The following is a 72089-nucleotide window of genomic DNA, read 5'->3' as shown; positions in this document are numbered from 1 at the left end:
GAACGATGTCGCTCTAGGGCTGGAAGTGTATTTTGTTGTAAACATTGATACGTTGCGTGTTGATAAATCACATATAAGAGCACCATGAGTTGGGTCAGAGGCCAACTCTAGATTGATTTGCTCATTTCCCTCTGGTAGACTCTGGGTTAAGAAAGAAATAATTTTTCGAATTTGCGATATGATCTTTAAGTGGGATGGACCACGCAGAGTAATGTTGTTGTGTTTGTGCTAGCACGTTACGATTGATGTATATATTGACGTACTACACTCAATATTGAGATTAGCAAGATCATGATCTAGTTTGTTGATGGTGCTTTTGTTTTTCTTGTAGAAGATGGTGCCTAAATAGTGTGCTAATTCAGGTCAATTTTGCTGTGTATTAAGCAATTTGTGTGACTTTGCATGGAACTGCACTTATAATTATCTTATGATTCTTGAAAATGTCAAAATGGTTTGTGTTAATTATTGTTTAATCCAATTTTGTTATTGTTGCATATTTTTTTTTTCTAATAAAAAGTCAGTAGCCACATACATAACGGCTCCGTCCCAAATTTATTAATAGGTTCTCATTATGGTGGAGGAATACCTTAACATTATTACACTTGCGGGTTTACACGTAGACATAATACTATAAACTAACTCAAAATCAATTGTCAAAACAAGCCAAAAAAAACCCTAATAAAACCAGCAAAAAAAAAATTCTAACAAGCCTAAAACAAAAAAATATCGTGATAACGGCGGTTAAAGTTGACAAGGAAGGCCTCCGAGCAATACTTGGCGACCCCAGAATTTTCCAGGAAAGTAAGCTTCTCCAAGAACCCTAATGAAGCATTGCCCACGGCTAACACGTACACGACCATTCTAAATACCACATGGCAAGGAATAGAGGCGCTCCTAAGCTCACCAGAACCTCCTGGGTAGAAGAAGATCACGAACCCTTATATCCACTGAATAGCGTAGAGGACAATGATACCAATTCCAAGCCGGGAATGCAAGCTCTAAAGATTAGCGATGGAGCTCTCGTTATGATATTTGAAAGCAGCATAAACTCCGATGATACCGAGTATCAGAGCACTAGCATGGAGCACCAGATGTACCATTTATCGGCCCGAGGGCTCATATGGTTTTAGCATCTTATAATTGTATCTTTTATTTTTTAGTTGAACTCGGGATTCGAAAGAGTTGTCAAGGTTTGTTTCCCGTCAAATTTTAGTTGATAAATATCCCACATGATATTGTCTGGGGACGTTGTAAAAGCCCATAAATGAGGGTCAACCTTTATTGGTAGACCTGATTCACATTTTCATGGTCGTAATAATTTGCATCTTTTTTGTTTTTTGTTTTTATTTTTGGTTTTGTATGTTTGTTTTTTTTTTTTTTTTTTACATGATTTAGGTTCTCCCTTTTTAGTTGTTTTGTTTTAGTGTAGAATGTTGACCTGCTCAAGAAAAAAAATCGTATAAAACATGGACCCTTTTAACCATTGGTCTTGGCTCATATGTTCAAGCTTGATTCATAAAAGAATGCCGGGAGTTAACTATCTTAATTTGTTTTTGAGAATTCGTTGAATTTGGACCTATTTTAGTTGTCGTTTTGTATGCTCCTTTCAAGTGTAAGGTTTGAATTTGGTTGTTTAAGGACCATTGGATTCGGGGGACTTCCCTTTGAATTACTCAAGTTGCACTTGCAGAAAAGTCATTGTCGAAGGCTAATTGTGCACTCCTGGAATTAGTCGAAATTTTGTTCTCAGACACACAATTCCAATTAAAAAAATTCACTTTGTAATGTCATATGGGCAATGTAATTCTCAAGAGAATTTTCCTACAATAAAGTTTTTGTTATGAAGTGGCTTGAATTCTGATTGAACAATGCAAGTGTCGTAGGTTCGCTCGAGTGGAAGCTCACTCAGCTCGAGCGAAGTCAGACAGAGAGCTTCGCTCAACATTCGTTCGACATTCAGCTCAAGCGAATTCAGACAGAGAGCTTCGCTCGACATTCGCTCGACATTCAGCTCGAGCGAATTCAGACAGAGAGCTTCGCTCAAGTATCGCTCGACATTCAGCTCGAACAATATCCAAGTCAGAGAGCTTCGCTCGACACCCAGCTCGAGCGAGTTCAGGCAGAGAGCTTCGCTCAACTCTCGCACAACTGTTGGCTTGAGCGAAGTGCAGAATATCTACGTTCGCTCGACACTCGCTCGACATTCGCTAGAGCCAATGTTCACAAAAGTGAATTCTCACTTTTCCTATAAATATCAAACGGCGCCTCTCTCATTTCATACTTCTTCAGAATTCATTTGAGTTAGTTTTTAGTGTTTTCTAGAGAGAGAAGTCTAGAGTGAGTTTGAGAGATAACTTCCTTGTGAAGTTTTGTTGTATTGATTTGTACTCCATCTCTGTTGATAGTGAAATCTTCGATACCGACCCCACCAGTGGACATAGGCTCGTTTTGAGTCGAACCACTTAATTCTTGGTGTTCTTTCTGTGTGATTGTCATCAATTTCTTTCGTTTAGTTCCGCTACTATACTTCGTGTTAGTCCTAGCTACACTTATTCCCAACAAACTGGTATCAGAGCTTGGCTCAGGATCTGGAGGGATGGCTATGGCTAAGTTCGAAGTGGAGAAATTTGACGGTCAGAACAGTTTCAGTCTATGGCGCATCAAGATGAAGGCTTTACTGCGACAACAGGGCTTGTCAAAAGTATTAGAAGTCTCGATATCTGAAGATTCTCTGGCTCCTTCAAAAGAAGAAGAAGAAAAGGTACACAGTACTATTCTTTTGTCACTATCTGATGGAGTTTTAAGAGAGGTTGCTGATGAGGAGACTGCAACTGGTCTCTGGTCGGCACTTGAGAATCTGTACATGAAGAGATCTCTCACTAACCGGTTGTATTTGAAACAACGGTTATACACTCTCAAAATGAAGGAAGGTACTCTTATTTCTGAACACCTAGATGAATTTAATAAAATCATTATGGATCTGAGGAACATAGATATTAAGCTTGAAGAAGAAGATCAAGCGTTAATTATTTTATGTTCATTACCCACATCTTTTGAGAACTTTGTAAATTCCATGTTGTATGGTAGAAATACAGTTTTCTTGGTAGATGTAAAGTCTGCTTTGAATTCTAAGGAGTTGAGGAATAAATTGAGTGTGAAGAACACTAATGAACAAGCTAGTGGCTTGTTTGTTAAGGGGTCCTCAAGCAGGGGTAGATCGAATGACAGGGGTTCAGAAAAGAATAAGGGGAAATCCAGGGGCAGTTCACAAACAACGTTTAGTAAGAAAAACGTCAAATGTCATTACTGCCATAAGTTTGGTCACTACAAGAACGAGTGTCCAAAATTGAAAAACAGGGAGGACGGCACTAGTTCATCTAATGCCGTTAGTGTTGCTGATGATAGGTCTAACGACCTAGATCTTGTTCTAGCAATAAGCGACTCCAATAGTCGCTTTAGTGACAAGTGGGTCTTGGACTCAGCTTGCACTTTCCATATGGGTCTCAAGAGGGACTGGTTCACTAACTATGAATCAGTCAACGGAGGTTCTGTTTTGTTAGGGAATGATATGGGTTGCAAAATTGCTGGAATTGGTTCAATCAGAATCAAGATGTTTGATGGAATTGTCCGGACATTGTCTAATGTTCGACATATTCCAGAGTTGAAAAAGAATCTCATTTTTTTGGGTACTCTTGATTCTCTGGACTACAAGTACACTGGTGAAGGTGGAGCTATCAGAGTCAGTAAGGGCTCTATGGTTGTGATGAAAGGAGATAAGACAAATGATCTTTATTTCCTTCAGGGCTCTACAGTGACAGGTGCAGCTGCAGTGTCAGTGTCAGATGATCCAGATTCAGATGTCACTCGTTTGTGGCATATGCGTTTGGGTCATATGAGTGAAAAGGGAATGTCAATTCTGAGTAAGCAGGATTTGTTATGTAATCAGAAGATAGGGAAACTGGATTTCTGTGAGCACTGTGTGTTTGGCAAACAGTGCAGGGTTCAGTTCTCTACAGGGGTTCACAGAACCAAAAGTTCTGTGGACTACATTCATTCTGATCTTTGGGGCCCATCTTCCGTCCCGTCAAAAGGTGGAGCTCAATACTTGCTTACGTTCATTGATGATTTCTCTCGGAAGGTTTGGGTCTACTTTTTGAAGCAGAAGAGTGATGTATTTGTCAACTTTAAACGTGGAAAGCTTTGATTGAAAATCAGACGGGCAAGAAAATCAAGCGACTTCGCACTGACAATGGTATGGAGTTCTGCGGAGGTGAGTTTGATGAATTCTGCAGAAATGAGGGTATTGCCAGACATCGTACAGTTAGACATACTCCACAACAAAATGGGGTAGCTGAACGGATGAACAGGACCCTCTTGGAGAGAGCTCGCAGCATGCTTTCTAATGCAGGCTTGGCTAAGGATTTCTGGGCCGAATCAATCAACACGGCCTGTTACTTGATCAATCGCTCTCCAGCCACAGCGATTGGTTTGAAGACTCCGAATGAGGTATGGTCTGATACTCCTACTGATTATTCAAATTTGAAAAATTTTTGGTTGTCCTGCATATTTTCATATTAATGATGAAAAACTTGAGCCAAGGGCAAAGAAGGGCATATTCATTGGGTATGCCAGTGGGGTGAAGGGATTCAGATTGTGGTGTACTGATCCTAAATCACCCAAGTTTGTAATCAGTAGGGATGTCACTTTTGATGAAAAGTCCATGCTTAATCCGAGGAAGGAGAATTCTGAGTCTACAGGACAAGAACAGGATGTTAGAAAGCAGGTGGAGTTTCAGGTGGAAGCATCACAAGGGCTGCCCAACGGCGCCCAAGATCATGCTTTTGAAGATGAGCATGATTCTGATTCTAGTAGCGGCGCACAAGGTGAGCAAGACTACAGTATAGCAACTGGTAGACAGAGGAGGCAGATTAGACCACCTCAGAGGTATGCTCATGCAGATATGGTTATGTATGCTCTTACTACGGCAGAGAATATTGTTGGTCAGGAACCTTCCAGTTATTCAGAAGCTGTCAAGAGCGTAGAATCTGCACAGTGGTGCGCAGCTATGACTGAAGAGATTGAGTCTCTTCACAAAAACCAAACATGAGATTTGGTTCTGTTGCCAAAGAAGGTAAAGACTGTTGGCTGCAAATGGGTTTTCAAAAGAAAAGAGGGAATCCAGGGTGATACAGATGCAAGGTACAAGGCATGCTTAGTTGCTAAGGGCTTCAGTCAGAGAGAAGGGATCGACTTCACTGAAGTCTTCTCTCCAGTGGTGAAACACAGTTCGATCAGATTACTACTAGCTTTAGTAGCATTGTATGACTTAGAGCTACAGCAACTTGATGTTAAAACAGCGTTCTTACATGGTGAACTTGAAGAGACCATTTACATGAATCAGCCAAAGGGATTCATTGTTGAAAACAAGGAAGATCATGTGTGCAGATTGAAGAAGTCTTTATATGGTTTGAAGCAGTCGCCAAGGCAATGGTATAAGCGGTTTGATTCCTTTATGATTGATCATGGTTATTTGAGAAGTAACTATGGTAGTTGTGTTTATCATAAGGAATTATCTGATAAGACTTTCATTTATTTGCTATTATATGTTGATGACATGCTTATTGCTGCTAGAAGCATATTTGACATAGGTTTGTTAAAGACCCAACTCAGAAATGAGTTTGAAATGAAAGACTTAGGTGCTGCAAAGAAGATTTTGGGAATGGAAATCTTCAGAGATAGGAAAGCTGGAAAGTTGTACTTGTCCCAAGGAAAGTACATTGAGAAAGTGCTTCAGAGATTTGGGATGTTTGATTCCAAACCAGTAAGTACACCACTTGCTACGCACTTTAAGCTTTTAGCTTGCCTATCTCCTCAGACAACTAAAGAGGAACAGTTCATGGCTAGTGTTCCTTATTCAAGTGCAGTTGGCAGCATCATGTATGCAATGGTTTGCACCCGCCCAGACATTTCACAGGCAGTGAGCGTAGTTAGCAGGTATATGGCTAACCCAGGTAAGACTCATTGGCAGGCTGTGAAATGGATACTCAGGTATCTGAGGGGAACCCTGAACTTTGGGTTAATATTTGATAGAGATGTCGATCTCAGTTCCAAAGTTACTGGTTTTGTTGATTCAGATTATGCTGGAGACTTAGATAAAAGAAGATCATTGACAGGTTATGTTTTCACTCTGTGTGGGTCAGCTATCAGTTGGAAAGCAACACTGCAATCCACTGTTGCTTTATCAACTACCGAGGCAGAGTACATGGCAGCAGCAGAGGCTGTTAAGGAGGCCATTTGGTTGAAAGGCTTGGTCAATGATTTGGGTTTACAACAAGATGGGATCTCAGTATTCTGTGACAGTCAGAGTGCAATACATTTGACCAAAAATCAAATGTATCATGAAAGAACGAAGCACATTGATGTTAGGTACCATTTTCTCAGAGAGATTGTTATAGAGGGTGCTATACAGATTCTGAAGATTGCTACTACAGAGAATCCAGCAGATATGATGACTAAGCCAGTTGCAGTATACAAGTTCAAACTTTGTTTGGACTTGATTGGTGTTCGCATTTTGTTATTCCCGTAAGGGATTTGGTGGTGGGGATTGGTTTTGTGGTCGGAGGTTTTTTGTGTTTTGGCAGAGTTCAAGCCAAGGTGGAGATTTGTTATGAAGTGGCTTGAATTCTGATTGAACAGTGCAAGTGTCGTAGGTTCTCTCAAGCGGAGGCTCACTCAGCTTGAGCGAAGTCAGACAGAGAGCTTCGCTCAACATTCGCTCAACATTCAGCTCGAGCGAATTCAGACAGAGAGCTTCGCTCGACATTCGCTCGACATTCAGCTCGAGCGAATTCAGACAGAGAGCTTCGCTCAAGTATCGCTCAACATTCAGCTCGAGCAATATCCAAGTCAGAGAGCTTCGCTCGACACTCGCTCGACACCCAGCTCGAGCGAGTTCAGGCAGAGAGCTTCTCTCAACTCTCGCACAACTGTTGGCTTGAGCGAAGTGCAGAATATCTACGTTCGCTCGACACTCGCTCGACGTTCGCTCGAGCCAATGTTCACAAAAGTGAATTCTCACTTTTCCTATAAATATCAAACGGCGCCTCTCTCATTTCATACTTCTTCAGAATTCATTTGAGTTAGTTTTTAGTGTTTTCTAGAGAGAGAAGTCTAGAGTGAGTTTGAGAGATAACTTCCTTGTGAAGTTTTGTTGTATTGATTTGTACTCCATCTCTGTTGATAGTGAAATCTTCGATACCGACCCCACCAGTGGACGTAGGCTCATTTTGAGTCGAACCACTTAATTCTTGGTATTCTTTCTGTGTGATTGTCATCAATTTCTTTCGTTTAGTTCCGCTACTATACTTCGTGTTAGTCCTAGCTACACTTATTCCCAACAGTTTTGGTAGACCTTTAGAACATTAATACGCAGGTTGTATCTTTTCAATTGTGAAGTACTTTTGAATATCAGTAAACAATAATCCATTCCCAATGGTAAGTGTTTAGGCTTGGGATCAGCAGAATTCTAAAACAACAGAACCAACTGGTTTCAAACTGGGGGAACATCTAGAGCAATGACCCCAACAGTTTGGAAGACATCTTGAGTAGCACTGGTGTATCCTATGTGCATTCTAGTTTATTCGAAGTATCACAATGGTTTAACGCCGTCGACTTATTGGGAAAAGGGAGGAAAATCACTTTGATCTATTGTTTCGGAGAATTAAGTAGCTTATGAGGAATGGAAAGAAACATATTCTATTTGATCTTGAAGCCATCATATAGCACTTCTTCCAATCCTGGATAGAGGATTGCTTGTAGGAATGACATAATGCTAATCCATGTTCCACACGACCAAGGAAGCATGTTTTTTAATCTCATTACGACTTGGGTACGGTTCAAAGAAGGGTATGATTAACTCGTTGATTTTGGGAACTCACTCCTCAATATTCGAAATATGCCTTTCTATGAGCATTACGTTCTGCAGCTCAAATGGCCTCTTATGAAGTCTCTAGCTATTGGTCTTATTCTTATTGTGTGCCTTGTGAGCATGTTTAGATCAAAGAAGGCAATCGCTCGGATTTTCCCCTAACCCAACTCGGGAACGAACCAGAGGTAAACGCAGCATGGGAAATGCCCGCGTCTTTTCACAAGGGTCATTTTGAGTTGTGGGTCACAGGGCGGGCAACTTTATTTGATCAAGGGCTGGGGCACAAAAGTCTTAATACTATCCAAGAGTGAAGAACCCAGGAGGTGTCTGCAATGAGTAGAAATCTCACTCACCGACCTGAGAGATGAGCAAACACTCGTACACGACAGCAAGGGACCATGCAATGAATGAACGAGCTCCAAGGAGGGAGGAGAGAGGGAGTCAAGAACCATGCTTTTAGAGAAGTGGCGGTCCGGATCTTGTTTGAACTCTGAGAATAACTGACTATAAGTTGTCATAAGACTCATTCTCCAAACGGGTAATGTCATTAAGATTAGTGATAAGCAGGGTAGTATTCTTAATTACAAGCTGGCAAACATGGTCTTGTATTTAGAAGGAAAGGAATTTTTCATTGGCACTCCCTTTATAAATCAATTTTTAATATCTTATCCCATTCTCTCTATTTTCTCTCATGCACTAAATTCTCATGTTTCTTTGATGAAGAATGGCAAGAGACTTTTCTTCGATGTAAAAAAGAAACATTGGTAGGAGTTAAATAATCTGCATTGAAGGCAATGGAAGGAATTATGGATGATATATGCATACATGAGGCATAACGTTAATCCGCCTATAAATGCCATTTAGGCTCAATTTGCTGAGGCTGTAACGGCATGTTTGGACAACACCAAACATTCCCAAAATTCTCACAATTCCCAAAGTTTCTCACTTCATTCTTAAACATCACTCAAACACAAAATATTTCTCTATTTTAAATTTTAAAATTTTCATCTAATTATTACTCAAATACAATAATTAATACAACTTTTACAAACTTCAAAACAAAAATAATATTACAAAATTATATTTAAACAAATTTTTAACTTTTTCTCTTCATTTTCACAAACTACAATACAATACTTATCTTAAAACAAAATTATTCGACTTTATCTATTCAACTTTTTTTGCTACTGCACTGCTTCTCCTTCACAGGTAATTGAAACTACGTTTTTGTATAATAATCATATTCATGCTTCTTATTACATTTTTATGCCTATAGTATACACACAATCAACTATACACTATATATTATTTGGGTCTTGGATCGACTGCTCATCCAAGGCATCTCTCGGACCAGGATTATGATAAAGACATTTATAAATGGTGAGAGTCATGGGGGGAAAACCATCGCAGACAATACTACATTTTTGTTGAAGTTAAGGTACTGGGAGGGGGCACATTATGCTATGAATATTTGGTTTTTGTTGAAGTTAGGATACTAGGAGGGGTATATTATGTAATGGTGGTAGAAACTACATTTTTGGTGGAGATAACTGTGTTTGGATACACTGTGCGATTTTGGTGGAAATTATTGGATATGTGTTGGTGTTTTGGTCTATTAAGTTATGTGGGAATGAGAGTTGGTATACTTGTAATGAAATAGTCAAGCATGTAAATCTACTTCCTGTAATAGACTTAGTGCAATTTTCTAAAATGCATTTTTGTACTAATGGAATTAGTGCAATATCCTGTAATACACGCTTTTGTGATGGAATGAGTTTACAATTTTCTTGCTTCCTACGTAGTTTCCTGTAATGCGTGAAATTTTCTATAATGCATGGTTTTTTGATGGAATGAGTTTACAAGGTCTTATGATAGCCAATTATAGAAGATACGGATACTTAAAAAAAAATACTCTCTACGGGTGAGAATGAACCACAGATTTGAATAACAATTGATTTCTTGCCTTCCCATTGATAACTTTGGCTGCTTAAATAAGCAAAGCCACGTACACGAAAAATGAAATGAAAGGAAAAACGAGTAGCTAACAACTGAACTGAAGCACACGTAAAACAGAGCATGCTAATACACGTAGAAACAGAACATAACTAACGGAAATAAAAATGACGTAACTCTCGCAACTACAGAGGACCCATTTGCACGTGAAACTCTCGCCTGCCAAGACCCAGTCCATTCCTGCTCTTCACGTGTTTAATGGTTCCGTCTGCATGCATGCAATGGTTCTTCACGTCCCATGCAATGGTTCTTCTTCACGTCCAACTTATCCCAAGTATTTGGGATTTGGCTTATGGCCTATCACTTATGTAAAAACTGAAGCTGAAACTGCCAAGTGAAGATATACAAAAATCTGAAACTATTCATTCATTCCCAAAAGTAAAATATTTACAAATTTACAACCAAGTGAATAATCAATAATGCCCATACACCAGTAATAAATTTACAAAAAATCCATTACATGTCAATATTAAAAAGTACTATCTCAGGAATGCCCAAAACATTAAAATGCTTTCATCCCATGTGCCATAGTCTCGGATCAGTACATATAAATATTCATGATGTCGAATGGTTTGGATATCCATTGCTGCTTTTTGAACGTGAGATATTGTTAGTGATCCTACTTGATTCAGGCACTGGATAAATTGGTTCTTGGATAAAACCCTACAACAAATGGCAACAAATTTTAGATCTAACACGGACCCAATATTCATGATTCATATGCCAAATGCTACTCTCTGCCCTTGCAAAACCAACATAAAAGAAGATAACTTCAAAATTGAAAAAAAAAAAATGATTAAAACTGAGTGTTGTACCTTAAATTGAAGATCAATGATTGAACCAAGAATTAATGGAAAATCCGAATTTAATGGTTGGGTGGGGATTTTTTTGGTGGGGATTTTTTTTTTCTTTAGTGGGAAAGGGGCTTTAGGGTTTTCATTCGAAGATAGGTTCCGATGCTTGGTTTGGCATGCTGATTGATGAGATGCTTCTCTAGTTTGGCGTGTTGGTGCTCTAGAATTTCTTCAAAGATCGACCTTGATTTCTCCCTTGATCCCCAGGAGTCGAAGATACTCCCTCGAAATGTAAAAAAGAATATAAAAAAAATAAAATCGGAGGCACTAATAGAGTCAGCTAGTTACCGTTGTCGAAGAGCGAGGGAGTCTAGAGGTGAGCCAAAAATAGAGCTGGGTGAATTTGCTTCTTTTAAAATGAATCCTATATGCTGAGAATGGTGCAAGGACGTGGAGGGAGGGGGAGGGAAAGGAAGGGAGACTTGGGTTACGGGGAATGGTGCATTAATGTTGTATTTTTTTAAAAAAAATTTTACTTTTTTTTTTAAGCAAGTTGCATAATGTTAATAAAAGCTGCATACGTAATATTCTGGAAATTAGAAGTTAACAAAATACATCATTGTTGGGAAGATCATTTTCACTATGAAATTACAGTAATTAAGGGAGAATTTGGATTAGAGGGATATTATCAAAAGCTTGTGTTGTCGTTGTCCACTGCGCTAGGTTATGTGCACATCGATTTTGTGATCGATGAATTTTTCTCACCTTCTATTCCTTAAATGAGTCAAGATGGTGTCTGATATCATTGATGATTGGACACACGATCCATTCTTGGATGGGGGAGATATTTAAAATTTCTTGGATGGTGACTCTTGAATCCTCTTCTAAGATTATTCTTTCCAACTTTAACTTTTCAGCTTCTTTAATGGCCATTAAGGCTGCTGATGCTTCTCCTACATTTGAGTTTATCCAGTTGATGAGGTCAATTTTTGCAAACAATAATTCTCCAATTTCTCCCCAACAAAGAGATGCAAGGATAGATCCCTCACTTCTAGTGGCCACATCAAAAGTTATTAGTTGATATCCACCGAGTTGCTTTACTTCTGTTTCTTCAATCTGGTTCTCTTGTCCGGGCCATGCTTTGGTGTACTGTTTAGAAATTTTAATCACTGATTCAACATATGCTGAAATTGAGGGCATTGCAAGATTATGTTCTGACTGATTTCTTATGAACCATAACTGACCCATTGCAATTGTAGCAAAAATTTAGAAATCATACTACTCTTCTTCAGGGATTTTCAAGATGAGAGATGAATTAATGATGATGTTGATCCAATTGGAGATTGGTTGATTTGCAAACTGAGAAGTATCAATCGACCACTTAGAGTGTCTCCACATCACTCTAGAGAAGATGCAGTTTAAAAAAAGATGAGGTAGATCTTCAGGCTTGGTTTTGTAAAGGGGACATCGGATTTGATCTTCATTAATTGTAATGACTTTACTGATCAGAGTTTTTATAGAGAGGATATTGTGACTGATTTTTCAATGAGGCATCTTTAGTCTATCCTATAACTTTATCTTTTAAAGTATCTTTAATTTTTACTTTTTACTTTTAGGCTGTCAGGTGTTTTGTCTTTTATATTTTACCTTTTTATTTTTAGGCTCCCAGGTGGCCACATAATTCGGGATGGTGGTTTCGGTATTTTTATCTGGAAATGCCTACTTATAACACTATTCAACCACAAGGGCTGCTTCCAGTTTTCATATCCTCTTTTGTTTTCAATGGTGTAATCACTGTAATGTACACCGGTATGGTGGTTTCGGTATTAATATGAAATTTTAATTTTTTGTGCTTATGCCAAGCATTTTTTTTTATGGTATGGATAAGTAGTGGAAGATGCAATGCAGGTAATTCTGGGTCGAGAACTGTTCTATCGGAGATAATTAATGTCCTTGGTCAGTCTCTGCGCTTGATCTATCTCACACATCCCTACTTGAATGGCAGAGAATTAGAGGGGGAAACTTGAGACGATCAGATTCAGGGCAGGGATTTCTGGCTCGTGAAACAAATTGTGACCAAATGCAGCATAGATTTGAGGTGCCAGGATTCAGAGTGTAGATGGGGCTTACAAGCATTAAGAGGTGAAAGACGAGCAATCTTAAAACCACAGAACTACAGTAAGCTGGGACAAACTAGCTAGATGTAATCATGTTCTCTGCTAGATGTAATCATGTTCTCCTTTATGATCTGGAATTTCTTGGCATGTTTTATACTTTTTATAATCCATACATTGCCCATATGGATCCACATGATTTTGACGTTGATCTTAAATTCCATATTGGTCATCATACTCGTGCGGAAACCAGTAACCAGTCATCAATAACTAGTTGCAAAAGCAATTCGAGGCAATTTGGAAATTGTCGGCTTGACAAACTTTTTCCTTCCAACTCAAATGCTTTATTATTATTATTGATAATTCATTTGTTTTCTTGATAATGACACTGTAATCATGCTCACGGTCTACGTATTATGGCAGTAATTTGCAGTACTACTTTTTTTCTTTAAGACATTTACTTATTATAATTTTCAAATTCAAATCTTAACCCAATCCTAATTTGAAAGAAAGTGATAGGAAAAAAAAAGGTGAGGAGGAGATAAAAAGATCCAAAAAAAAAAAAAAAAAAAAAAAAAAAGAAAAAAAGAAAGAAGCCTTGTTTTAGAATTTAAAGTCACTTGAACTCCAAGAAAGGAACTTAAAAACATATTTTCTTTTAATATCTTACTCCTTCCTTTATCTTTTTACTTTATCCCTATAAATGAGTTTTTTAAGGTTATATATATATATTTTTTAAATGTGTGAGATTTGTAAATTCTAAAAGGAGATTACTACACCTATTGACAGTGAATTTCGAGAAAAGTCACCGATAAATATATTTTTTTTTCAAATATCTTTTTAAATCCCTCAAATATATTTTTTTTTAAAATAACAAATTCATCAAAAAATATTTCATTAACCATTAAATAAATAAATAAAACATAATCGGTGGTTTTTCTCAAGATCTATTCTAGGTGAAAATTTAATTTCTCATTCTAAAATTGTATGTAATGTTACTCGAGATGTTTGGTAATGTTTTTCATCCCATCACATATCATTTTCTTTCTAAATATATCTCAAACACAAACACTTTTAAACTAATCATAATAACTTTTTTAATTAATCATTACAACTTTATTAAACTTTCAAATAAAATATATAAAATAATTCAACTTTTTCAAATATAAAGATATTAAAAAATTATATTCTAACAATATTTTAGTTTTATAATATTTTTATTCAAATTCTTCTTTTTATTTTTTTAAAATTCTATAAAATATCATAATTCAAACTATTTTATTACTATTCACAAATCATTTCACTATTATTAACATATTTTTTTATTTTATCTCATTCTCAAAAAAAAAAAAATGATAAACGCATATCACTTTTTACACAATAACATTTTAAAAAGAATGTTATTTTTATAAATTAACTTGTAAAAATAACATCTTTTACTAAAATACTCTTATTTTACAACATATATTATAAAATATTTTGTGTGGATATGATTACTCTCTCCAAATATCCCTATAAACTTTCACGTGTGAAAAAATCTGATGTGAGAACGACCCACCAACTGCTAATTCCCTCCAAACACGTGGCATTTCCATAGCTTTTGTAATATAATAAAATCACGATCTAGTCACTAGAACACACCTCTTTCATGATCACCATCATCGTGATACACTACGTTATCATCATCGTCGTTTGTAGCATTATTTAAAAAAAAAATTATATATCAGTTAATGTTTTGAAGATTATTTAAATAAAGAAATTTTAGTACTATTTATAAACTGGTGCGTAACTATAAGTGATGTAAAAGCAGAAAGGTTTTATGTTAGTTGATAAAAGACTCTAAAATTAATCTGTCTTTGAGCAAACTTATTAATAAATTTAAAGAAAAATTATTAAAAAACTAACAAGTAAGAAAATTAATATATAGTTATCTAATATATATGTAGAAATAAACTAAGAACAGTGTGCTACGGAAACATTTATTTAAGACAAGTCACTTTTTATAGTGGATTCCCATTATTTTTTTTAAAAAAAAAAAAAGTTGATCGGAATATTATTTCATACGGCAATCCGCCTACATGGTTATATTTGATCCAAATCAGCATTCATTGGGTACGCCTTATTTTTGTCAGTTTGAATAGAAAAATAGTTTCATCTAGTCTCATTTTATTATTATAATTTTTTTAAATTTTTATATAAAATATAATAAATAATTTAATTTTTTTAAATATTAAAATAATAAGAATATTAAAAAATAATATTCTAATAATATTTTATTCAACTTTCAATTAAAATCATCTTATTTCATCTCATTTCACTATCCAAACGAAACATTAAAATAATGATCGGTACAAGTTTCAAATAAACAAATTTTATACAAATTTTTTTGTAAAAAAGTAAGCCTCACTAATAAAAAATAAGTTTTTTTACATTTTTTTTATTTGAAATCTAATTTTTTTACAAAGACTTGTATAGAATTTTAAAATTTATACAAATCATTTCTCTATTTTAAAATAATAAATTATATTTGCGGGGAACCGAATAACAAACTAATTTATTGCTGATTAGAATTATCAAGTAATGTGACTGTGAGCTTGCGTTCAGATTCATCCAAATTTACTCATTTTATAAAACTTATTATTTTATTTTAATACGAACTAAGTCCAATAATACAACAAAGACAACACAAATTATAGCAAAATAAAAAATATTTTTTAAGTATGTATATTTTTATTTTTTTGAATCAATTTTAAGTATGTATATAAAAATTAATTTTAGGGCATGCCTACAATATTTATGGGAATTAATTAATAAAAAATTATTCTCATTAGTTTTTTTTATAGAATATTCTCATAAATTACTATTTATTATCTCATCTTATATCTTATAAAAAATATCTCTATATTTTATGAAAATAAATTATAAATATAAAATATGAAAATAAATAATCACTAATAAATAGCATTACTCTTAATTAAAAGAGCAGGACTGAGATCAACCACGAACCATATACTTTACGTTAATAGAGAGCATGCAATTGACATTTTTGACATTCAATTTTTTTTCCCCCTTCACTTTAATCACACCGCAACCCCTTCTCTTTCCAATATGTATCTTAATAACTGTTGCTTAACGCCACATCTCCCTCTCTGTCGCTCTCTCTACGCGCCTCTGAGATCCCACTCAGATTTTCGACTCGCTCTCTCTCTCGTGTACCTACTTTTCTGCGATGGATTGCGCCGGAGATAGCCATGGCACCGTCGCGAGTCCAGACGCCGACAACAAGGTCATGCCAGGGACCTCGTTGTCCCCAGCCGTCCACCGCGCCCTGCATCTTATCCAATCTGACGACCTTGACGCCAAGGTCCAGGCCGCCCGCGATATCCGGCGACTCACGAAGACCTCCCAGCGCTGCCGCCGACATCTGTCCCCCGCCGTGAAGCCGCTAGTCTCCATGCTCCGTGCCGACTCAACCGACTCCCGCGAGGCTGCTCTCCTCGCCCTCCTCAACCTCGCCGTCAAGGACGAGAAGTATGTGACCTCAACGTCCCCCATTCTACTTCCTTCTTTTATTGGTCTTAATTATTCGAAATAAAACCCAACGAAACGAATTTTCAAGGAATCGTTGATATTCGTAGAGAGATTTTTAGTGGCTTTTCGCATTCGGATATTATATATATATCTATATATATATATATATCTATATATAATTCTCGCTTTCCACTGATTCGTTTAAAACTAATTATATAATTTATTATTCCCCCCTCCCCCCGTTTATAAAAAAAAAAAAAAAAATTATATAATTTATTATCCTCGGATTCCTCAATTTCTGTGGCAGGAAAGGAGTAGTTTAGTGCAGGCCTCGAAGATTCTGCTCTTTATTCTCTCTCTTTTCCTATTTGTTTATTTTTTATCTTTTATTTTTTTGGCTCGAGACTCGAGAGGGAGTAAAAAATAATGATTAAACTTCTCCAGCGTTGCAACTCTAGATATGCCTTTCTTTTCCATAATTTTCTCTGAGACCGACTAGCAAGCGGGAACTTTATGTTTTTATATTGACTATCTTGTTGAATTATTTGTTCCTTTATTTGGTTTGATTGCAACTTGCTAGCAGGCTCATGCTGTAGTTCGGTTTTCTCAGAGGATAAACATATGGGTAACTTATGTTATTCAAGAATTCTTCTGTTTCGAGTTCGTGTTTCATTTTCATAAAAGGAAATCGTCGAAGGAATTAGACAAGAGATACATCAAATGAAGAAACTGTTAAGTTGGTGATAGCAATGAGTTTTCGTAGTTTTGATCTTATAATTCGACATGATTTTGTACGGTTGAAAGCCCAATCGGATTGGATAGGTTGCTCTTTTCTTTTTGAAAAACACTAGATAAAAAGGATTCAAAAAGGAATTTCAAACTGATGTGACATTATGCCACGTCTCTTCTTATTTTTTTTCTTTTCCTTTTCCTTTCTCCCCCCTCCCTATTCCCGCCCCCTGCCATCTCCTTGCGCCCACTCCCCGCACTGGCCATGGTGGTCGCGGACCATCTCGTGGTGGACAAAAGACGCCAGCGGTCCAAGTGGTACTACTGGCGTGGAGCGCCGATAAGGAGGTTACCGAGAGAGGGAGGCGTTGCTCGGAGAGAATGGAGAGAGAGAGAGAAGGGCTCCAATGGCTGGGGGAGAAGTTTACATTGACGAGGGGCTGGGTGCGGTGGTGCAGTTGGGCTGCAACGGCGGCACTGGTAGCAGTGAGTGGGAGAAGCCATGTGAGAGGGGTTCGATTTCGGGAGCAGGAGAGGGAGAGGGCTGCATTGCTGGGGGATGGGTCCGGTCGGGAGGTCACCGGTGAGGGGCAACGGCCGCTAGTGGTGGCCGATGACGAGCTGCAGTGGCTGGGAGACCGAGTCGTGTGAGGTGCATGGCTGAAGGGGGAAAGAGGAGAGAGAGGGAGAGTGGGGAATGATGGACTAGGAAAAATGGAGACATGACACATTGATATCAGTGTGTGAGATCCTTTTGTGTCTCTAATAGCTCTCTTTCTTTTTTCCTCCCTTTTATTTGCTTTTTTTTTTTTTTTATCTTCACTATGAAGTTTTCTTGTTGTAATGTAGATTTCTGTTTGGTGAGGGAGAAAACTTATACCTTTTGTGATAGTGAAGGATTCTGCCATCGTTTCTTTCTCACCCTTTTGTGAGTGTACGAGTTACTTTTTGCTATCAAAGTGACGGTATAATTTTTTGTCTTCCTTTTTATTTTGCCTTCCTAATTGATGGCCCCTTGTTCCCAATTAAACCAGTGTGTTTCTATGGAAGGAATGATGATTGTGGTTGGATTATTTGCTGGTTTTATAGAAGTTTCTTTTATACGGACTCCATTGAGCTCTAGTTTCTTCCTTGATTGTTTTACCCATCTGTTTCAATCTGCTCTCGTCTTAAATCTCATGTTGGGCAGAGAGTTGCTTAACGCACAACAGCCACTAGTGTCTTGATGGGTGTGGCTTGATTAATGAGCGTGGATGATAAAAACATTTTGCTTTCACTTTGCTAGCAGATTTTATCGACAAAACTAATTGTTTAATGGAAGCATAAAAGTTGCCCTTGTTTCATTTTGCAGGAATAAGATCAGCATTGTGGAAGCTGGTGCCTTAGAACCCATAATTAGTTTCCTCAAGTCACATGATCTAAACCTACAGGAGTATGCAACTGCATCTTTGCTTACTTTGTCTGCTTCAAGCGTCAATAAACCAGTTATTAGTGCTTCCAGTACCATTCCTCTCCTTGTAGAAATCCTTGGACATGGAAGCCCACAAGCCAAGGCTGACGCTGTAATGGCCCTTTCCAATCTCTCAACGCACCCTGATAATCTTCGCATCATTCTTGAAACAGATCCAATCCCTTCGATGGTTAATTTGCTTAAAACCTGTAAAAAATATTCAAAAACTGCCGAGAAATGCAGTGCTCTTATAGAGTCTTTAGTTAGTTTTGACGAGGGCAGAACTGCCTTGACATCCGAAGAAGGTGGAGTGCTTGCAGTTGTTGAGGTGCTTGAAAACGGATCTCTCCAAAGTCGGGAGCATGCAGTCGGAGCATTACTGACAATGTGTCAGAGTGACCGGTGTAAATATAGGGAACCAATTCTTAGAGAAGGTGTAATACCGGGTCTTCTTGAGCTCACTGTTCAAGGAACGCCCAAATCTCAGTCCAAAGCTCAAATGCTTTTGCAGTTACTGAGAGACTCTCCATATGCAAGATCTGAGTTTCAACCTGACACCCTGGAGAATATCGTTTGCAATATAATCTCTCAGATTGATGGAGATGATCAATCAGGTAAAGCAAAAAAGATGCTAGCTGAGATGGTGCAAGTCAGCATGGAGCAGAGCTTGAGGCATTTAAAGCAAAGGGCTCTGGTATGCACACCAACTGATGCCGATTGCTAGTTGTTCTTCCGAAGTTCCATCGAAATGATTGTTTTTGTTTAGCTTTGTCTTTTCCTAGATGGGGTTTGTAAAAATAAAAAGAAACAAGGTTTAGCTGAGTGATGCCAGTCCAGGTCGTTATGGTCGCTCCGGGTGACTGGTAAATGTTAATAAACCCAAAGTTGTATCAGGTTGAAAAGCATAATTTTGTAGTTGATTGTAAAGGAACAGTTGTATTACATGTTATACAGAGTAAACGTTTTCTTTCTCCGCACTGATCAAAAAGAGGTTTTTTTTCTCCGTTACTTGACTCTATGCTCTTGATATAATTAGGGTGAGCTTATGCAGAGTGATAGAATTCATGGTTTCTTATCTGGACCTGATCCTCCTGTCATCATGTTAGTTTACAACTTTGAAACCCTTAGGAGTTGACTCAAGTGGTAAAGGCTTTGTACTTGAGGGTATGCTCCCTCTAAGTTTAAGATTCAAATTTTTTTGAGTGCAAACAATCTCTAAGGATCATCGGATTAAGAGATTTTTTTCTTGAATTATTCGAAATGTAATTACGAGAAACTCTTTGTCAACGGCTTGTGCATCTTCGAAATTAGTCGGGACGCTATTTCTAAACACCTAGTGGCTACTAAGACTTATAAAAAAATTTTACAACTTTGAATGGCTGAGAAAGCATATTTTGATCTCATGGGATCTGGACTTAGGTTACAGTTACGTGATTAGTGAAACAAACTAAGAATTTCCACCCCAACAAGTACATTGGAATCATTCGGGTTCTAGTTTATTAAAATATTCTTTTGACTTTAGTGTCTTCTTCTGGTTCAAGATTGATGGGCGTGGAGTCGGCATCCGTCCGTTGTTTGTTGATATGATCTTTGCTTTCACAAGTGTCAAATCTCTCTTATTTCCTGGATTGAATTCCCCTTCTGTTTTCTGTATTATAGAATTATTTGAAATCTCTATCGTATGATTCCTAAATTGACAAAAGAAATAAAGTTAGGTAGGGTGACCAAACTAGACTTGTCAGATGTGGGTAATTCTTGAAGGTTGCATTCACTTGTCAATGCAGTTTAACGGTTCCTTCACTCTTTTTTTTTCTCGTGTTTTGTTTTCAAATCCTAAGGTAGGAGGGTGCCCGTGCCACTGCCATTCACTGTGGAGTGCTTATAATTTTACCTACCCGTTGTTGAGCATCCGCATTGCTTCGTCAAATTCCCGTCTAAAATTTAATTAAAAGTGAATGTTTTATATAAATTTAAAATCATTCACACCATAAGTTCATATTAAATTTGTCAAAATAATAATATAATATTATTTTTTTAATAATAATATTTTTAATTTTTTTTTCATATCTTACTATACTAACCATATATTAATTATTATGGAAAACATGGATTTGATATTTTGGAATAAAATATTACTTTTAAAGATGAATAATACAATTTCAAATATAAAGAAAGCTTTAGAAATACCGTAGCGCATATTTAAAGTTTCTATCATTTAACTACTCCAATACAACTCATTTCATCTATATTATTTCAAAATTTGAAGATCCAATTCCAGAGCTCAGCTAGGACCTCTGGAGTTACACTTGTAATGGTCAACACATTTTCCTTTTAATTGATTTCTGTGTCACATTTACAGCATGGCCATTTGAACTTTAAATTTTAATTTTTATCTTTTAAGGGGATGGCAATATTTTTTGAAGTATTTTACATATGATGATATGAATATTTATAGGTAAATGATATGAAAAATAAATAAATAAAGAAATTTTTATATTAGCAAATTAATACTAACATGTTAGTAATACGAAGGATGTGTCCTACATAAGCTTATTGCACAAGCAAGTCAATGCTAATATTATTTTGTTGAGTCTCTTTTTACTTACAAATTTGTATACATAACTTTGTAAGTAAAAAAAACTCAACAAATACAGGACGAGTACTGCTCAAATCACAAAAAGATTATATAAAAATAATTTTATAAAGTGATATAGTTTCATACAGTTTGTAGATCTAATTTATAATCATAAAAATAATTTTATAATATGATAAATCACATCAATTTACGCTTTCATTTTATAATATTGAAAGAGTCCAGACAAAACTAAAAGTAAAGATTTATTAGATTATAAAATTATTTTTATATAATTGAATAGTTTTGCAAAAGAATAAAATAGGTAACACAAAAAAGGAAGTAGTGACCAAATTGATTTCTCAGGTACTATTAAGTAGGAGCTTAATCAGCAAATTATGGACTCTTTGCTTTTAGTTTTGTCTGGACTCTTTCAATATTATAAAGTGAAAGCGTCAAATTGAACTATATATATATATATATATATATATATATATATATATGTATGTGGAAGGGATTCCAAGTGGGTACTATTAAATGAGGGATTGTGATTGCTAGCTTAATTATAATATCCACTAAAATATATTGGATACCTTCTCCCATAAAGTACGTACGTCAATAAGGTGCTTTAAGTTTTAACTAATTGAGCAAAACAACATTGCACAAATTGAGCAAAACAACATTGCACATGCATTGAATTTACCATTTTATGGTACTTAAAACATTCTCGGGCCAATCAAGCAAACAACGACGTACCCTTTTAGGATTAAAGGCGGAATCCACCAAGATAAATGAGACAATATAGTAAAAGAAGAAAGAGGAGTGTAACACCAACTGGAAAAACCAAAAGGTTGGCTTTTGAAACATTATATAAATAGAGTTTGAGTTACCACTTAAATAGTCAAGGTTCCATCCATCTTAAATCAATTTCATCCACCTGCCAAGTGCCCAACATGCAACTCCTAATACATTGGTATTCATGATTTTCTTTCCTATGCTATTGGTATTCATAATTAAAAAAAAAAAAAGAGTACTGCTACATCCACAAAATAATTACACAAAAATAATATCACAAGTTGATGTGATTTCATCTGATCCATTAGATCTATTTTACAATAAAAGTAACTTTATAGTATGACGAACCACATCAATTTGTAAAATTACTTTTGTGTAATCCCTTTGTGACTATAGTATTTCCCTAAAAATTAACTTTTTTTTCATGTGAATCACGTATTTACTTACTTTTTCAAGTGGATTGTATGGCGCTTGCACACTCCACGACTGCAAATATCATAAATTAATGCCATTTGGTCTCGCCATGTTGTCGTGTTCTCTTTGGTGCAAAGTTGGACATGAAGTGCACCTATTTATAATTTTCTCTTCAACTCCCTAAATAATTTTTTATTTTTTATTTTTGAATTTGTTGCCATTAAACTTGGTTTCTGATATTGAACGTGCACTTGGTTCTTCCTAAGCAATCTTTATCTCATATATGCAATCAAAACCTCGACACAGAGAATGTAGTACCATGAACACATGCAAACACGAAGCACAGAGCTCAACTCAGAGCTCTTCTAGCTATGGAGGAATTTAATTCCTTCATTGACTCTCCTGGCTTATCTAAAATGGGGTCTTCTAGAAATATTTTCTCTTGGCGTAATGGTCATGCCGGATTGTCTCGTAGTTGGTCAAGATTAGATAGAATGCTTTTGAATTCGACTGCAATTATGGATTTTCCTACTGCTCATATGCAATATTTGCCTCGGACAAATTCAGATCATGCTCCTATGATTATTTGGATGGATAAGGTGATGGATAGGTATGGTTTCTCTTCTTTTAAATTTCAACAAATGTGGATTTCACATGTCTCTTTTTTTTATTGTGTTAAAAAAGCTTGGGAAGAAGATGAAATATATGATAAGGGCCTTTTTAGATTGGCGAGAAAATTAAGAAAAACAAGGGTTGTATGATTGCATGGAATAAAACCTCATTTGGCAGAATTGATGTGAATATCAATATGTTAGAGGCACGTATAGAAGCATTAGAGGAAATTTTACAACATGGGCACTCTAAAGGTGATGAACTTGATTTATTGACTTCTCGTTTGGAGTTAAACCTTTGGCAACGGAGAGAATCTACGCGGCCTGCTCAACAATGTAAACAAGTGTAGTTAAAAAATGGTGATACTAATATCAAGTTTTTCCGTGCGTTAAAAACCCGTAATCACTGTTTGGAGCATGAGATGTCTCTTAGCGATGGTCAGAAACTTTCTTCTCCGGAAGATATTCACAATGAGGCTATTAATTATTTCTCTAAATTCCTTGCTGTTAAGGAAAGTGGCCCATTACCGGATTTGTCTCATCTTGTGAATCCGATGGTTTCTGTCTCTGAAAATCTTAATTTTTGCAAGCTCCCTTCAATCCAAGAAATAAAATAGGCTCTCTTTTCTATCCCAGATGATAGCAGTCCAGGCCTTGATGGTTTTGGATCAGGTTTCTTCCGATCTTGCTGGGATATTGTCAGTAAAGATGTGGTGGATGTTGTACAGGATTTCTTCAAGGGTACCTCTCTTCCAAGGTACTATTCGGCTACGTCCTTGGTTCTGATTCCAAAGGTGGACAACCCAAAAGTTTTTGATAAGTTTCGACCTATTAGCCTGTGCACTGTGATTTATAAGGTATGTTCCAAGATTTTGGTTAGACAGATTTCTCCTTTTCTTTCAAAAGTTATCTCTCAGGAACAGGGTGCCTTTATTCCTGGAAGAAGTATTTTTGAAAATATAAGTTTGACTCAGGAAATGACTCATAGTATTAATAAGTCTAATCGGGGAGGCAATGTGATGTTGAAAATTGATATTGCTAAGGCCTATGATAGTATCAACTGGGATTTTCTGCTACACATCTTTAAACAGTTGGGTTTTTCTGCGAAGGCTTGTGGCCTTATAAATTAATGTGTTCGCTCTCCGTGGTTCTCTGTGGTGATGAATGGTATTTCAAAAGGTTTTTTCTCAGCTGGTCATGGATTGAGGCAAGGAAATCCTTTTTCACCATATCTTTTTATTATGGTGGAGGAAATTCTATCTCGCATGCTCAAGAAATCTTTTCAAGATGGCAAGATTCTTCCATTCTATCATCCTCGAAATATGCCTATTGTCTCTCATCTCCTTTATGCTGATGACATTGTAATTTTTTCTAGTGGGAATAAAGCTTTCATGAAAGCTATTTCTGAAATATTAGCCACCTATAAAGTTTGGTCGGGCCAAAAAGTTAGCAAAGATAAATCTTCTATTATTTTTTCTAAAAGTATCTCTTTGCATAGAAGATGATCTACTCTCAATATTACTGGTTTTGTTGAAGGAACTTTGCCTTTTAAATATATTGGTATTCCCATTATTTCGAGAAGATTAAAGGCTATTCATCTTAATGAGATGGTGAGTAATATCCGACGCCGTGTAGGGGATGGCATAATAATTTTTTGTCTACTGGGGATCGGCTGCTTTTGATCAAGCATGTCCATACTTTATCTATAGTTCATGCTCCGCTTTCAGTTCTTCACACTATTCATAAATGCATGAATAATTTCTTTTGGGGATATAGAGAGGGGAAACTTAAGAAATATTGGTGTTCTTGGAAGAATATCTGCAAGCCATGCTAGGAAGGAGGTCTCGGTCTAAGGGATCTTCAAAATGTTCAAAAATCTCTTTATATGAAGTTTGCCTGGAAAGTCATAAAGGATAATTCCCTTTGGTCGAAGTTCTTTCAGGGAAAATATGTTAAAAATAATCATATTTTCATTGTCAAGCAGGCAAAAGGAAATAGATTTTAGAAAAGAATTATGTCTTGTATACTAGATGTGCTTAGAAACTCTAAATGAAAAATAAAGGATGGAAATATCTCTTTTTGGAGGGATAATTGGCTAGAAGAGGGCCCACTTTGTGATAAGTTTACCATTTCTAATTTTTCTAATCTTCATGTGAAAGATTGTCAAATTGATTCTGGGTGGGATGTTACTTTGCTTCAAAGTTTAGTTGGGGAGCGACAAGCGGCTGTGATCCTGCGTACATTGTGCAATGCTAAAACGGGTAATGACATTTTAGTTTGGAATGAGAATTCAGATGGTGCTTTCTCTACTCATAGTGCATGGGACATATTGAGAGTTTGGTCTCCTAAAATACAATGGACAAATTGGCTTTGGCATAATACATTACCTCAGAAAATTTCTGTCATTACTTGGAAAGCTTTTAATTCCTAGTGTTGATGACAGGTTGATTAAGGTGAGAATTCCTCTAGTTTCCAGGTATAACTGCTGTGTGATTGGTTGCTATGAAGATCAAAACCATGTTCTGGCTGGGGGAGTTTGCACGAGAAATATGGAAGAAGGCTGCTATGCTTGTCGGTATGCCATATTTTCTTTCGCAAAGTTGGCATGACACTATATCTATGTGGTTCAGAAAGGCTTCTAGACGTTCCCAATTTGGACAGATTTTGGGTTTAATGCCTATTATCATCACTTGGAGATTATGGCTACGAAGATGTAAATGTTGCATGGAGGGTAGTCAAGAGTCTCTCAATTTAGTTTGGAGAGATATTCTGTTTTGGGTTGGGAGAGTAGGTGAAAAAATGAAACCCGGTACCTCGCTATCTCATGATGATGAGATGATTTTGCAAAGTCTTCATATTCTAATAAAAAGGCCTAAAAGGAAATCTATATGCATTGTGAAATGGATTCGACCTTTGGGAGGCCGAATGAAGCTTAATGTGGATGGAAGTTCTTTAGGGAATCTGGGCCGTGCAGGAGCTGGAGGGGTTATTAGAGATGATAAAAGTAATTTGATTAGAGCTTTTTCTGAACATTTAGGCTTGGGATCGAATAATGATGATGAGGGGATGGGACTCCTTTTTGGTTTGCGTCTTGTGAAGAATTTGGGTTTAATTCATATTGACATTGAACTAGATTCTATGATAATTGTTCAGTGGGTTCATAAGTCACATTGTGGACTTTGGTACTTTGAAGATTTTTGGAAGGAAATTTTTGGTATTCTTAAAGGTTTGAACTACTCTATTTCGCACGTATTTAGACAAGATAATGCTCCAACTGATTTTTTGGCGAAGATGGGTGCTAAAGGTACTAGTACGACATGGGATAATTTTACTCATCCTCCTCATTTATTGAAAGGTATGTTGAAGACTGATAAGTTGGGACTTCCTTATGTAAGATTTGGCCAAGTTGTTTTCTTTGTTTTTTTTTTAAAAAAAATAAAAAAATAGGCTTGCTAGAATTTTATTTTTGTTGGTTTTGTTTTGATTTTATTGGTTTGTTTTGACACTTGGTTTTGAGTTAGTTTATAGCGTTATATCTTGTAAACTCCCAAGTATAATATTGTTTCCACGGTATTTATCCGCTATAAGTGATGGATTATTAATAAACTTAAGACGGTACTGCTATGTGTGTGGCGACCGGCTCTTCTTAAAAAAAAAAAAAAAAAATACCTTTAGATTTGCACCATGGAGGTTTTGCTTTGGTGCTTGGAAATCATTCAACCTTCAGAACGCATCCCAATTGACTAGAAGACACATTTAAGACTACAAATCCATGTCCTTAGTCGGGATGCACTTTAATAAAAACAACGCTAAATTATATATAATTATCATCACACTACAAGAAAAAGTACTTATTGCGGCGATTTTTATTCTATTGCAAATAAAATCGCCGCAATAAGTCACTTTTTGCAGTGAATCAAAATTCGCTGCGGCATTTTAACCGCGACTTGCGATTTAAATGGAGTTGGCCTTATTTACAGCGATTTTTAATTCTATTACGGCTTTTTGTTTCGCTGCAAAACGAAAAAACATCTTGCAACGGACTAAAATCGTCGCTACTTGGTCTGGGGCGGCAAAACGCACGAAATGTTTTATTTTTCCCCCCCCGAGCCAAACTCATCTTCTCTTCCTCTCTCTTCATCTTCTCGCACGGTACTGATCTTCGTATCTCTCTCTCTCTCTCTCTCTCTCTCTCGTTCTACCCTCTGACTTCGAACCCCAGGCCTTCACAGTAGACCCTCTCTCTCTCTCCACTGCAGATTTCTTGTGGGTTTGGTGCTGCGCGCGTTTGTGGGAGTTCTTGGAGTTCTGAGTTGCCAATCGGTGGTAAGGCTCTTCTCCTTCTCTGCTTCTCACGAACACACCCACATTCACTTCAAGTTAATTTTCACTCCCATGAAATTTCTGTGAAATGAATTTCATTTGAGCAGTCCGTGGGTTTTGGGGATTTTTCCTACGTTTTGTGGAATTTTGGGTTGCTGCTGGGAATCTCTCACAGCAGCAAGCTCCCACCCATTTCTCCTTTGCTCACGCAACACTCACTTCAATTTTTCACTCATCACAGATCGTAACTGCTCTCTATTTTTAGTGCATTTCTCTATTTTTTAACAACAAGGTTCATGCCTTCAGATGCTCTACATGTGTTTAATATCTATTTTATATTTCAAATTATTAAAACTTATAAAGAAAATATAAAAGAAAGAGAAGTGGTGTTCAACTTGTGTTTTGTGCATTCTACTAGCCTTTGTGACTGCACTCACTACAAACTTCATCAGTTATGTGGTTCTGTTTTAGTGCAGTGGCATTTTAGTAGTGAATTCAGTTGTGGTTCTTTTTTTGTGCATCTGAGTTGTGAGTCTTTTTAGTGCATTTGTGTTGTTTGTCTGTTTTGTGCATATGAGTTGTGGTTCTGGATTGGTGAAATTGGGTTTCTTTAGGGTTCAAAAGTTGGTGGGGTGGTTGGTTTAAAATTTAGGTCCTGCTGCTACATCTTTTTTCATATATTTTTATCAGCTTTAATTTCTATTTTGTGATCCACCAACATGCAATTTATTTTTTTAAAAAAAATCCAGAAGTTTTCTCTAAGTATTGATAGATTAAACTACTTATATATATATATATATATATATATATATATAAAGCATTCATAGACTATCTGCTATGAGATCTCAACACAATAAGTTGTTCTGCTTTGTATTTTTTTTAAAATACATTTTGCGGATTATAAGTTATATCTAGTCAATCTTTTAGAATAGATCACTTATGTGTTAGTTTTTTGAAATTGGCATTGCCTTCAAATAGAGGTGAGGACCTACAAACAAAGTGATTGCTCGAGCTTTATGGTCTAAAGGTAAACTAAATACACTAATCTATGACATTATCCATAATTATTTAGATCCCTGTAGTTGTTAAATGAAGGTAAGGCAGCATTTGGTTGTGTTTCCTTAAATGTTGCATCAAATTCTTGTGTGCTTACAAGGATTTTTTAGTTTGTGAATGCCTTTGGGGATTTTTCAAATTTTCAGATTGTGATGTACAACCTCGCAATAAGTTTTGAAGATAGGTGTACATTGTTCCAGTGCATTTGGTTGAACCTTATGCTAATACAGAGGCTCTTGATTAAAAAGGCGTGCTTGTTGTGAACTTCATCATCTCCATGAACTTCATCATCATTTCAATTCTTATTTTATAGATTATGTTTGTTCAATTCTAAGTTGTACTGAAATAACTATAAACAAACTTATCAACATGCTAGTGTTACTATGGTAGTATCTTAGTTACATTTTAAGTGTTGAATACTGCAATTTGCAAAGTAAAAGTCTCCCCCATTGTAAAGTGTGAATTCTATACTGGTTTCTCAGAGAAAATGTGTGTGTATTTTCAAATCAGATACCTTAAAAGGTTTTTGTGTCACTTATGCATGTATATTCCTGATTATGTTTCATTCTTAAATTTTGTCATTTTATTCTAGGATCCATTTTTAAGAGTATCTAGAATTGTTGCATAATTTTTGGGAAATGCCAAATTTACTAGCTCATAGCTGTATAAGTTTTTATATATTTTAACAAATGACTGAGGAACCCTTGCGTTTGGTTTGTGCTTTTTGGTCTAACCTTCTCCATTATCTGTCTGTGCTATTGTTGTTCTGCCATGCAGAAGACTGGCACTTATTATTGTTGTGGCTATCATGCTCTTTTTGGCATTTCTTGGATTTTGTGAGTCTTTTGTTCTCTTGGCTTAGAAGAAGATTATTCTCATCATATGGCTTATTATAGTCGTGGCTTATTTATTTGTTCTTATATCATTGTTATGGCTACTTGTTGCAGTATTTTCCAAATGATTGGGATGCAACCTCTGGTATACTTGTAAGTGATTTAAACATTAAGCCCTTTTCATGCTCAATTATTAATAACGGTCATTGAAAATTTCGGAATCAGTTCTCTTTTACTTGATTAGCTTCTATCCTTATTTGGGGGCCTAAAAGATGTGTATACTGTGTGCAATGAAGACATTTTGTGCATGGATCTGTTACTAGTTGACTTGTTAATGCGATGATTGCCTGCTCTTATTTTTGCTAGTCTTGACTTGTTAATTTTTATGAAAATGTTGACTTGCTATAGAGGTTTGTGATTAATGGGGTTTCCCAAACTTCTGATATATTATATAATATATAATGGTAAAGAATGTTAACAGTTGTGATTCTGACTGATGACTAGTGTATAGTCTCAATCCACGAGGAATTGGGGAAAAATGTTTTTCGTAGTATTGAGGTAGATCGATCGAGCGCGTTTGAAATTTACTCCACAAGAGGAAAAGAAAAAGCTAGAGCTGCTTATAACGTAACTCCAATTAGTGGTGGCATGGATATATGTGGAATTCTTTCACATGAGTTAATGTAGTCTAATTCTCATGGTTTGGCCAATGTACATTATGTACGTACGTAATGCGTGGGTCGTTTGAAAATTAAACCTCAAGATCGAGATCATCATTAATGTTGGGGATATTCTTGATGGTACTACTCATTCAGCATTTGACCAAATAAAAAAGAAGAAAAATGTTAGGTGGTGATCTATATATATATATATATATAAGTAAGAGTTTTACGTACACAAAAAGTTTACAAATTGACTAACTCAATATAATTTGTCGCATCTATTAATTCATAATAAAAATTATTTTACAATATGACCATAACATTAAACTTTATTAACTTGAAAATTTTCTTGTATAAGATTTTTGTGGAAACCGAAACATCCAAAACTAGTACAAGTACGTACGCATGCAGCTAATTAGAGACACGAGCCGGCAGAGCTGCATCAATTGAGATTATTCCTATAAATCCATATTCATTTAAGAAAAATGATTAACACACAACACTTTATATAATAATATTCTAAAATAAGAGGTATTTTTATAAAATATCTTATAAAACTGATATTATTTTACAAAAATATCATTACTTTATAACATGTATTGTAAAAAATATTATATAAAATATTATGTATTTATCACTAATCTTCATTTAAATAACAAACAACATGCAATAAGTGGGGATTTGTAATAAAGTGTCGGAGGTGCCGCTCCTTTTGGTAAAATAAAAATAAAAATAAAAAAGCATGCAATATTGCAACTATATTAAATTCCTAAAAGTTTTTGTCAATATAAAATAAGGGAAGTCCGCATGCAAGGGCCACAACCATTTCAATCTAAGAAAAGTCGTACGTACCTCCAATTAATGGGGTTGGCCGGGGGTTGTTGATAAGTAGTTGGATGAATGAAAGTGCTAAAGTCATGAATAAACGTATGGGCATACTCCCTTCTCTACCGGCCGGCCGGAGAAGTCATTAACAGCTGCCCCATATATTTATGGATGATGATCCACTTACCACCAACTACTATGGGTTTACTATGCGTCCGACATGGCCTTTGTTTTTTCCTTTCTCTATTGCTGACAGTCTTCTCCACTGACGCCTCTGAATTAACTTTTTGGTAACTTCTGCTTCCAGCCGCCCTTATGTTAAAAGTATGGAAAGAAATTTTTAAAGTGACACCAAAACAATCGAACCCCTCTCTCTCATCGCATTCGTTCCTTGCGGCTTGAACGGCGTTCATTTCCCGTTTATTTTTTGTGGATTGTCACCGTCGAGTCCAGACAACTCCGAGCCCACCGATGGAGCCCAGACACGTCGAGCCCAAATGACATCAAGCCCAACCCTAGAGCCTAGACGACAAGCTCAACTCTCAAGCCCACCTCCGCGACGTACCGCTTGCCGTAAGGATAACTGTCTCACCTCCGTCATGCCTCCTCGTCATGCCTCCTACGGTATGAACAAATCAGTTGCTTGTATAATAAAATTCTCATTTTTACTTGTGTAATCAGTTGAATATTCATAATGAATTTTATGGTATATTTGCCAATTGTGTAAATTTAATTTGATTCCTTAACAAGTAAATTTAAGAATTAATTATATTTTGGCTCATCGAACTTTCACTCAATTTATAATGTGCCTTCAAAAGTAATAATTGTATCAAAGTGGACCATCGAACTTTCAAAACTTCTCAATCCCTCCCTTCTGTCTACTATCAGCGTTAAATCTAATGAAAATTCATTGCATGTGCTGCTCATGTGCATAATAATATTCACTGTAAAGATGTAATTTTCATCTAATTTATTATCATTGATTATATAAAATATAAAATAATATATGCTATCAATTAATCATAAATCATCTAATTTATTTTCATTAGGGTTAATGATTAATGATTTATGATTAATTGATAACATATATTATTTTATATTTTATATGGTCAATGATAATAAATTAGATAAACTTGCAGATGACTTTAGTTCATTTCACACACAAATTTTGTGCATTACTTTTTATAGCATTGAGAGGCAGTTCCAAGTAATTTATACAAATACAAAATTTAAAAAAGTTCAAAAAGAGTTTAAGACGTTTGATTTATTATTGCACATCAATAATTTGAAGTGAATGAGAGATTTTTACATATCATGTGGCTGATCAGGTCCAAGTTACGGATGAGTTTAGAAAAAGTACAAAATATGTTGTTGAGTTTAATGAAGAAGAGTGTGAAACAAGCTGTACATATCAGTTGTTTGCTTTTAAGGGCATTTTGTGTAAACATGACATCCATGTGTTAACACTCCATGACAAGGAAGAGGTGCCTGCAAAATACATATTTGATAAATGGAGGAAGGACCTGAAACGAGATTATACACTTGTGCGAAATAGTCGTAATGATTTGAGTTATAGTCCAAACGCACTCCGAATGAATAAATTGAACAAGATTTTTTATGAGATTTCTTCAATTGCAGGCACCTCAAATGAAGGTTGTGTGAAGTTATAACTCAATTAAGTAAGTTGAAGCTGTAGTAGGTTGAGGTCCAGCCAGTGTGTGATAACCGTTCTACTGAGTCATTAAGGGTGACGAAGGGGTTTGAAAAATTAAAAAGTCATGTTATTGCTCATAGTAAAGGTATGCCAGTTTCTAAAAGGAAACAATCATTGACTGAGAAGGCAGTGCATTAGTTGAAAGCAAGGAAGACTCAAAGGCTAAGTCAAGTAGTTTTTGTAGTTTGTGTTTCTAATTATATTTTTGTAATTTATCTACATTAACTATATGTCTTGAATTTTTTAATAGAAGAATAGGCCACGCTTAGATAGAACCATTGTCGCAGATGTTGGCTCGCTTAGCTTGCCCGAGCTTGATTTTCCTATAGCCTCTACTACTCAATCAACTGTGGTATTGTTTATTTCTTTTCTAATTATATAATATTGATTCTTTTAAGGATATTAATTGTGAGTATCTTGTCTTCTCTTGATAGGTACAACCGTGTTTCCAACTTATGAACAATGTTAACTCTTGTGTTACTCCTACATATTAAGATTTAGACGTTGATATCCGTATATATATTAAATTAATTATGTTGAAATTAACTTTTACTCAAGATAGTACAATTACTAGTGTAACAATATTCTGCAGGTTTGAAATTATAGATTTGTTCTTTAGCGTCATTTTGCAAGGAAGCTGTTAAATTAAAGTTGCCACTGGTGTACTTGTTTAAGATGGAAGGTAGATATATTGAGATGTTTAATACCTTAATTAAGCTGAGCAGTGCCTTAAGTTTACTGTATTGTTGAATGTGTTGATGTCTATGTACATGCTTTAGTTATTTATGTTCATTTTGCTGATTTTTGTTTAAAGGTTGGTGGTGTTTGCGATGTGGCAGTTTTGTGCTCACCCTGGAAGATAGTTATTTGTGTTTTGCCTTGCGGAAGTCTCTTGAATCCAGTTACTTTATACACGTTGTTCATGATATTAGAACAAAGGAATTTGGATCTTCAACATGATTGTAAGGTAAATGAATTGATGTTAGGATTTATATCATCTTTCACTATCTTTTTTCTTGTACACTGCAAATGATATGAACTCATAAAAATCATAGCAAAAATTGTTGATAGTGCTAACTGTAAAGATTTGGTAGCCCCTTTGCATACTGCCCTAAGTCCCAATCTGTTTATAGTTTTGATATGTTGGTTTGACCACACATTATTTATTTATTCATTGTGTTTGTGCAACAAAGATAAGACACTTGGATATTATTTATTTTGGCCTTTATTTATTATTTAGTCATTTAATTTAATAATTGGTTTAGAACTTAAATCAAATCCACCATAGTGTGTGAAGTTGTAAAACTAAATTATATCTTTCTTGCCAAAAAGAAAGATTGAAATAAACGTTGAGAATTTTACAGATCAATGACAATGGTTTTGACACAAATGAAGGGAATGGAAATATGGATCTCAAAGTATCAAAGGACGGACTGACTTTTTAATCGAAAAAAAGAAAGAAAAGGGGATGAAGTGGTTTGTGCATTTATCATTTATGACACCTGTTGGATATATGTGAGTGTGGTGAACTAGCAAGGGTAATCAGATCGTAATGGATGAAAAATAGGTTTTTCTTTTTTGTCAGATTGTAATAGTGTTAATGCACCTGTCATGAATTGTGTATTTGAGAGCTTGAGAAATGTATTTATCAAGTTTTAATTGAATCAATTATGTGCCGGTCTTGATAGATTGAAATGATGCAACTGCATCGCTTGCTTATTGATATACCAGTCTGGACATATTATATTTGTTTTGATGTATCTGAAGTTGGTAAGAGGTTTGGCCTAAGAAAATGGCAGCATCCTTGATGATGCTTGTAGGCAATGTTACGATAAAGATCCTACCCTCCTAAACTGATCGCAACGATGCCATGATGACATGCAATACTTTACGTTGAAGCTCAAACAAAAGATCTCATTACAAACAGGCATGGTATTAATATCATAACATTTTGGGCCCAAGATTCTGGCTTTGTTCATATATCTATGGTGCCAACCATACCCAAGATTGTTGCAATCAAGCACAACGACGACTAAAACGAAAGCCGTGGAAAAAAAAAGGACAAGTCACCCACACACAATGCCATATGGACCATGATGACATTGTTAACTTAGCATGATTACAACTACCCATGTTCCAACATTTGCAATCTAAATATACAGATTCAAATACATACACAAAAACACAAATTTCGATTTGAACACCATCAACTTCAACTTTACAAAATAATTCACATTACAGTATGATATGTTTTGGTAGCATTAATGGATTGCCATTATCACTCTTTGCCTAGATACCTCCTGCTCATATATTAAATGACTCCACGTAGCTTCTGCATCCAATAGTTCATATAACTCCCGCAGTCATTCTCCTATAGCCATACCATATTTGTAGATTTCTAGATAAACCCAACAAATTGCTCAGCCGCCCAAGCTGCATAACAAAATTAGACCAAACCATTAGTTGACCATTGTTCTTATTAACCTTCTTCACAGAAACTTGCCAAAAAATATTGAAAAAAAATAAAAGCAAGCAACCAAGGAACCTTCTCCTCAGCAATATCAAACGACTCAGAATTAACACAGAGAAGAACTAACATGTAAAGAGATAGAATAGGCAGAATGCAAAAATATTAGATGAAAGAATATTTTTAAAACGTAGAAACAGTTTTCATAGTTCCTTCTATTTGGTGTAGTTTAAAATTTTAGTGGAAAGAATAATTTTAGTGAAAAACCAAACATGCCCCCAGAAGAATCTTTTATCATTTAAATTTGTCATTAAGTTACTAGTACTGGATTAGGAAAAACTAAGTTAATTTGAAAACTGGCTTAAGAGGATGGCGTCCAAAAGCTTATATACACCTGCTCAAACTTACACTCAAACAATGCGAGACACTTTAAATTGTAAACATAGTATTCAATGACTTAGCACCACCTAATACATAATACCAAAAATACCTTAAACTAGTATCCACATCCTCCGTGTACACAAGCGTCCGTAACTCTATGATCACAATCCTATATAATTTCATACTCATATTCAATGTGGGGATTAACTTGAACCAAATGGTACAAATAATAACATTTACTCTTAAGAACTAGCTTGTGGGTGAAGGATTTCCAAAAGCTCATATCCTAGCTTAAAAAAAGAAAGTAACTTTCTAAAATTAAGTAAAAGGTAATTCAGAACTCAAAAAAGATACAGGGAAATGTCTTACAAATAAAGGATATGTTGCACAACCTGAAAAGATAAGCATTTTTTTAATTTCTTTTTTTGAAAAATTATATATTTTCCTTCCTTTTTATTTCTATTTGTTTCTATTTTTGTGTTGAATTTGCAATTTTTCAATCAAATTTCAGATAAAGTGAAATTGGATTACTTTTATTTGGTTATAACAATTATGGTTCTGGAGGTTTATTAGAGAATAACTTATAACCGGTATCTCCTACAAGTGTTTATTATCGAAGACCAATGAGGATATGCCATGTAAGGAATTATGAAAACACCAACCTCTCAACGCTGCAAGGAATCCTTTGTGCATTCCCCCATCCCCTCTCTCTCTGCTCTCTCTCTCTCTCTCTCCCGATCCTTCCATTTGTAAAAATCCCTCTCTCACTTTCTCCTTCCCTGTCTTTTTCTCTGTAATCAACAGCTTTCAGGCCATGGCCGACTCGAACTCCTTCGTCTTTGGAACATTACTAGCTTCTTCTTCTTTTTTTTCTTGCGGTAATCGTCTCTCTCTCAAACACACACTTACTACTGATCCAACTAATTATAATAGCATTTTTACAATTTTTCCATGATCAGGAACAGTTGATGTCAAAGCCAAACTCTGCCCTCGGAGTCGTATAATCGTGGCGAAGGGTGGTAGGAATCGCTGCTTGGAGTCGAATTTCCTTGCTCCGATTTCTTTCGAATTGCAGTCTTCTAACGCTATGAATTCGATGGTGTTTTTTCATTATCATTGTCTACAAATGCTAAACCAATCACTATGCCTGGTGGCTGGTGATCGTCTTGTTCGTGGATTGAACCTCTAGTTCTTTCGTGTGTATGTGTGTATTTTGTTTCGCACACAATATATCCAAGTTAATTTGTCTAATAATATTCCACTATCTTTTTAAAAAAAATTGATTTAGATAAAAAGGTCATGCCATTGAGCTCAGATCAGGCAGAGAATTCACGGAAAGACGCTCAACCCAATCAACAAGCAATTCATAAAGAGATCGAGATGGTTCCGAAAATGGAAGAAATTTATGAATCTATTTCGCCTCCATGTTTACCACTGATACCCATTTCACGAATTCTGAAAGGCATCCCTCACAGTCCTCATCATTTGCTGTCAGATTTCAGGTTAGGATTTTTGTGAAGGAGAGGGAAGGAGAGAGACGAAACTGAAGAGGAAAGAGAGAGAGAGAGGGATTTCTGTTGATGTAAGGTGAGAGAGAGAGAGAGAGAGAGAGAGAGAGAGAGCGAGCAAGCAGAGAGAGGGGGTGGGGGTATGCATAAGGGATCTCCTACAGTGCAGAGAGGACAGTATCTTATCAACCCCTTACGTGGCATATCCACATTGGTCTCCGTTAATAAGCACTTGTAAGAGACACTAGTCCGAAGCGTTTCTTGGTCTATTAAGGTTTCACTCTAAGCCTGATCATGTTCATGGAAAACAATGGCATGCCTCATGGTGAGTGAGATTTACACTGTGACAGCCTTATGATACACACCCCTCCATAAAGGGTGGGCAATGGCCAAAGCTAAATCTTAAAAAAAAAAAAAAAAAAAATTAATTATGCACTCACAAAAAAGGAGATTCCCTAAGCTTACCAGGTACTATGAATTAAGGTGTTTGAGCAAATATTTCTTGTTCATTCAATCATCATATATATATATATATATGCAGGCCAAACCTCTTACTTGACTCATTCATTTAAGTTTATAACAATACAAGCTGCAGCTTTGAAATGCAAAAAATTAAGCTTCTCTAAAATACTTGATTTAGATTCATTCAAGCTTAACGACCGTATGGCTCCCTTTTATTTACTCTTGGAACAATTTTAAACTTGTTTTCGAGCAGATTTTCTTATTATGATAATTCTCTATTCTATACCATTCCCCGATGAATGACCCAAAATGGCCAAAAGAGAGAAACATTTATAAGGAAAATCAAAGAGTAGGTTTTGTGGTGTGAATAAAATAAACAAACGCAATAATTAATAGTTATTTCATACACGTTGGAATGACTTCTAATCATCTTTTACACATTGCATGATAGGTCCCAAATTAAGAGAGTATACATGCTAAAATGAATTGTTTCTCTTCGGGTGAGAAAGTACCGCACTATTTTGATAACAATTGATTTCTTGATTGCTCGTTGATAACTTTGGCTGCTTAAATAAGTAAAGCCACGTACACTTCAAACCGAAATACAAGGAAAACTTATTAACTAATAACTGGACCACAACGCACGTAAAGCAGAGCATAAAACAGAGCATGCAAATATGTAAAAACAGAACAAAACTAACGGAAATAAATGATGTAAAACTCGCAACCACTGAAGACCCATTCGACTTCTGCACATTCAGCCACGACCCAGTCCACGCTGCGTTGTTCTTCACTTCGCTTAATGGTCCCGTCCGCTGTCTACGTTGCCTCATTCCCTGCTGCTCGCATGCAACGTCTTCCTCATATGTGCATGCAGCGTCTTTCACGTCTCCTACGTCCCCTCGTTTCCCAGATACTTGGGTTTTGGCTTGAGGCCTTTCTCTGAACGCCGAGGCCTATCATTGCATGATTTGTTTCACAAGCCAAATTAATCATCAGAAAACCAAACACCCAAATCGCAGTGGGAATAACTTTTGTGGGGTTACCTGACAGCTCAGGAGGGTGGGCTATGCGTGGCGGCGGCAGTAGTGGTAGACCCTGGTGTGACTTCGCCCAAATCGCCCAAACCCGAAATAGATAGAGACAGAGAGAGAGTCGATTGAGAGGGAGAGAGAAGCACCCTTAACTTCGAATGCGTCATTGTATGGTGGCCACACCGCAGGAGGCACGAATCGAAGGGGAGATGAGGTTCGGCCAGGCCAGGTAGCGACGCTAAAACTTTTGAGAGAGAGAGAGAGAGAGGGAGAGAGAGAGTTAGTGTAGGATAGAGGTTCGGGAATGGGTATGGGTATGGTGTTTATCTCACCTTCGACGACGCCGGAGAGGTTGGTTCGCCCTTCTGACACCGATGCCGGGAGGTCCGTTCTCAGTCTGTGACATTGAGAGGTTCGTTCGTTCGACCTGAGATGGGGAGGAGAGCTCAGATAAAAATGAAAGCAACCGGGCAGGATTTGAATTTCAAAATGAAAAAGCAAAATTCTGTATACACATGCATCATTTTGACAATGCAGAAGAAAATCACATCACACCGTAGAGAAGCCTGTCAGCAGCAAAGAAATGAAAAAAAAAAAAAAGCCACATTGGACTCGTAGTAAACATAGTTAGTGGCAATTGTATCATAATTGGGATAATTTATTATTATAATTTTTTTAAATTTTAAAATAATAATAATAATAATTTATTATTTCAATTCAACTCGACAAAGTCTCAAAAACTCGATCCAGAGATCCAAACTTACATAAGTGGAGAATCATTAATTCAAGTGTAAGGGCTTAGAGCCCAACCAAACCAGAATATCAGTTATATATTACACAGCCCAAAATTAGACTCTGGAATTTCCTTTTCAATGTCTGTCGCATTCGGACATGATGGACTGTGGAAGTCCAATAACATTGATTGATCCTATGTGGGTGAGGAACAATCACCCTCAATAGAAACTCTTAAGTTCCTTTGTTATCAACAGTAGTTTCATATTCTATGAAATTCAGGTTTCGATGGCATGGTCACTGTATACATTCATTGTACATGCTGGTACTGCTCAATCATCATTTCGTCAGCAAGTTGAAAATAGAGCTTATAGTTAGGTTTTTATTTATGGATACATGATACATATATACGTATATACGTATAGGCTTCCCCTAATGGATTTGATCATAATTCGTTAATTAACAACCTCAGGGGATGAAATTCTTGATTTCTTAATTTCTTGGTATAATCTGGCTTGTGCAATCAATCAAAACTAGTATTATTGCATAAAGATTAGATTATTTTTAATCACAAGAATCACGTACACCTTAGTTAGGATGTACCTTAGTTACTGTACTATATATTCTTGTATTTTACTTTTTCCGTATCATGATTATACAGATGGGTGGGGCTATTTTGCCGCCCCACTTTTACCGCCCTTTTTTTTTTATATTTTTTAATACATTTAAATATTTTTAAAAAAAAATTAATACACTTAAAATTACTTCCTTAATTATTAAGTAAAAAAAAAAAAAAGGTCAAGCGGTCACTTTGAGCAGTCAAAGTGAGAGGCAAAGTAGTGTTTTCCTATACAAATTCTAGAATTTTCTCACATTCTCGAGCATTCTCTCTATCAATCAGGGTCAGCTCAATGGAAAGGCCTTTAGGCTATTGCTTGAGGCCCCATCTTATGTAAGGTCCAAAAATAAAAAATGAGATTTTTTTTGAAAAAAATAAAATAAAAACCATTTCATTAAATAAAATCTTAAATAAGTTTTATATTTTTTAATATGTGAAAGGCCCCATAATACTAAATTTAATATTTAATACAATGATTTTTTTTTTATAAGTAATACAATGAATTATTTATATTTTAAATAATTTTTTAAGATCTTGCTAAATTTAGGTACAAAATCTGCATTGAGGCCTTATTTTAAATTATTGTTATAAATACAAATCCATAAAAACTGTATTTAAATATTTTAAATAAAATGTCATTTTATTGAAAATTTTGAAAATATTTTATATAATAATTTATATTTTATTATATTATAATTACGAATAATTCATTTAAATTTCACCATAACCCTCAATTTGAATTGAGCGCCCCTGCTATCAACTAGGTTAAGGTTGCGTATATAAGATAATCTGATGCATGCCAAAAGCTCGATCAACCCCCTGCTCCAGCCTCCAACATCTTTAATTATTATCCGTTAATATTTCAAAAGTTGCCCACAACATGTACGTACCAGCTAGTTTGTCCCCCCCAAAAAAAAGGCCCTAGCTTTTTACATGGGAAAAGGAGGTATGAAAAGAATCTTAATGAGAGCCCACTACTTTTCTTAATGGGTGTAGAAAAGAGGTGATAAGATCAAGTTCGACTTAGTTAGTATGCTCAAACATTACTAATCACAGCATGGATGGTAATATTCAATATTCATGTCATGGTTCAAATGCGTTTTCCCACTGCTGTTTTAACAAAGTCAGAAAAGAATCTTCAAAAAAATCCCAGTTTCCCACATTACAGGCCATCAGCCTACATATCTTTTCAACTTTCAACTAATAAAGATAAACTCACCCACCCCTACCCCCAAAACAAAGCTAGCTAGCCATATTATATTAACCCGAATTAAATGAATCATCATGTGCAAGGGCCATACTCTCAAGGAGCCTCATCAACTTGATATATATATATATATATATATATATATATATAGAGAGAGAGAGAGAGAGAGAGAGAGAGAGAGATGGGGAACAGTATAGGAGGAAGAAAGAAAGCTAAGGTGATGAAGATCAATGGAGAAACCTTGAAGCTCAAAACCCCAGTGCGAGCATGGGAAGTTCTTAAGGACTGCCCTGGTCACGTCTTATTGGAGTCCGAGGCTGTAAAGCGTTATGGCATCCGAGCCAAGCCATTGGAACCGGAGCAACAGCTCATCCCCAAGAAAATATACTTCCTAGTACTAGATCAACTACCCAAGTCTTCTGACGAAAAGGTGCCTAGAGCTGTAAGGTCTCAGTCAGGTGGCATACACATGAGTGCCAAGGAACGGCTCGAGTGCTTGATGCTATCTCGGAGAACGGTTTCTGATCTTTCTATTAATAGAGCGCCGAGTGTTGTGTCCGATCGTTCTGGGCATTTGAAGGTGAAAATAAGGTTACCAAGCGATCAAATGGCCAAATTGGTGGCTGAAAGCAGAGATGGCGTGGAGGTGGCCGAGAAGATCTTGGATATTTATAGGGACCGCGCCGGAGAGATTAATGGGGATCATGTGGCGGAGGGAAAAGAGGACACATTGATGCACCGGGAAGCACCATGGAAACCGGCTCTAGGGAGTATTGGGGAGAAGACCAAGGCACATAAGGTACTTTTCCGTTAAATTTGTCGCAATGATCTTCATTTCAATTTCCACGTACATAGATTAAGTTGTTGATATTTAACATAATGTAGCAACACATAATTACGTATTCGTGTTCAAGGCCACTACTTTATTAAATGCTAAATGCTGTCGGCCTTTTTGGACCGACATAAATATACACATTGTTTGAAGAGTACGTAAACCTGATTTATAATAGACTGCTAGTGCTCCTACCTCCGTAAAGAAATTATATAAAAACAATCTCACAAACTAACGTAATTATCTATAAAGAAATTATACAAAAATAATATTACAAACTGACGTGATTTCATTTAATTCGTTAGATATATTTTACAATAAAAATAATTTAATAATCTGACAAACCACATTAAGTCACGTTAGTTTGTAGGATTATTTTTGTGTAACTCTTTTATAACTAGAGTATTTTCTTTTATGACATATGGCTGGCATTTTTTTAATTTAAAGTCGTTTCATAAGAGTAATGCTACTCATCATTTCAATTCTCATCATCCTCTCATAATTTTATGATATATCATTAGATGATTGGAGATTATTTATTATATTTCACTTGTGAACCTATCATTTAATATTATATTATAAAATAATAAGAGGATGATGAAAAAATTAATGATGAATAGATTTTTTTCGTTTCATAAATCTCTATAGAAAGCTGAATGCGCATGAGGGGGCTAATTTGGGTATGATAACCACAGACATAATGAAAGATTTGACTACCATTAACCATACATACCGATCATTTTTCTCAATACATTAGAACTTAAAAGAATGAAAAGATAATATATATTCTACTTTTAATTGTTATCGCATGCATGTCGCATTTTAATTATTATTTTTATTTAAGTAGTTAATTTTATGACACTACTTCAAACGTATAATCCATATTAATTAGTCAGAGTGACTGAATTTAATAATAATATGGGATCGAAAATAAGTTTAATTCTTAAAAATTCATAATTAATTACCTGGTCATTGCTCAAAATTTAAAAAAGAAAAGAAAAAGCTAATGAAATTTCTAAATACTTCTAATTTTCCAATTAGTCAAACGTTTGTTTTTATAGTAAGAAACGAATAAAAAGAAAGTAAAATCAATGAGACCTATGATCTTCTAGACACTGTCCATTTTATTTAGCAAAGAATATTACACATGCACATGATATATAGGCATAGCATTGTCAACTACAGAAGCTGACATTTGGTCATGTGAACGCCTTTCAAATTTCTTTACAAGAGTCTAGCTGCATTGATGGAAAATAGATATGTTATAACTAGAAGCAACAAAGAATATGTCATATATGTATACTCGTCAAGACTCAGAATTAGAAGAAAATTAACAAGATCATAAATATTATGACATTTAATTTTCTCATAAGTTATCCTTAATTAATAATTATATGGACTCAATTTTTTTAGAGCATATTTTATGTGATAGCTAGCTAGTACTATTATTTCATAAAAAAAAAATTATTGAGTTTTTTTTTTTTTTAATTTTAGTTTCTCACCTGATTTAAATTTTTAATTCCACATAATCAACCTTCTATTTTATAATGGATTGTAAAAAGAAATGTAAAACAAATTGTGTATATATATATATATATATATATTATATTTAATTATGTTTTACCCTTTCACAAACTAATTTTGGTAATGATGAGACAACTTGGGCAAACTTCCAAAATATTGTTTGACCATGAAAAGGTCAGTCGATAATTTCTTCGGAAAGCAACCATCCTTCGAGAAGGATTAATTGTATTAATTTTATAGCTGACTGATTTTCAGTACCGGCTCATTTTAAATTTATTCTGTTTTTCAATTTATAGAAAATAGGATTCATTAGTAGACTTTGAATACTTCTTAAGTCACGCAGAGAATTGTCTAAAAACATTAATGTATATATAAAATTATTCCAAGTATAGTTTTCTATGTCATATTATTTATAAGAGTAATATTTGATATAGTCTTAGGTTGTGTTTGGGTAGCAAGATATTCTCAGGTATGTTATAAATAGTAATAAAAAAGTAATAATAGAATATTGAATAGTAGTGAAAAGTAATAATAAAATAATAAATAATAGTGAGTTATTATGAAAATAATATTTTAAGTACCCAAACTAGGCCTTAGAGTTTGTAAGTCCTGCGTATTTCTTTAAAAAAATAATGAAATTCATCATATAAAATAATTTTTCATATGTGCATCATAGATCTCATTTCTATCTTTTTAAAAATAAGTGCACAAAACTTAATTAGGTATTCTAGGAATTTATAAATCATTTTCAACAGGAAACCTAATTTCTTGATTATTCGTTCTGTTTGGATTTCCGCCCATTTTCTTTGGAATTTTGTAATCACCTTTGGACAGAAACATTGTTTGGTTGTCTTTTCTCGGCCATGGAATTAAGGTGCCGGGTGGTGGGGAGCGATCTACATGATTTTGTTGACTCACTTAAATGTGATAAGAAATCTTCTTTAATTCAATGAATTAGCTAGGTCTTCTAATTTGGAATAGTATTGTTCCGATTACTAATTATAATAATAATAAAAAAACAAACCACTCTTGCAAGCTGTTGCAAAAGACATGGTATCATTTAGATAGAGAGTTACGATACGATGAATTAAAATGAAAGTTAAAAGTTAAATAAAATATTGTTATAATATAATTTTTTAATATTAATATTATTGTTTTGGAAATTGAAAAAGTTGATCAATTGTTTATTATATATTTTTGTGTAAAAATTTAAAAAATTTATAATGATGAGATGAGATGAGATGAAACGCTTTTACTATCCAAATGAGACTACTCTTCACATACATGATAAAATTATATTTATAAAAAAAATAAATTTAAACTTCTTTTACAAATTAAATATTATCGCATCAATAGTGTATGTCTTCTACATCTAATAACAGAAAATAAAGTTGGGCATTATGTCAACAAGAGTCTTTTCTTGGCCATATATATGTTTCAATATTTTATATTTGAAGTATTGATATATACAAGTACCTTCTTTGAAACTCAAATTACTACTATGCTCTCTCAATTATGGAGACCATGGAATATTAACTTTAATTTCTTGAATCATTTAAATTTGCAGAAGCGAGTTAGTTTCGTTCCAATGGAAGAAGAAAATTGCTCGGATGGGCCTCAAAGTAGCAGTCGACTCAACCGAAGAATCGAGTGAAACTGCAAAAACTCCTTTTTTATAGTGTCCTAGCATTATATATATATATATATATATATTCATTCTTGCAACTTAATTTGCAAATATGTTGTGGGCAATATCTTGTACTATACGTATTTATTTTTTAAAAATATTGATCATCATCCTTTTACCTGGCCATCGTTCTTTTTTTTTTTTTATATCAAATTTTGCATCAAATGATTGTCTAGATAAGTAAAATATAACAAATAATTTTTCAATAATTCAATGTTATATCAAGAAAGAATGAAAAAAATGATGGTTATAACAATGACACTGCAAGAAAACCCACCTTTCTCAGCGCCACTTTTCGTCGCAATTACCACCTTAATTCGCCGCATATCTCTTTTCTCGGCGCTATTTGCATCGCTGCACATTGGTTGAAATAATATGCATTTTTTTGCCCAAAGTCAGCGAGATGCTAGAATCGCTGCAATTGCAATTTTTTTCCGGCGACTTCAGCTCGCCAAAAATTGAAGTGATTAATCGCCAGAAATGCGTGTGCAGCCATCACATTTAATCAACGGAAGAAATCATTTGCGTCAATAATTCTCGTCCCAAAAAGTTCATAAAATCGTCGCAATAAATCTTTTTCCAACAAATATTTGTTTCGACGCTAAAAGCTAATGGGAACCATAAAGATTTTTTTCGACGAACATACTTCGCCGCAATTAGACATTACCATTGATTATGAAATCGTCGCAAATAGTTATTTCCTTTCCATCGAAAATTTTTGACGCTAAAAGGTATTTGCGACGTACAATAGTCGCAAATAAGTATTTTCGACGACAATTAAAATTTGCGGCGACTTAGAGTCGCCGCAAATAATCTGTTAAAAAATAAAAAAAAAAATTTACTTGTGAAACGTTTGACTAGTATCGTTATCCTTATGATATCTTTTTATGGTATCATAAATGTGGATTAACTTCTTTAAAGAAGTTAATCCACATGAAACAGATTTACCAACCAATAAAAATAATAAAAAAACCAAGATTTTCTGTAAGCAACTACCCAAGTTTTTAACTCCAACTACCTAAGACAATTTTGTAAGCAATAAATTGAAACCAAGATTACAAAGCATCTAGATTAATAACCATTGCCACTTTCTGTGAGAAAACAAGTGCTCAACTATAAGTATTTAAAGAGATTGCTATCTACCATACAGTTAGCATGCCTGATGGAGTCAGATAAATACATAAGATTGAGGAATTACCTGGTGAATACGCATTTCACCAAGGCGAATCTGTGCATATGCTTTATCTTTTGCCAAAGCAGGGATATCACTAAGAAAATACGAAACACCTCTTGATATGGTTAAAAAATATGGATCATTCAATAATAGCTGGGTAGAAAACTGGAGGAGAGAGAGAGAGAGCCAATTACCTTCGTGAATACATATCCAGCAATGAGCCATTATCATCCACTAAATATAAATCGAATTAACTCCAACTGAAAAGGGAAGGTGTATTATAATAAAAATAGTATAATACAAGTCCAATGTTATTAAACATAGAGCATTGAGATGAGATCAAAATCACGACACAGCAAGTTACAAAGAAAACATAGAGACTTTATGGCTGAGATAAATATGCCAATTCTTACAAGATAAAAGCTACATTTACTTTCTGCAGTAGTTTGAGAAAAGAAGGAAAATCACCTTGAACTAATAAAGTTAAAGCAGCACTAAGAGACGCATTTGACCTAAACATTGCAAATGGCTTCTACTCCCCAATTTTTTGAACCCATGTACTCAAAGGAATTGAACAAATGGGTTGCTGACGAATGGGCAAGGAGCTTAAAGAATGTCTAAAAAACCTGTAGATGCCTGAAAATTAGGCCCATGGATTAGTTTCTTAGTGCTAGACCCTCAAGTGACCATCCCACGAAGAAGTTTACATTTTAGTATCCCTAACAACGAAGCAAGATGCAATAGCTGTAGAAAAGAACCATCCTATGAAGAATGGATAATGGGAATAGTGGCCACCTTGTTTTGTAAATCCTTCTGATGCAAATGAGTGAATGGTTTTCCATCATTTTTGAATACTTCTGATGCAAATCCTTGTATATTTTTATTTTTAAAACAAAATGAATGTTCTCTCTTAATCCATCAGAGCATAGTAAGTCTTTTTGATATTTATGATGTCAGCCTTTGTACATATCATTTTAAAATACAAAGATTTAATTCTTCATAACTACCACAGTTCAACAAAACACAGAAGATTATTCCAGAGATACCTCTTTCGAAATTAGAATGAAGTCTGATGCACTGAGAACTCCAACAAACTGACTCTTGCAAAAATCCCAGAGAAGAGCCACATAGAGTCCCTGGAAGTAGTTTCTCAAATGTCATCTTTTTAATATGACATTTGAGAAATAAGTTTTACACTTTTCTTCTGTCTTTATATTCCATAGTTTAATTCATTGTTCAAGTAATCTGAGCATAAGATTTGGATCTTTATAGCAGAGGACTGGGTTATAAAGTTTTAGTTTTTGTTGTGTTCAGATTGTGAATTTGGCTTATTCAATTACTAAAACACACAACATCCTTACCATACAGTGCACAAAAGTCTAATATTGCACCAAATAGTTAGGTCAAATGTACAAAACTTTGATAATTTCCATAACAATATATTGTTATATATATAGTTAAGTCAAATGTATTAGTCACTGCCATTATAGCTTGTGAAGGAGGAGTTGGCCTGAAAACACATGTTGAACTTTAACAAATTAGAAGTATATTAAAACATAAAAAATAAGCAAGCAAAAACTGCACCATAATTGGCAACACGTCTGAATTCAATACAAAAAGCAGCTAGAAGTGAGAAATGTTCAAAATCAAACTATCAGTTTGAACTCATTTATATTATCAAGCAAAAGCATATCAAAATACTGCCCTACATGAAATCAAGCAAAGGACCCTAAAATCTGTTACATCTTTGTCATAATGATCACAAACAAGGACAAATGTCGAAGCAAACATCAAGGGTCCCAGTGATACCTGATACTGGAAAGACTCATGAATCAATTAGAGAGTTCAACATAATCTCTTCATCAACAATTCTGCTTAAACAGCAACACCACACCTAATTAAGTTATAAACACTAAAAATAGTCTCAGACTCTCAAATCTGCAGAACAATAAACTAGGTAGTTAACAAACAAGTTTTTATCTTACTAGCACCCATCTAAATATAAACTTACAACTATGTTTCACAATTATTATCAAACATTGTCAACCCAATGCATGCTTCTTTTACTCTATGTTTCAAAATTTCAACTTTCATTGTTGTTAATCAATTAGAACAAAGGGCAGTTGCGAATGTTATCCATCCATATGTTATTAGATCTATGGAAGGATATATTTCTTTCTAAGCACCCTAGAAAAAAGCTGAAAATATTAGTTTTGTAAAATATTAAATTTGAAGCTTTTTCTAAACGAGGAATAAGACATAGTATGCCACATACTTGTGATTACAACATGTAATCATCAGTCCACTCTCAAGTTAACTATCAAATTATATAATCTAAGAATTTGTAATATTCTGAGTCAAAAAGACATGGTGAGTCTGAGATCATCCAAAAGGATTTTAATGTCAAGAGTGAATTACTTCAGAAATGTTGAGAGTAGTTTTAATGACCTCACCTTGTCTATGCAATTCTCAAACCCATTGTTTGGTTCGAGTGAATCTATCCTGAAGCCAATACATCATATAAATCACAAGTTGAAGAAAAAAATTATTGCGAAGATAGGATAATGGAATCTGGTGTAACAGGATCTCAAAAAATTAAAGCGTATAAACAACAAAGGTTCTCCAGAAATACATACTAGCAGAACTCCCAAGTTATGTTTTGGAGGTGCTTGGAACTCACGGAATCTCTATGGCATGAAATGTGGAGAAGTCAATACAACATAATTATTTAGGAAAATAAACACAAACAGAATAAACACGAAAAAATGTTTAAGATAATCTGTTTACTGAGAGTTAAATAGGAAGTACAACGTAATACGAAGTGGCACCTACTACATATTTAATTAATAGGACGGAGCTGGAAAAACACTTAAATTCTAAACAGGAAAAATCAAAGGAAACATGCTTTTAACTTGGCAATCTTACTTGAGTATCAGATGAGGCACAAATGCGCAGTACAAGATTTAGTTTTTTAATAAGCAATTATTAACAAACTGAATCAGGAGTTTGATCCCTTGTTCACACTAAATCATCTTCCTAACTAATTATATACATATATATATATATATATATATATATATATATATATATGTAAGCTGTTGATCAGTACGTACGTCTTGGCCAAGAAAGTGGGGTACTATGGTTTAACGTTAATCTATCTGCAGGGCGGCTCGATATAGCCATTAATGCTTGAATTTATAAATGATAATAATATTTAAATATAAAATGATAAAATTTTATTAAAAATTTGGCTTAATTTTTTAGATTCAAAATAACTATTATTGGCTTGTAAAATAACTATTATATATTGGATTGCTTAATAATTATTTGAGATTAGAGGAGGCGTCGGGTAGAAAGTTTGCTCAATGTTTACACAACAGGTAGCTCGAGTGAAACTCAGACAAAGAGTTCACTCGGGTGAATGTCGGACAAAGAGTTCTTTTGAGACGTGCTGACACTATGTTCAAGCGAATAACTAAAAAAGTAAAAATTAAGATTTTTATCATGTGATACTATAGATATGTACTTAATGAATAATATAGGTCATCTGAAGATTCTCAATAGTAAATTTTGCCCTAAAATATATTTTGTAATTAATCTTCAAAACAATAAAATCTGCTACAACTTTATAGATACAGACATGTTACCGAATTAAGTTAATTTTATACCCTGATCTCCTTGCATTTACTTTTACTTTCTCGATCATCGTTTTTTCACGGTAGTACTGTCTTGTTCATAAACTCTTCACAAATTTCAAAGATTTTATTGCTTTGTAGTGATGGCCCATACTATTACAATTTACCATGACTGGAAATCGTGCTCCGAGTAGCTAATTTGACAGCAAGAGTATTAGTATATATTGTATTAATTTTTAATTCTCACTTACCTACACACACGCACGCTGTAAGCTAGAGTGCTTTTTAGTTCATTTTCTATTCCAATATAAATACTCTATAAATATTATTCTTTTTAATGTAATGAGGTATTCCAAAATTCTCTCTTGGTTTCTCTCTCTCTCAATTTCCCTCTTATCATGGTATCAGTTGCGATGAAACCTTAACCCTAGCCCATTGAAGCATCGTCATGACCACTCCAACTATAGAACCACCTCCTGCTCCCCCTCCTCCTTTTCGTCCTCCCCTTCTGCTCCTTCCCTTTCTGTGGATTATTCGAATTCATACTATCTTCAGAATCGAGATCACCCCAGCGTGGTGCTCGTCTCCCAACCCCTCACTGGTGATAATTTTCTCATATAGAACCGATCCATGTCCATGACCCTTATTGCCAAAAATAAACTCTATTTTGTTGATGGTGTTTTGCCCACACCTTTTGAGAGTGATCCTATGTATCACGCTTGGATTTAGTGCAATAATGTTGTTCTTTCTTAGTTGCTTCATGGTTTGTCCAAAGAAATCACATCCTTTTGTTCTTTACATCAATTATCCTGAAGAGATGTGGAACGACTTAAAGAAACGGTTTGCACAGAGCAATCAACCTCGCATTTTCCAGATCAGGAAGGCTATTGCCTATTTGCTTCAAGCTTATGCATTTGTAAGTTCTTATTTTACACTATTGAAAAGTTTTTGGGAAGAAATTATTCATTTTCGCCCTATGCCTCTTTGTTCTTATGGAGCTATCAAAAAGATTGTTGAATATCAACAAGGGGACTATGTCGTGCAATTTTTAATGGGACTTAATGAGTCTTATGCACATCTCTGTAGTCAAATTTTGCTCTCTGATCCTTCCTCTGATTAACAAAGTGTTCTCGCTTATCCTTCAAGAGGAAAAGCAGCGAGAAATTTCATCTAATTCTTTATCTTCTAATAAGGCTATTGCTAGGTTGACTAATCGCGATTCTAGTCAAAGGCTCTGTGGTTGGATCCAAGATTGGTAAGCCATTGGCTCCTCGTAAAGATCGCCCTTACTGTACTCATTGTGGCCTCTCAAGTCATACCATTGACAAATGCTATAAGATCCATGGTTATCCACCAAGATATAGAGCAAAGTATCGAAACCCTAATCAGGCCACTGCCAATCCGACTATTGCTAACCAATCTGTTCCTGATTTGGTTAGGTTCCACATTTTCCTTTTTCTCCCGAGCAATGTCAACAACTCATTAATTTTCTTCAACCTCAAACTAATATTTCATCTGTGAATCAAGTAGGTACAATACTTTCTATTGTTACTAGCTCCACTGCACCATCAACCTCTGCACAACCCTTTTCAGGTATATCTTCAACATTCTTTGTTGTTGGTTCACAATCTTGGATTCTTAATTTTGGGCAAGTGATCATATGATTAGTTCTCTTTCATTTTTTTACATCACCACCAATTCCTGTTAACATCTCTATGAAATTACTTAGTGGTTCTTACACTCAAGTCACACACAAAGGAACGATTAGACTCTCTGATTCTTTAGTGTTAGTTGATGTTCTTTATGTTCTTATATTTACCTTTAATCTTGTCTCTGTTAGCAAACTAACTTCTCAATTATCTTGTTTTCTTATTTTCTTACATGATTTTTACTACATGCAGGACCTCTTCAATTGGAAGACAATTGGAGTAGCTAAAATTTCTCAAGATTTATATCATTGCTGCATATTTTCAACAGTTCTGTTTCTTGTAATTCAAATACATTTTCTCACTGTAATGTTGTCAAAAACAATTATTATCTTTGGCATTGTCGTTTGAGACATATTTCTAACTCTGGATTGCATACCCTAGCTTTTGATATACCTTGCTCTACAAATAATACTCATTGTGATGTCTGTCCACTTGCTAAACAGAAACGACTTTCTTTTCCCTTGAGTTCTTCTACTACTAGTTCTCTTTTTGAATACATTCATTGTGATATCTGGGGACCTTTTTCAGTTATTTCATATGATGGTTTCAATTTTTTTTTTTTTTTACTATTGTCAATGATTACAGTCGTTGTACTTGGATCTATTTGCTAAAATTTAAATTTGAAACACAATCATATTTACAATCTTTTTTTACTTTTGTGGTGACTCAATTTAATTGTAGAATCAAATCCGTCTATATTGGTAATGGTTTAGAATTTGATATGAAAATTTTTTTCTCTAGTTGTGTATACGCTCCTCAACAAAATATTATTGTTGAAAGAAAACATCAACATATTCTTAATTTTGGTAGATCTCTTCGTTTTCAATCAAATATTTCTTTACATTTTTGAAGTGATTGCATCCTCACTGTTGTCTACCTTATTAATAGAATACATACCCCTGCTTTAAATAACAAATCACCATATGAAGTACTTTTTTCTGTTAAACCTCAGTATACTCACCTTAAAACTTTTGGTTGCCTCTATTATGCTTCTTCCCTTGGTACTTCTCTATCCCATAAATTTTCTGCTCGAGCTCAAGTTTGTGTCTTTCTTGGATATCCTACTAGCATCAAAGGATACAAACTTTACAACCTTCATACTTATAAAATTCTTGTTTCTTGAGACGTCATATTTCATGAACATATTTTTCCTTTTAAATCAAATTCTCCATATCATCACCTGACTTTTGACACACAGAATATTTTTCCTTCATTAGATCTTGTTTAACCCATTCCTCTTTCCGATGTTTCACTTTCATGTTCCTTACCTTCTAAATCCCCTCATTCCTCTCATATTCCACTTTCTTCTTCCCCCTCTCATGATTCCACCCAAACCACCATACCACCAGTACCTCTTAGAAGATCTACACGAAATAGAAAGACACCTGATTATTTGCAGCATTACCATTGTTCCTTGCTCTCAAATGCAATAATTACTCCATCTCCTCTGGTTGATGGTTCTTCTTCATCAGGTATTCTTTATCCTATTTCTTCTTATTTGTCATATTCTAATTTTTCACCCTCCTATCAATACTTTTGTGCTTCTGTTGATTCCCTTTATGAACCCCAATTCTTCCATCAAGCCATATCATACCCTCATTAAAGGGATGCAATGGCAATTGAGATTATTGCTCTTGAAGAAAATAAAACCTGGATCCTCACTGAAATACCCCCTGGGAAGCAACCAATTTGGTTGTAAATGGGTTTATAAATGTAAGTTGAAATCTGATGGCACTTTAGAAAGGTATAAGGCTGGGTTGGTTGCAAAGGGATACACTCAACGCGAAGATATTGATTATTTTGATACTTTTTCACTTGTTGCAAAACTAACTATTGTTCGCTGTTTTCTTGCCTTAGCTGCTATTAATAACTGGGAATTGCATCAATTGGATGTCCATAATGCATTCCTTCATGGCCATTTGGATAAAGAAGTGTATATGAAGCTTCCTCTAGGTTTTTCTAAATCTGGAGATACTCGGGTTTGTAAATTGCTCAAATCTCTATATGGCTTGAAACAAGCCTCTAGTCAATGGTTATCTAAATTCTCATCCACAGTAATTGCTTATGGTTTCATTCAATCAAAATCTGATTATTCTTTATTTACCAAATGTTCTGGTGCATCTTTTATGGTTTTGTTGGAATATGTCAACAATATTGTCATTGCTTCTATTCATTCTCCATCTGTTATTGCCCTTAAGCACTTTCTCAATTTGCATTTCAAGTTAAAAGATCTTGGTCCTTTGAAATATTTTTAGGGACTGGAAGTTGCATGATCCACTAAAGGCATATCTCTTTCTCAGAGAAAGTACGCACTTGATTTTGTTTTTTATGCTGGTTTATTAATAGTCAAGCCTGCTGGCAGTCCAATGGATCAAAATCTAAGACTTTCTAAAACTGATTCTGGAGGTATTTTACTTGATAATCCAGCTTCTTATAGACGATTAATTGGTCGTCTTCTTTATTTAACTCTTACTAAACCTGACTTATCTTTTTCTGTTGCCACATTGAGTCAATTCATGGATCAGCCCCGTCAGTCACATTATGATGTAATGGTTCGAGTTGTGAGATATATCAAGGCTACTACAGGACAAAGTTTATTCTTCCACAGCAACTCTTCCTTGCAGTTGAAGGGTTTCTGTGACTCTGATTGGGCCACCTATCAAGATTCCAAACGCTCAATTACTAGTTTTTGTATCTTTTTTGGAGATTCTTTAATCTCCTGGAAATCCAAAAAGCAAGTTACTATTTCACGATCTTCTACAAAGGCTGAGTATCGCTCTATGGCCTCTACCTACTGTGAAATCAAGTGGCTCCTATCTATTTTCATTGACTTTGGGATTAATTTTTCATCAGCACCAGTTCTCTATTATGACAGCCAAGTAGCACTTCACATTGCTGTTAATCCAGTTTTTCATGAAATAACTACGCACATTGAAATAGACTGCCATCTAGTTAGAGATTTGGTTAAAAATAAAGATCTTGTAACTTTTTATATTTCTTCTGAACATCAATTAGTAGATTTCTTTACTAAACCTTTAGGTTCCGATAGATTTTGTAGTCTTTTGTGCAAGCTGGGTGTTCTTAATCTTCACAATCCAACTTGAGGGGGGCTATTAGTATATATTGTATTAATTTTTAATTCTCACTTAACTACAATCACGTGCACTGTAAGCTAGAGTGCTCTTTAGTTCATTTTCTATTCCAATATAAATACTCTGTAAATATTATTCTTTTTAATGTAATGAGGTATTCCAGAATTCTCTCTTGGTTTCTCTCTCTCGATTTCCCTTTTATCAAAGAGCACTGGCTATTTCATCTTCAAAATTTAAAGAAATAGAAATAGAATCATCTTCATTAAAGTAATCAAATGCTAGTAATTTCAAATATGAGCTACAATATTTTAGGTTGGTTTGGATTCATAGATGAGATGAGATGATTTTAGATGAAATATGAAAATTGAAAAAAATATTGTTAAAATATTATTTTTTTAATATTATTATATATTGTTTTAGGATTTGAAAATTTTGAATTGAAATTTGAAAAAGTTGAATTGCTTATTATATTTTGTGTAGGAATTTGAGAAAATTGTAATAATGAGATGAGATAAAACATTTTTTGAATCCAAACAGGGTTGTTTCTTCATATTTGAAGATGTATTGTTCATTTTCAAAAGTGATATTTTATTCTAAAATATCAAACCCATGGTTAGTGTATTTGTAAAATATGTTGAGAAAAAAATTAGTTGGAAAAAATAATTTAAGTAAAAATTAAATTATTAATTAACATATAGTTAATGTAATTGTAAAATATGAAAAAAAGTTATAAATATTATTATTAAAAAAATAAAAATATATTATTATTTTGATTAATCCAATATGGAATTATAGCTTGAATAGTTGAATGGTTTTGAATTTATAAAAAATATACACTTTTAACTAAATTTTAAAGATGATTCTAATGAAACTAATACTAATGCTCTTCCTTCCTCCAAAAGGCTCTGGTACAGTAGTCTTAACTACTTCCAATAATGAAGCTCATGTATGCCATTAATTCACGCAGGAACCGCAGTTGGCCTTGGAAGCCATTTTGGGGGGGAAAAATTATTTCCAATGTACTATATATATGTCTTGAGTAGATTAATTATCCTTTTCATTTTTTTTCTATGTTTTGAAATTTTTATTCGAATTTGAGGATTTTGAGTTGAAAAGAAAAAAAAAAACAATGTAGAGCAGTGGTATCAAGCATTATGCTCTCATCTCACTTTTACTCTATCACATCAAATCTGACAATTTTATCACGCTTGAATCATCCTTTACTTTGTTTTAAAAGAAAAAATAAGAAATTGATGGACAATACTGCCTTATTCTAGTGAAATAAAGGTAGAATGAGAATACAGTGAGTATTTAGAATCTATCAACAATATATAAAGAGACGCTTTGTATTTTATAATATTTATTAAATATTCAATACTATTGGAAAAATATTTGTAGATAATAATGAATTATACGAAGCCCATTTTATTTTTTTATTTGAATTCACTGGCCTATGACCTTTTAATTCGTCAGAGAGCTTAATCAAATCCCTGCATTAATTGTAACTATAAAAGCTATTTGTAACTATCAAATCCCTGTTAATTGGAACTCTTCACCTCGCATGGCTTGATGCTTTTTTTTTTTTTTTTTTGTCAACCTATACATATACAAACTGAAATTATCAACTGAAAAATTCTTTCTCGATCCGATTCCCGGACCTGCAAGCATTAATTAGAACAATATGATATGTTCAATCTATAAATATAAATTGCAATATCATGTTATATCTAAAAAAGGAGGAGCGTAGGGACCAGAACGGGTTCCCTTTCTACTTGCTTCGTACTCATGGAGATGGAACTTTGCCGCTTCTCTTGCACGAGCTGGGTAACGGGAGAAGGCCGAAAGGCAATTGTGAGATCCAGATTCAAGGCCAAGGAATTAGCAGCTGGCATCTCGTCTTGATCAACACTACTACTGGCACTACCGTCAGAAACCCTATGATCGGCATTGCCGATGGATTTGAGCGGCGGCGGCTTACTGTCATGATCATAATTCGTTGACTCAGAGGATACTAAAGACGTTGTCGCAGCTACCGAAACAACCTTGACGCACTTGGGTTGAGGGCGAGGAGGATTAATGATCTGCTGGTTTAGCCTATGGTTATTTGGATCAATTCCCATGCTTATTAGCTTTCTCCGGATGTGAGAGTTCCAATAGTTCTTTACTTCGTTGTCTGTCCGCCCAGGTAATCTTCCTGCTATTAGCGACCACCTAACAGTCACACGTACGTACGTACGACCATTTGTTAGAAAATGACTTACATGACGCGTGCGAACGCAGATGCATATATATACACAAGCTGTATGTATGTATATCTTCGATCAAGTTCATTGATGCATGTATGTCAAAGAAAAGCTGAGATATTATTCGATCAGTAGATATGTACCGATTGCCTAGGAGGGCATGGAGCTTGATGATGAGGTCCTCTTCATCTTGACCAAAGTTGCCATGTTTGATATCTGGTCTCAGATAATTTATCCATCTCAGCCTGCAACTTTTACCACAACGATCCAACCCTAGTCCACGAGAATAAACAAGTTAATTAATTAGGTGATTAAAAAATCAAAGAAATTAAGAAAGAGTTAAGAAGAAGCTGTTCCATCGATCGATCTTAATTTCCCACCAAATCAAAAGAAATTCATGAACATGATCGACCACCAAGGTAGTTATTATAATAAATTTTCAATGGCAAATTACCTGCAGCCTTTGGGAGGGAACTCCAACTGCCTTCGCCGTGGGTTCGGATGTAGTCGATAAGCTTTTGGTCTTCTTGCTTGGACCAAGCACCTTTGTTGTTGGTGCCTTCTTTGTTAGAGCAAGGTTTTCTCATTGGACTAGTGTGTTGTCTTCGATCCGTCTTCAATTATCTCGATCCCTAGTCTTTTCGGAAACTCCAAGAAATTAATGCAGGCCGAGAGAGAGAGAGAGGGAGACGGGCCAAGAACTTGCAAGGTATGGGCGTAGATATAGTTGTGATGAGGAAGTGGGGATGGGGGAAGGTTGTTGACTTGGACCGGTGGTTTTGGCTTGAATTAGGTGGGTCGTACAGTCCTACGGTTGAAGAGGATAGTACTTCACTGTTATCAACGGTACCTCTTACTGCTTGCCGTAAGTATGGATGGCAATGCATGTCATTTTCACTTGTAATATTACGTATTAAAATAAGAGAAATGATATAATTTGTAATCTTAAAATGGTAAGTGTCGCATAAATATCTTTTTAAAACTAGTAAATAAATACTAGATATATATAAAAAAAATTAATTTTTTAATAATAAATTCTGTTTTTTTTTTAAAATAATTACGCGACGCTCAGATACTTTATTATTGTATCTATGTAACAATATTACTTTTAAAATAATGGATCAAAAAATAATAAGTAATAAAATAAACGAGAACTAATAATTACAACTTCTCAACTCATCTCATATTATCTTATTTAATTATTATAATTTTTTCATATTCTCATATAAAATAAAATAAATAATTCAACTTTTTAAAATTTTAAAACAAAAAAAATATTATAATAGTATATTATTTAATTTTTAACTTTTATTTCAACTCCTTTCATCTTATCAGCGAAAACAAATCATACTAACCTTAAAAAAATATTACCAGTCTCAGCTTTCTTCGCAATGGCTGGAAATGCAGATTGAATCAACATGCATGATCATTGCATGGGTGGAAACAGCTAGCCGGTGCAGCGATTTATAAGATTAAGAGATCATCCTGTCAAGCTCAATGTGTGCGTGTTTATATATATATATATATATATATATATATATATATATATATATATATATATATATATATATATATGAGAAATGATTTATATAAATTTTAAATAGACAAGTTCTATACAAACTTTTGTAAAAAAATAAACCCCACTTAAAAAAAGTGTAAAAAAAAATTATTATTTATTAGTGAGATCCATTATTTTATAAAAGGCTTGTATGAGATTTGTCTATTTGATACTTATATCTAGCATTACTCTATATATATATATATATATATATATAGTACTATTACTACCACTGGTACTAAAAATCTTATGACTTGAATTAATTGATCACAGGGGTCACTGTGAGTGGCCGGCACTTTTGGTGGCTATTGTTTTGATCATTTATTCAAAGATCAAGTCAAGGCTATATATATAGTCGCCCCGGCCGGTGAATTGATCTGACGGCGTACTGCTTTTGGATGAGTTTCAATTAATATCTTGCCACGAAAAATATCGATGACTAGCGAAATAATCAAAACTTAAGCCAGAAATGATTGATAATTGAACCTTTTTGTTAAAATCTAATTCTCACTAGCCAACACAAATCCTCTTACAAGCAGGTGCGTACGAGACGGAGATCAGGAGCGGCCATCGGGAAAAGTGGTATTATAATATAATAAAAAATATATTAAAAAATAATGATATAAAAATAAATTTATAAACTAATGTGATTTGATTAATGTAATACGTTAAATTATAAAATTAATATTATTATAAAATAGATCTAATAGATCATATTAAACCATATTAATTTATAAATTTATTTTTATGTAATTTTCTTATATCTAACAGTACTTCTCTAATATAATTAATGACGCGGCCGATGATAGCATGCAGTCCGCCGGAAGCGTGATGAAAATGTTGGACGGGGTTGAGTCAAGCTGGTAGCTAGGTTTGGGACTATCTAGATTTAAGTTTGTTGCACTTTCTAGATTTAAGGTAGACTTGACCATGCTGCCATGCGCATTATCGATCACCAATATTATTAATCCATTATTTTCCCTGCTCGCTGACCGTAAGGCGTAAACCTAATTGCCAACTTTTTAAATATTGTTTTAGAATCAAGGATGATGTTATATTTACACTTCTTTTATTACTGTTTTACAATTTAGTTATTTTTTTTCTTTTGCTATTAGAATTTGAATTAAAAATTTTAGAATATGATCTTTTTACATAATCTAGATAAAAATAAATTCAATCAACCAATATAATCATGTAAATTAATTCAAAATAAATTTAATTTTATAAAAATTAACTCAAAGAGTAAAAGAAGATTAATTTTTATAAAATTGAATTTATTTTTAATTAAATTATATGATTACGTTAATTGATTGAATTTACTTTCTTTTAGATTATGTAAAAAGATCATATTCTGATATTTTTAATCCAAATTCAAGGAGCAAAAGAAAAAAATTGAAAAAAAAAAAAAAAAAAACCCAGTAGTAAAGGAGGTATAAATGTATCATTATCCTAAATTTAAATGTTGAAGTAAATGTAAAGTTGTAACGATCATCTCCTTCGCATGCGAGATAAACTTTCTCGGGAAAAATAAATAAATCTAATCATCAATCATCATGTAATAGAAACCGGCTGAGACAACTAGTGAATGAAAATAAGGGACAGATCAAGCTGGCAGCCACTGTCGGATTCGAAGCTACACTACCTAATCACAAAAGGCCACGATCGTTTAATGCTGGTATACATGATGATGAATATATATGATCATAGGCGGAATTAGCTTAATTAATTACTAATTCCAGCCAAGCTGATGCGTAGACTGCATGATACGGCCTTATATATATATATATATATATATATGCTGATCATGACATTAATTAATTCCTAGCTAATGCTAACTTATGCCTACCAATTAACTTATGCTAACTTAATTAGCTAATGCTAATTAATTCCCCCCATGTGATGTGATTCGGGAAAACTTGTACAAAATCTTTAATTTATCATGGGCAGTACAAGGTCTTCATTTACACTCCCGGTCCCGACGTTGCAGCTTATATAATAACCTGTGAATATTCAACTTTTTTTTTTTATTTTGAAAGAATGAATATTCAACTTGAACCATGCTGCATGCACGCGCGCGGTATGTTTATCATCACATAAACGAAAATTAATATATATCTCAATTCACTGATCAACTTGATCATCTGTGTATCTCACAGTCAAACCTGCCCCTTAAACCTGTCGGTTCCATCTTTAGAAAGAAAGAAAAACACACACACAAAAGGTTATTGTAGATCTAAATGCTGATGAGAGAACGATATATCGAAAATCTATAACCAACCCCAGTAAGCTAGCCAGCTATCGTCTTCATGTAAAGTTCTACCTAAATTTTATCATTAGAATTTCCGGTCATTACTAGCTAGTCTTATTTTCCATATATAGTACTGACACCGGCCATATAGATATAGGATCTTATAATTCACAACTCATCTTCTGCCATATTTAATCCAATACATAACTACAACCTCTCCTGACCATTTTTTAAATCTATGATATACATATGTAAGGTCATTTTCTCATCACTGCAACAGAGCGAGCGTAGGGCTTTTGCAACGAATTATATATGATCATGTCGATCGCGCGCTCGACGTTGGTGATAATCAATTTCTGGATGCAGTTGTCTAATTAATGCAACGATTTTACTTCGTTGATCATCATTTGTTGAAAAAGCCGCGCGAGCAAAACTCAATCCCAACCAGAAATATTTTCGTTGGTAATGGTCAATTTCTGCAACAATTTCAATCCGTTGCAAATAGAATATATCGATCATCGTTGCTAATGTATCTTTGAGTACATGAATACAAGCACTCGTAATTGGTATTTATAATCCTGACTATTTCCAAGTACGACTTGTATGTTGTTAATTTATAAGTGACATGCATGACTTAAATCTTATAGTTCTGATTGTGGTTATTAGCTTCAATAACATTCATGACGATATAAAAAGTCACATCTAAGCCTTAAATACTTTATAATAATATCTCCTTATACTTAACAGCATCTATTGGCCAATGAACAGTATGAACATTAATGAACAGTACTCTTATTTTATGTTTTTCTTCTTCATTCCTCTCTACATCCTAAAATCAATATTCTTCACAAAATACCACAAAATCACCACAATAAATCACAAAATCACTACAACAGATCACACAATCACCACAAAAATATCACAAAATCACAACAACAGATAACAAAAATCATAACAACAGATTACAAAATCACAGCAAATACAAACCAAACTCACTGAAATCATCTCAAAATCATCGTAGAATGATCACAAACTCACCGTAAATCATCCTAATTCTACAAAATCACAAAATATACAAATTTACAAAATTACAAAATGGGAGAGGTATAGGGCTGGGCACCAGGGTACCCTCTGGTGATGGAGGAGATGATGGTGGCGTCGTGGGTTGTAGGCGACAGATCTAGGCTGTCATGGTGGTGCGATGGCATGGGCTTGGCTAACGGCGGCACTACGGGAAGAAACCCGTACGTGTAGAGCCGCTGCGTGGTGGGGCTAGGGAGGAGCTATGGGTGGTGAGTTCCATGGAAGTGGTCCATAGCATGAGGGGAACTCGGTGGTGGTGCTTGGTGGAGCAGGGACTAAGTCGCGATGGCGCAAGGGTGGAGAACCCGTGCATTGAGACCCATTTCGGGTTACTCGCATGCGGCTAAGGGAGGAGCTGCTAAGGGGTTTCGACGGTAGGGTTTGGTCACCCGGCGAAGGACAAGGTTGCTGGTGGTGGTGCGGTGTCGTAGGGTTGGCTAACGGCGGCTCTACGGGGAGAAACCTATGCGTATAGAGGAAGAGAGAGGGCTACGAGCTTCGACCTGTTGCCGGGGGGAGAGAGAGAGGTCTGTGGGGAGGAGCTCGGCGTGGGTAAGGTCGCCAGTGACTAGGCTTGGTGGTGGCACGGTAGCGGTGGCCAGCGACGCTGGGAGGAGCCAAGGAGAAGAGAGAGGGAGAGGGAGAGGGGCGTGCGGCTGGAGGGAAGGAGGGAGGAGAGAGAGGGAAAAGGAAAAAATGAGGGAAAAAGTTAGGGTTTGGGACTTTAAATCTCAACCCTTCATCTTGAATCTCTAAAATTGATCCAACAGTGGAGGTTAAAACATTACAAATAAACTAACTTAAAATAGATAATTTAAATATAAATTCAACTTTAATTTATAAAATACTAATATTTCATCATTAAATAAATGATACAATTTTGTTAAATATTTTCAAGAGAGTAAAACCATATAAATAATTAGAGTTTTTAATATAATTTAAATCTCATAATATTCTTAATTAACTAAAACATTTAGATAAAATAATTTTCTACCATTATAATATTTTTGGAGTTTCTAAAATAGAAGAGACTTAATTACTTTAATGATAAAAAAAATAAGAGCAATATAGAAATAAAAGACTGTATTTTTTCAGTGCTCCCTGGGTCATTGAGTAGTGTGGTTGAATTCTACAATTCATATATTTTGCTAAGAAAACTATTGCTAGAATATCCAAAATCTTTTAATTTTTATATTACTCATATTACTGTAACGTTTTGTTATCATTATAATGCTTGTTAAAATTTATTTTTTTGCTCTTGTGCATTAAATATTGACTAATTAATTTTATTTAAAAAATCATATTATCTTTACATTTCGTGATACCGTCGACATGCGATGGCGGTTGGCTAAGGAGAGGTGGCATGAGAGAGAAATGGTATTGCCGATCTTGGATTTTGATGAAGGAAAACACTATTCCCACATAACATGTCTACTGAAATCCTTTCCAGAAATTTTTTTAATTTTTTTTAATTAATGATTAAATAAGTTTTTTTAAATGAATATGTGATTTTTTTTATTTTTAAAAAATATTTAAATAGTTAAAAAATAGTGAAAAAAATATAAAAAAAATAAAAAAAAGATTTGTAACATTCAATAAAGAATTTCGGTAAAACTCTTCTGTGGACTTAGCAATGTCAAAAAAATAAAGTGGCTCAAACAATGAACAACTAAAATTCATCAAAGGACGTAAGATATTTATTTTATGTTTTCTTTATTTGGTTGCTGGGTAAAAGAGTGTAGGAGATGAAAGAAAGTACAAAATTTCTCAATTTCTTTGTTTTCTTTCAGTAGCTCACCGATGACAGATCAAAGCATCCATCATGCATCGTCCAAAGTAAATGATAATGCAATAATTTTATCAACAAGTTATAATATAAGTAATGTTGATATATATAATTTAATTAAAGAAATATTAATAATAAAGAATAATAATATTTTATTATTATAGAGTATGTGATAGCTAATTTAATGTCGATTTCAATTAATGAGTGATTGGCTAAAAGAAAAAAAATTAAATTTGAGTCAAATTTGTAACTTTTTTATGAGCGGAAGGAGAGAGAGGGAGAAAGGGAAGGGGGTGGAAATGAAAGTTTTTGAGATTTAAATCCAACCATTTATCATAAGTCTCTAAATTTGATTCAATGGTGAAAATTTAAATATTGATTTAAATTAATTTAAAATAAATAATTAACATATAAATATCGTATCATAAATAAATTATCAAATTTAATTTATAAAATACTAATATTTTATCATTAAATAAATGATAAAATTTTGTTAAATACTTTTAAAAAAAATAAAATTATATAAATAATTAAAGTTTTAACATAATTTAAATATGATAATATTCTTAATTAATTAAATTAAGCAAACGTCCCCTGTACCAACTACTAGTATGTATAAATATATATATATATATATATATATATATTTATATATTCTTGTCCTTTAAATCTTCAATATACTTGTTAGCTAGCTAGGTTATTATGACGCGCGCGTTGTACATAGCACGACTCTGCAAGCTGTACTTATGCAGTACTTAGGATTGAAATTGACTTTAGTATGGTATGTAACGATTGATCAAGAAATTAAAGCTCAAGTCTATCATGAGTACTTTATTATATCCTACATTAATCTCCCCCTCTAAAATTTCTGATGTCTCGATCATCACTACAAGGTCATTTCGTCGGAGTTGGCAAGACTTAAATCAAACGTTATTTCTAAATTAAGATCGGCTCTATTATCTTTTATCAAAATCCAAGAAAAGTTCAAACTTATATATACACTTTAAAGAACTAGTATATAATATTGTAATTAGTAGTGGCCAGCTTGAAACAATGATTAATCTGGCAACAATTTTTCCATTCCAAGTAATATAGAGGTACTTAGAGTATTGGCATTGGACTAGTCCAATGTCAATGCAAGCTATACGCTCGTTCCCTCGTTCTTTTCTCTCTCTTCGACCCGCGTATATCCTCGTTCGTCCCTCATCTTCCTCCGTTTTTCTTCCTTTCACTGATTCTCTCCCTCTTCTCTCTGTTTTCTTCCTTGATTGAGATTATCGAATGTCACAGACTCTAAGCTGATATGGGTTTGTTTTCTTCCGTTTTCTCCGTGTTATTTCATTCATATATTGTTTGATTGAAAAGTTGAATCGTCTGGAAAATAGAGGGGAGAGAGATGAGCGTGTTCAGAAGAGATAGCTAGGCGAGAGAGGCGCAGCAGAGGAAGCGAAGAGTGGAGGATCTGGCCCTGGAAGCACTCGATGATGCGTCTTCCTACAAGAAGCTGCTCAGCGGCAAATACGTATGCCTCCTCTGTCCCCACTCGTCCATCCTCGATTCCCCTCTCATGCTCTCTGTACGTATCCCCCCCCCCCTCCAATCTTCTCTCTAAATTTTGTTTCTTTTGCTCTTTTTACCTAATGGATTTGTTTGAAGATCGTCGTTGTATGTATGACCTTTTATTTAGTAGTATTATTATACAAGTAGTTCAATTCGGCTTGGTCTGGACGTGGGATACGGAAATTCCAAAAATTCCGTCTGTGATCTAGTATTAACTTCAACTTAACAAAAGTTTAATTGAGTGCCGTATTTATTCTTCCATGGGAGTTGCTCAGGGGTTAAAAGCTTTGTAAATAAGGTGGGAGATGTTTTGTTGTTTGAAATTTTGTTTCAGGAAATTTTTGCTTTTCCCCACCATCTGCTTGAGACCTTTAATATGATGTTGAAAATGTTTTCTGCTGGCTTGCACCGTAAAACATTGTCCGCCTTCTGCTTTGTGAAAGCGGAAGGCATTTTCTACCTCGAAGGCTAGTTTCGTTTGACCCAGATAAATGGATACTTTTAAACTCAAGGAAATGAATTAAAGGATTTCCAAGCATTAGTTTAGGAAATGTGAAATCACTGCCTGAATCAAGAGGGTGAAGGAGGGTTTTGTCACTTGTTTGCTCTACATGGTCTTTTTGGGCTTGAATCAGAATCACTGAGATGAAAATGTGAGTCTACTTTTTTGAATGAATGATCCAAATTCTGATAGCTACATATGTTGGCAATGTTCTTGATGCTGCATGTATCCCATGGGTATAGAATTGGGGGTCAAGATTACAATATGCCAATACATCACTTCAATCGAAATGTCATTCAATTTTTAAGGGTTTTCTTTCTCGAGATGTCAGGTTTAGTGATTTACGCCACAAATATTTCCTTGCAGGTTTAGTGAACTGTTTTGGCTACTTGTGATTAAATATGGAGCAATTAGTGGACTGTATTGGCAATTTGTGAACTATTTTGGGATAATTTGTGGACTGTTTTGGGTATTTGTGATCTGTTTTGGGATAATTTGTGGACTGTTTTGGCTCAATTTGATGATTGTTTTGGCTCATTTGTAGATGGTGATTGGTTGGTATAATAAGGTTTTTTTCTAATTTGGTTGGTATAATAAGTTGTTGGCATGTTTGTTGGCTTCAACCACAAATCTAAATGTAAAACTTTCCAACCGCACATTGTGCTTAATACACAACATTATGCAAAACTACAAAGCTATGATGTAGAGATGATATCCAATGCTTTGCAACATGGTGCAAAACTAGTTTGCTGCTGAATTTGTCAACTCTATGACTCTTGCTTCATAAAAACTAAGTGAAAAGGAAAATATTACAAAATCGAGTGTCTCTTTGTTTTGACTGAGAAGGAATATGGTTACAGAATTATATATGGCACTTTAATTAATCTTTTTCCCTTATATCATAGATATATTTTACATTTCCTTGGAATCTTCTCTGCCTTGTTAAATGAAGCGATTTCATTCAAAAAATACTAATGAAGATATGTGAGCAGTGTTGATCCTCTTTGAATCAAACCCATTGTATATATAAGAAGATTGTGTGCTTGAATCTATGCAGTTTTATTCCAAGGCAGAACACATATGAGCAAACTTAACTTTATATGGGCATATTTTACATCTTAATCGTGAAGTGTAGTGACTCATCCTTGAGTGCATGCATTCCATGCCTAAACAAAAAAAGAGAGAAAGGAAAAAGTACACGAGTTATCAAATGATGTAGAATCTGGAGGTAAAGCGTAAGCAAAAAAGAAATAGAGCCATTTTCATTGCTTGTCCATCAATCATTAAATCATCATTACTTGGCAAATGATATGCAGGACTGAGAGGACTACATTGACAAACTATTTTTATCTGAAAGCAAATATAATAACAGTATTCTGTATATGAAAATATTTAGGTTGTGGTGCTTCTTTTTTCCAGTCTTTTGTCTCAGTTGTCTTGCTTAATTCTCAGTGGTGAATGAGTAAGATTGGCTAGAGAGAGTTGGAACTGAGTTACTCAGAGTATGATCAGGAACTGAAGTGAAGGCAGCCAAGTTACTGGTTGGACTGTGGAATGTGTTTGTATTTATTTGTGGACTGTCTTGCTTAATACTAATGTTCATTTTATATATGTTGGACTATGGACTGTGTTGAGGATACTAATGTTAGATTGTGGACTGTGTTGGTGCCTAAAAGAAATGTGTTGGTATTTATTTGTAGACTGTGGACTCAGTTTTGGCTTGTTGCTTGTAAATAAATTTCTGTTATAGTGTCATTCTTAGTGTTTTTAGTAGGTCTGAATTTTAGTGTAGTGGACAGATCAGAAGGTCTGAATTTTAGTAGGTCTGCATTTGTATTTTTTATTCCTTTTCATGAATGAGAATTGAGTTTTGTCTCAATTCCTTTTGTCTTTTGATTTCCTCTTGATTACACTTGCAATTTTAGGCACATTGCATAAGAAATAGGTTGAGGAAACAATAATTTTAAGTAAAATATAAATTATTAATTAATATATGAAGTGTATTTGTAAAATATAAAAAAAAATTGTAAAATAATATTAAATTATTATTTTCACTTTAAGATAGTTAATCCAATGTGGACTCAACTAGGCAAAAGTTAATACTATAGCTAAAAGTTAAGATTCTAGTCAAATTTTAGACTTGGCAATGGCAATACTTTTATATGGGTGCGGCTACTATGCCGCCCCATCTTGACCACTGGGCATACCGCCCAACATAAAAAAAAAAAAAAAAAAAAAAAATTTCTTTTCACATTTTTCAACATATTTAAATATATTTAAAAAATAAAAAAAATATATCAATACATTTAAAATCACTTTCTTAATCACTAAGTTAAAAAAAAAAAAATTAACCAGCAGTCAAATGTAAATATCAAAAAAAAGTGGACATAATAGTATTTCTTTACTTACATTCACTGCCTTTGTTATATTGCTCAATCATGATACTACTACACAAATATACTAAACAAAAACCCAACGGCTTATTATATTCTAAGGAAAGAAAAAAAATTCTCGAATCAACCTAGATGTAAGTAATAAAGAAGACAACAAAATTAAAACAGGATACCTAGCTAGCTAACGGCAGAAAAACAGCAGAATGCCACTCAACAGAAACCAGTCCAGGAATGACCCAGGCTGCTGCTGGTAAAATCCAAAACACCACCACATGACCTAGTACAAAGATCTCAAAAGCTAGCTTGTCGCTAGTCTTAATTAGTCAAGTAGCAATTAGCTACTTAATTATATACCAACTAAAGTAGGTTGCAAATAAAGAAAATAAATATTAACTCATGTTTCTATCCTCTTTTTGCATGTAGGTGGTCGGTCGTCATGTCGGATTTGACGGCCAGTTTTAATTGGTAGACGAAAAATCAAACATTACATAATTAAAAAGGTTAATGATACACTACCATCTTTTTACTATTTTATAATGTATTTAAAATTTTATCTTTTTATTATTTTTTTAAATATTTTTTTAACATCCTTAATATTAAGAAAAAATTTAAAAAAATATACAAATTTATTAATAGTCACTTCTTTAACTATTAAATAAAAATAAAATAAAATAATAAATAAGTTATAGAAAATAATAATCCTATCATTATCCAATTAATAATCTCAACCCAGGCCTGACCCTCGTGAACTTGCACGATTTCTCGCTACCTAATAAATCTCATCAGGAGCAATATTCTGATTCCTGCGCGCGCATGCATGCATGCATGCATATGGATTGCCACACCATTAATCCTCTTAACTCCAATTGCAGGAAAGGTCGAGGAAGGCATGCATGCAGTTTTACTTGACATATATCTCTCTCTAAGACCGGCCAAAAGTTAAGAGTAGCTACCGGTACTGCACTTTTCCAGCCTTTCACCTTTGCGATTCAAGATCTGTTATGCATGCATGTTGTTCCCAAGTACTTGAATGCATGCCTAGCTTGCATATTGGAACAAAAATTCACAGACCAACCAATTTTCCGAGTCATAATCTTGTCAAGTGAGCACAGCTTGTTGGCAATATAAACTGCTTTGGGCTGATTATTTTGATGTACTTTACTGCTTTGGTAGTGACTACAGTCATATTTTCGAGCTTTAAGGCTACTGGTTGATCATAACAAAATTATTAGAAAAATACTTTGCATCAGCTACTATTTGGCATCAGTCAAACCACCTCTTACGCGGCATGAGCCAAAATACTCATTCCAAATCTTCCGAATTCAAAATACTATCGGATTGTAAGAGAGAGTTGATGAGAGAGAGACCGAACTGATGAGTAAGAGAGTTTGATGAGAGAGAGATAGATGAGGCGTTTGACATGAAATAAAAAATAAAGTGTATAGTGTGCAACGGAGCAGTTGCGGATGTATAGCAACTCTCATATTATTATGTCTCCAACCACGCACATGCATGTACAGTACCATCATTTAAGTTTCAGTGCTTAATCTACTACGATATTTCAAATACCAAGACACTTTTGAAGGTACTGGATACGAGAATGAAACGGCACGTCCATATAAATTTACTATAATTAATTATTTTCAGTTTAAATAATTATTTTCTATTTAAATAAATTTATTTTTAACATAAATAATAGTTATTGTTATAATATAATCTGTTACAAATATTTATTTTTATTATAGTAAAATTGGCACGAATAGCAACAAGAAAATACACTCCCAAATGTTATTCAAGCAGGACATCATGTACTAATTTAAGGTTTTGTGGCGCACCAGTAGTACTACTAGTACCACAATTCTTGGGAATTAATTCACGCTCCTTATAAACTAAAATGAAATTAAGCTCACTCGTCAATTAAATATTAAAAATATGCACCAGAGATTCCCCCCACTGAACTAACCTTAATTACCAACAAAGAGATCAGGACAACAAATCGTACGTTTAAATATCATAAAGTATTTCAGAATTCTTTTTTCGTGAAACTGTCGCGGCAAGATTATCAGGAAAAAAAAAATGACGAATAGTATATTATCATGCAACCATATCACTAAAATTGCTAAGAAAAATTTTACTCAATGAGTCACTATCATTTCTACGTACATCACATATCACATATATTTTTTTTTTTTATTAAATATGTGATATATAGATGATGAGTAGAAATTTTTTTTTAATTTAACAGGAATAAAACAAAAATAATAAAAAATCGAGTGTAATGTAAATATAATAAATATATAGAAAATTCTATTATAAATAGTTGTAAGGTGCGTAAGTTTTATTTTATGAGTAATGCTACTCATTATTCTAATTCTCATCATCTTTCTATCATCTCATAATGTTGTATTAGATGATTGAAGACTATTTATTATAGTCTCTAATAGTTTTCAACATTCTAATGTCACATCATAGAATGCTGAGAGGATGATAAGAAAAATGATGATAAATAAATTTTTTATTATTAAAATAAAAATAACGTTCATCATTAAAAATTATTTTTTTATACAAATTTTAGATTGATTATTTTTTAAAAGAAAGAGTGGATGAAATTTCTAAGTGCACATATAATTTCTGGCAACTAAAGTATCGTTTGGATTCGAAGATGAGTTGAGATAGGTTGTAAATAGTAGTGAGATATGTTGTAAATAGTAGTGAGATTTGTGAGTTAAAGTTGTCGAATAATAGTGAATAGTAGTGAGATGAGTTGAGATGGATTGAGATAGATTGTGAATACAAACCAAGTATATATATATATGGGTATTTTAATTAGTTACTGTTCATCACTTTTTGTTGACTTTTTGGCATGGTGTCTTCAGAATCAACGCCGAAAAATACAAACACCCAGCAAATTAATTAATTATAAGCTATTAGCTACCTGTGAAAGTTGAAACATGAGTTTCATTTGGACCGGTTGGTTTTGAAACCTTCCTCTACGTACCATCTAACGGTCATCACAAATCCATACGAAAAAACGACAACTACGTACTGCTGAATCGTTCTTGCCGATTATATATGCTCTATTTAAGACGTCGTTTCACATTATGCATTCTCAATATTGTTAAAAACTTTTGCTCAAAAAAAAAAAAAGTTAAAAAAACAATATCCAGTAACCCATGCTTGCATGCATGCATGCATGCAGTTGACCAATAGTTGGCTGCCGAACAGTCTAATATTGTTTATCTTAGAGCTGATTTGAATAGTTGATGAGATGAGATGAAATGATTTTAAATTAATTGAATAAAATATTATTTTTTAATATTATTATTATTTTGAGATTTAAAAAAATTAAATTATTTATTATATTTTGTATGAAAATTTAAAAAAATTGTAATCATGATATGAGATGAAATAATCTCTATATCCAAACAAGGCCTTAATTGCATGCATGCCCTCGGTCGGAATTTTCATTTTTTCTTTAAACCATAGTCAAGAGACGTACGTTTTAGTATATAATTTCACTCATGCTTTGTTACTTATCATCCGGCCTATATACCACAACATTTTTTTCTTTTTCTTTTTTAAAATTTTTTAGTTTTATTCTTCTTAAACTAATTAAATTTTTCTACTCATCATCTATACATCACACATTTAATAGAAGAAAAAAAATAAAAATAAATGTGATGTGTGATGTGTAGAGATGATGAATAAAATTTTTCATTTCATTTAATAGCAAGCATATATATGGTAAATGCAACGCCATTAGCTACTACCAAGGAATTAGCTTGCTATTTATTTATGCTTCGCATTATGCATGAGACTTATACAATATGCTTCACTAACATATATATCAAAATAAAATAATGATAGGATTACTACTCTACTACTATCTATTTACTATTTTTTTTTGTATTTGATTTTTTTTAATTTTTTAATTTTACTTAATGATTAAGAAAGTGTGTATTAGTAAAGTTATATATTTTTTTAATTTTTTATTAATAATTAAGGATGTTAAAAAAATATTTAAAAGAAAATAATAAAAAATAAAAAAACTTGAAATGCCTTTTGGTAGTAGATGGATAGTGATAATTTATTAACAATCATGAGGTTTAATTTCTTGGCCAAGTACCTTTTCTTTTCTTTTCTCTTACTCAATCTAATAACCTTAATGGAACCAAGATAAAAGTATCAACAACCACCAATCCCATGTATGCACTCATAATCAACATGCATGCAAGAAATATAAATAGCATGACATCTTTAACGATACAATAAATGGTACTTACAGTTTTA

At 34.3% G+C, this 72089-nt stretch overlaps 2 protein-coding genes, 2 long non-coding RNA genes and 1 pseudogene across 5 annotated transcripts; 3 read left to right on the top strand and 2 right to left on the bottom strand.

The window, feature by feature from the left end:
• The first annotated feature begins 15943 nt into the window (after window positions 1–15943).
• Window positions 15944–19531, top strand: LOC121252247 (annotated as a pseudogene).
• Window positions 19532–28261: 8730 nt separating this feature from the next.
• On the top strand, window positions 28262–29628 carry LOC121252365. The gene is made up of 3 exons (XR_005938206.1): window positions 28262–28300; window positions 29107–29165; window positions 29277–29628. It is a non-coding gene; the product is annotated as an uncharacterized LOC121252365 (long non-coding RNA).
• An 11042-nt stretch (window positions 29629–40670) lies between these two features.
• Window positions 40671–44936, top strand: LOC121252304 (uncharacterized protein At1g66480-like). Its single transcript, XM_041151900.1, has 2 exons — window positions 40671–41572; window positions 44697–44936. The coding sequence occupies exons 1-2, from the start codon at window positions 40955–40957 to the stop codon at window positions 44781–44783; spliced, it is 705 nt and encodes a 234-aa protein (XP_041007834.1). The 5' UTR covers window positions 40671–40954; the 3' UTR covers window positions 44784–44936.
• A 1007-nt stretch (window positions 44937–45943) lies between these two features.
• On the bottom strand, window positions 45944–48768 carry LOC121252360. Of its 2 annotated transcripts, none has more exons than XR_005938201.1 (3): window positions 48627–48768; window positions 46185–46250; window positions 45944–46084 (listed from the first exon to the last, which is right to left on the bottom strand). It is a non-coding gene; the product is annotated as an uncharacterized LOC121252360 (long non-coding RNA). The 2 variants fall into 2 exon arrangements; XR_005938200.1 differs by lacking the exon at window positions 48627–48768 and adding an exon at window positions 46459–46538.
• A 7296-nt stretch (window positions 48769–56064) lies between these two features.
• LOC121252300 (transcription factor MYB8-like) lies at window positions 56065–57505 on the bottom strand. Its single transcript, XM_041151891.1, has 3 exons — window positions 57124–57505; window positions 56813–56942; window positions 56065–56637 (listed from the first exon to the last, which is right to left on the bottom strand). Exons 1-3 carry the CDS (start codon window positions 57254–57256, stop codon window positions 56154–56156), a joined length of 747 nt encoding a protein of 248 aa, XP_041007825.1. The 5' UTR covers window positions 57257–57505; the 3' UTR covers window positions 56065–56153.
• Window positions 57506–72089: the final 14584 nt, after the last annotated feature.

Source organism: Juglans microcarpa x Juglans regia, chromosome 2S (genome assembly GCF_004785595.1).
Source record: "Juglans microcarpa x Juglans regia isolate MS1-56 chromosome 2S, Jm3101_v1.0, whole genome shotgun sequence".
Taxonomy (NCBI): domain Eukaryota; kingdom Viridiplantae; phylum Streptophyta; class Magnoliopsida; order Fagales; family Juglandaceae; genus Juglans; species Juglans microcarpa x Juglans regia.
Note: the sequence above shows the minus strand (reverse complement) of the source record. Positions and strands in the feature narration are given on the sequence as shown.

Bases quoted from the DNA above. Each gene is read 5' to 3' on its own strand.
- LOC121252304 (XM_041151900.1), top strand. From the start codon at position 40,955: ATGGGGAACAGTATAGGAGGAAGAAAGAAAGCTAAGGTGATGAAGATC. The intron at 41,573-44,696 runs GTACTTTTCCGT...TTAAATTTGCAG, and splicing joins AGAAGACCAAGGCACATAAG to AAGCGAGTTAGTTTCGTTCC.
- LOC121252300 (XM_041151891.1), bottom strand. From the start codon at position 57,256: ATGAGAAAACCTTGCTCTAACAAAGAAGGCACCAACAACAAAGGTGCT. The intron at 56,943-57,123 runs GTAATTTGCCAT...CTCGTGGACTAG, and splicing joins TTCCCTCCCAAAGGCTGCAG to GGTTGGATCGTTGTGGTAAA. The intron at 56,638-56,812 runs GTACATATCTAC...TGTGACTGTTAG, and splicing joins CATGCCCTCCTAGGCAATCG to GTGGTCGCTAATAGCAGGAA.